This window comes from Rana temporaria, assembly GCF_905171775.1.
Source record: "Rana temporaria chromosome 4 unlocalized genomic scaffold, aRanTem1.1 chr4q, whole genome shotgun sequence".
NCBI classification, from domain to species: domain Eukaryota; kingdom Metazoa; phylum Chordata; class Amphibia; order Anura; family Ranidae; genus Rana; species Rana temporaria.
In genome coordinates, this window is record NW_024404451.1 from 463,032 (window position 1) to 535,120 (window position 72,089).

General features: G+C 45.5%; 1 non-coding gene across 1 annotated transcript; it reads right to left on the reverse strand.

Moving 5' to 3' along the window:
- Positions 1 to 31,983: 31,983 nt before the first annotated feature.
- LOC120921787 lies at positions 31,984 to 32,142 on the reverse strand. The gene has a single exon (XR_005744978.1). It is a non-coding gene; the product is annotated as a U1 spliceosomal RNA (small nuclear RNA).
- Between the last annotated feature and the right edge of the window lie 39,947 nt (positions 32,143 to 72,089).

A 72,089-nucleotide genomic window follows, 5' to 3' on the forward strand; every position in this document is an offset into this window, starting at 1 on the left:
GCTTACCGGAAAGCGTGGACTCAACTAAGCATAAACTTAATGAGTCGTATAGGCTTATATGATGGCGGTATCCCAACTCCAGACCGTTAAGATGGTAGGCAGATATGAGATTTCAGTAGGAATCCACTCCTTATATAGTAAATGGTAAATCATAAATGATGATGCCAGGACCAGCCTATGAAGACTGTGGGCTCTTACAGGGAATCCAGGGGCTCAGAGTGCAACAGATAGGAGAGGAAAAATGAATGCGTACATAGTGTAATACCGTTTAAAAAATCGTTACTTTGACATCAAGAGATAAAATATTAGGCCTCATACACACGACGGGACATGTCCGATGAAAGCGGTCCGCGGACCGTTTTCATCGGACATGTCCGCTGGCGGATTTTGGTCTGATGGCTGTACACACCATCAGACCAAATTTCCCGCGGACAGCGAACGCAGTGACGTGGCCGCGGCGACGCGCGCGACCCTGGATGGTCAATGCTTCCACGCAATGCGTCAAATCACTTTGATGCATGCGAGGGCTTTCGGCCGAGCGGACATGCTTCCAGCGGACATGTTTCTTAGCATGCTAAGAAACATTTGTCCGCTGGAAACCTGTCCGATCCGCTGGAAAATTGTCTGGTCGGCCGTACAGACGACCGAACATGTCCGCGGAAACTGGTCCGACGGACCAGTTTCAGCAGACATGTTCGGTCGTGTGTACGAGGCCTTACACTCACATTTCAGTAGACATGGCAGAGCGTATAAAAGTCTAGCAGTGGAGTCAGCATAAATCCCGACGCATCAATCGATCGTCATCTGGGGTGCTGGCGTTTTGAATGCCTCTGAACATCCGTCTGAACCCATTTATTTTATTTTTTTCAGGAAGGTTTCTAACTCAACTGCCTAGAAACGACTATAAATGATCCTGTGTAGATGTACTGATAAGATAACAGAGGAGAGATTGGGGGTGGCTGAAAAAACACCCAACTGTTCCTAAACGTCCGTTTACCAACAGCAGTGTACATGAGGCCTAAGACGATTTGTCTGGCTGCAAGGGTCTCAATGAATGCCAAGTTGCTGGGGCGAGACTGCGTGGTCACAAAGGTCTTTAACGCGTGGGAGGTTGCTCGAGACGGTATTGCGTGGTTGCAAGGGTCTCGATGAGTGTGGGGCTGCTGAGACGGTATTACGTTTGCAAGGGTCTCAACAAGGGTGTCAGGCTGCTGAGACGATTTTGCGTGGTTAGCAACGGTCTCAACAGGTTTCAGGTTGCTGGGCCGAGATTGCGTGGTGGCAAATTTTTCAATTTTTTTTGTGTTTTTATAAAAACAAATTCTCTTTGCATTTTTTATATATATATATATTGCGTTTTGTAAGGGTCATGTGTTGCAAGGGTCTTAACAAGGGTGTCAGGCTGCTGAGATGATTTTGCATGGTTGCAAGGGTCTCTATAAGTGTGGGGCTGCTGAGACGCTATTGCGTTTGCAAGGGTCTCAACAAGGGTGTCAGGCTGCTGAGACGATTTTGCGTGGTTAGCAACGGTCTCAACAGGTGTCAGGTTGCTGGGCCGAGATTGCGCGGTGGCAAAGTGTTTTTTTTTTTTTTGCGTTTTGTAAGGGTCATGTGGTGCAAGGGTCTTAACAAGGGTGTCAGGCTGCTGAGATGATTTGCATGGTTGCAAGGTCTCAATCAATAAGAATTGGGTTACTGAGAAAGGGTAGAAACGCCTGGTTTGTTTGTACCTTTAAGCGAGCAGTATAAGGTAGAAGGACAACGCCTGTTTGAATCGTAGGTTCCGCAGGGGCCACTAATGAATGATATGGGAGACAACGAATGGTATCAAATTGATAAGACATAAAGAATGTAATAACAAATCTTACTTGCGACAGTGGGCCATGCGAGTGAGTTTGCGGCGGACTGTGGCTGGAGTAAAACATATCGGGAAGGTGTAGCGTGATGCCGTGCATGGGGCAAAACAACGAGGTTTGGTGTAGAAAATAGAACGCGAGAAGTTCGTACGAATAATTTGTAAGCTCCACTGCGGGAACTGAACATATGGTACGGGTGACACCACGAGTGGCCACGAATTTGACATGACAAACAAGCTAACGAATCCTACCTGGGACAGTGAGCGTGCGACTGGGTTTGCTTTGGACTGGAGTGGGTGTGCAACACATCCGAAGACTGTGGTGTGGCGCAATGCATGACGCACAGGCAATAACTTTGGTAAATAAATGAGAGAGAAGAACCGTGTACAAACAATTCGTAAGTTCCGCTGCGGGAACTATAACACACAACATGGGGGAAACAATGAATGACAACGGTAGAAAGTATGTAATGTATCGGATACAAAACGGTTATAAAGAGAAATGACTGATACAAAACGGTTGTAAAATGCATGAAACGAATCCGATACGAATTGGTAGTAAGTAATATTGAACGAATCTGATACGAATTGGTTGTAGAGTGTATGCTACCCCTTGCTGTGAAACCGAACACCTACCAACCACCCATCCCCCCAGGCTAATTAAGTGCAGACAAGGCACCAGGTGAGTCCAATTACCACCTCAATCTGCCAAAGAACCCATACAAACAATACATGCTAATCTCCAAATGGATGAGACAGCAACCATGGAGAGTGAATTTTATAACCAGTGAAGCCTTGGATTTACAAATGAATGGTATGTTTGGCAGGAGGAAGTTACAAATGTACTACGCCTGTGCCGAATGATGGAACATGAGTAAAAATAACTCGGAGGCAGGTTTTTTACAAAAGTAATGCAGGATAGGAAGCATAACAAATTGCAAGATTGCACATGATACGAAAAGGTTTGAATCCTACCTGCGACAGTAAGCGGGAACCACCGTCAAAAGACCATGAACGGAGAAGCCGCAATGCGCTTGCGATGTCGAATGCGATTGAATGTGCAGACTCACGGACATGAGGTGAGCTGGGAAGAGTCGGCCCAGTGACATGTACCGCACACTGAACCGACAAAGAGCATGTGTGAGTGGGCTGCTTAAATACCCTCCGGGCTCCTCCCATAAACTCAGGCCACCATACTGGCCTTCTTATTTAGACCTTTCTCTAGAATTGCCAAACCCATGATATACTCCTGGAGTAAAAATCCAATCAGATGTTCTTATTTCTGGTATGAAGGATTGAACACGCACTACAGACACACATTTAGCCCTTGTGATATGGAACGTCTTTAGAAATAAAACAAAAATATTGCTTTTTGACAGACAGAAGTGCAAATGTAAAATCTAATAAAAAGAAATAAACTGTAAAGTCTATCGGCTGTAATGCCATTGCACATATGACCCGAATATATTACCAACATGGAGTATTAAGAAGAAAAAGAAATGTTTGAACTTTAACCCCTTCAGCCCCTGATTGCCAGGAACAGCAGATCTGTCTCTCCTCTCCTGTCAGAACGGGGATCTGTTTACACACAGAGGGCCAAATTCTCAAAAAAGCTGCCTAACTTAACTTTCAGCAGTTAAGTTACAAAGGCGTTAAATTTCTACCTAAGTGCCCGATCCACAAAGCACTTACCTAGAAATTACACGCCGTGTAACCTAAGTGCCTCCGTCGCAAGGCGGTCGTCTCCTCGAGGGGGCGATTCCTATTCAAATGAGGCGCGCACCCGCGCCGGACGTACTGCGCATGCGTGTGACGTCATTTTTCCCGACGTGCAGCGCGCGAACGTAATTTACGCCGGGCTTTGTGGATTGCGACGGGACAATAAATTTGCGACGGGTGAAAAAAAAAAAAATGGGAAAAAAAAATCAAATTTTAAAAAAAATCGCGGCGATCGAAAAAAAGGTCTGGTTTTACATGGTGTACTAACTTTACACATTGTAAAACCAGCCCTAATTTAACGCGTGCAAATCGTAACTTACGCAGAAAACACAAAGCTTAAAAGCTTTGTGGATCTGCTTAAGTACTCATTTGCATACGCAAAGCGGCATTTCGACTCGAAATGCCCCCAGCGGCGGATGCGGTACTGCATCCTAAGATCCGACAGTGTAAGTGTATTACAGATGTCGGATCTTCTGACTATCTTTGGAAAAATCCTTCTGAGGATCGTTTCCAAAGATAGCCACAGGGATACGCAGGCTGAACAGCAGTTCCGCCTGCGTATCTCCTTTGAAGATTTGGCCCAGAGATCCTGTTCTTGCTCTTGTGCCCGCGATCGTGGATGGATGGCGGACCTCGCGGCTGCCTGCCACACGCATCGGGTCCCCCACAGTGCAGCGGGCACGCGTCAGCGCCTGGTATGGTTCTTAACCACTTCAATACCTATTCTGGCACTTCTCTCCTACATGTACAAATTATCATTCTTTTGCTAGAAAATTACTCAGAACCCCCAAACATTATATATGTTTTTTTAGCAGACACCCTAGGGAATAAAACGACGGTCATTGCAACGTTTTATCTTGCACGGTATTTGCGCAATAATTTTTCAAACGCCTTTTTTTGGGGAAAAAATTGTTTCATGAATTAAAAAATAACAAAACAGTAAAGTTAGCCCAATTTTTTTGTAAAATATGAAAGATGATGTTACACCGAGTAAAAAGATACCTAATATGTCACACTTTAAAATTGCGCACACTCATGGAATGGCGCCAAAGTTCAGTACTTAAAAATCTCCATTGGCAATGCTTTGAAATTTTTTACAGGTTACCAGTTTAGATTTACAGAGGAGATCTGTTGCTGGCACTCTAACGCACGCGGCGATACCTCACATATGTGGTTTAAACGGCTTTTACATATGTCGGCGGGACTTACGTGTGCGTTCGCTTCTGTGCGCGAGCTACCGGGGACAGGGGCGTGTTTTTTTTTTTATTCCTATTACAAGGAATGTAAACATCCCTTGTAATAGGAAATGTGTGTGACAGGTCCTCTTTATGGAGAGATGCGGGGTCAATAAGACCCCACATCTCTCCTCCAGGCTGGAAAGCATGAGATAGGTAAAAAAAATGTCACCGATCTCATGATCAGTGTTGCTCACTAGCCACAACCGCGGCTTTGTTTACTTACGGGGTACCCGGGCGTGACGTCATCACATCGTGCCCGGGCCTCTGACAGTCATCTTGTCACCAGTCATCTCTATGCTTCCTGCCTGCGCCGGACGATTCCTTCCTCGGGCCCCCAATGGCATGGGAGAGCCCAGAGAAGCATCGGATGGCGGCGGGAGGGGGGATGCCCCCTCCCGCCGCCTATAAGAACGATCAAGTGGAGGAACCGCCGCTATGATCGTTCTTATGGTGCGCAGGATCGCCGGCTGAAGACATAAATATCTGAATGATGCCTCTAGCTCTAGAGATCCTATCTGTGGACGTCATATGACGATGGGCCGGTATTGAAGTTGTTAATGGAGCTGACATACCAGTATGATGATTCATTGGAACGAGCCGATCCGCTGACGGCGACTGGTTGGCAAGTGGTAAATGTACTATTATTATAGGCTGGGGATGGAATTTCCTTTGCCGATTTAGAAAAGGCCAGCAGAGGGCACCAAAGAGATAATGTGAATGAGTGCAATGTGTGGAACTGCATAGGAAAGGGAAAGGATTTATGGGAGCCTGCTTCTCTCAGCCAATACAGCTTGCCGATAGAGTCAGGGGGCTGGGACTTTAAGAGATAGGCGGAGCTCCAAGGAAAGCAGAACTTCAGGTGAGTCCCTCTCTCACATTTTTGTTCTGTTTTTGTTCATTAACCAATATCAGAGCAGTTCTGTTATACCTCATATCTGGGTATTATATGAGCAGTTTCCTATTTACTGATTTCATACTGGTTTGATTTTATATCTGATGATGTGATTGGAGGACAGACTTTTACTTGTTGATAATAATGTGATAACATCCTCAAACTTTGGAACTTTAAACAGAAAGTGATAATGAGGGAGGAGTCAATAACCCAATGATGGAGGTCTTCAGGATCAGTCCAGTCTTCATCTTGGTTGTTCTCCCCCATCCTCACTCTCTGACCTCTGGTGGGACTCAACCCCGACTGAATCATGGATTAATTAAGGAAGTGCAGGACTTCTTGTGTTGGGAAGATGGCAATGAGTGATAGAGGGGGTGGGGACACTCATCCTATAATCCCCTCGTCACTGTCACTCCTATAAAAGACAGTTCTCGTTGTTTCCTTACTCTCTGACTAAGATCCATGAATAAAGAAATGATCTGGTAGGAGATCAGAGGAGCCATTTACTAGTTACCTTGAGGGGGGGATTGTAAGATCCTCAGAGACAAAGCTGCCTGATGTGGGCGAAGTCCTGGTTTAGGGGAACCAATCTGCTCATGTCTAGTAATAATCTTTGTATTTCTATTTTAGTAGATGGACGGGAGATGAGGAAAACCTCAGAGGATTGTCTCACTTTGTCTCCAGACTGTAAAGTAGAAGATGAGGACATCACACAGTATAGTCCAGGAGAAAACCCGACTACCTCAAATGTCCATCCGGCACCACACAGTGTAGATGGACCATTGTATTCCTCTTATCCTGAGGAACCTCAGACTGTGAGGGACGGTGCCAGACCATCGTATTCCTCTTATCCTGAGGAACCTCAGACTGTGCGGGACGGTGCCGGACCATCGTATTCCTCTTATCCCGAGGAACCTCAGACTGTGCGGGACGGTGCCGGACCATTGTATTCCTCTTATCCTGAGGAACCTCAGACTGTGCGGGATGGTGCCGGACCATCGTATTCCTCTTATCCTGAGGAACCTCAGACTGTGAGGGACGGTGCCGGACCATCATATTCCTCTTATCTCGAGGAACCTCAGACTGTGAGGGACGGTGCCGTCCTTCCAACAAATACGAGACTTTCCTGTACGGAGTGCGGGAAGTGTTTCAGTTTTCAATACGATCTTTCCACACATCAGAGATCTCACGCAGGAGAGAAGCCGTATTCCTGTCCTGAGTGCGGGAAATGTTTTTCAACAAAGTTCCATCTTTCCAGACATCAGAGATCTCACACGGGGGAGAAGCCGTATTCCTGTCTTGAGTGTGGGAAATGTTTTTCAACAAAGTTCCATCTTTTCAGACATCAGAGATCTCACACGGGGGAGAAGCCGTATTCCTGTCCTGAGTGCGGAAAATGTTTTTCACAGAAGCCCCATCTTTCCACACATGAGAGATCTCACACGGGGGAGAAGCCGTATTCCTGTCCTGAGTGTGGGAAATGTTTTTCAGATAAGTCCTATCTTTCCACACATCAGAGATCTCACACGGGGGAGAAGCCATATTCCTGTCCTGAGTGTGAGAAATGTTTTTCACATAAGTCCCATCTTTACACACATCAGAGATCTCACACGGGGGAGAAGCCGTATTCCTGTTCTGAGTGCGAGAAATGTTTTTCATACAAGTCCCATCTTTCCACACATCAGAGATTTCACACGGGGGAGAAGCCGTATTCCTGTCCTGAGTGTGGGAAATGTTTTTCAACAAAGTCCCATCTTTCCAGACATCAGAGATCTCACACGGAGGTGAAGCCGTATTCCTGTCCTGAGTGTGGGAAATGTTTTTCAACAAAGTATCATCTTTCCAGACATCAGAGATCTCACAAGTAAGGATAAAATACATAAGTAAACCAAATAGTAACTGGGGTAAATCTTTGGATCTGCTCTTTAGTGCTTCTAAAAAGGAGAATTCGGAGTGGGTGTACACGATGTGGTGAAAAAAAAATGTTCCCCCTTTTTTTTTTGATAGGAAGTATAATGCCGCGTACACACGATCATTTTTCATCATGAAAATAAAAACGTTTTTCGGCATGTAGACAAAACGAAATTTTTCCAACTTCATCATTAAAACGACGTTGCCCACACACCATTGTTTTAAAAAAATGCTCTAGCAAAGCACGGTGACGTACAACATGTACAACGGCACTATAAAGGGGAAGTTCCATTCGCCTTTGGGCTGCTTTAGCTGATTCCATGTTAGTAAAAGACGATTTGCGCTTTTCTGTCTGTTACAGCGTTATGAATGTGCTTACTCCATTATGATCGCTAGTTTTATCAGAACGAGCGCTCCCGTCTCATAACTTGCTTCTGAGCATGCGCGGGTTTTTAAACGTAATTTTATCCCACACACAATCATTTTTTACAACCCGAAAAACGACGTTAAAAAATGCAGCATGTTCGTAAAAAAAAATTGTCGTTTTTCAGAACCCGAAAAATGATGTGAAGCCCACACACGATCATTTTAAATGACATTTTTTAAAAACAAAGTTTTTTTCATGCCGAAAAATGATCGTGTGTACGCGGCATAAGAGTGCCCTGTGTTGTTGCTGAATTTTTTGTTGGTTGCGACTTAATGCAGGATAGAATATTGAAAATAGGATCTTGGAATGTCCGCGGATTGGGTACCCCAGCCAAAAGAGCAGCAGTATTTGATATGTTAGAAGTGCATGAGGTGGGGCTGATCTGCTTACAGGAGACACACTATACTAATGAAGAAACAAGCTCAGAATAGGAAATTCCAATACCAATATCACTCGGTTCACACATCTTATTCAAGGGGTGTGACGGTTTTGGTTAAAAGGGGAATGATGTTCACCTGTAAGCAGATCAGTATTGATGAAGAGGGGCGGTACGTTTTTCTTTATTGCGCAATAGAAAACAGGGAATACGTTCTTGCAAATATATATATATCCCTCCGCCATTTAAGTTGGAAGTTATGTATAAACAAATGGATTTCACGATGGATAAAACTGGGATTCCTGTCATAGCAATGGGGGGTTTTAATGAGGTAATAAAAAATGGGATAGATTTCCAGGGGAAAGTACACAGAATGCCTCAGAGAGTCGGTTGTATCAGTTCTTACAGGAAGTAGGGTTATTTGATATATGGAGAGTGAGAAACCCAGAGGAGCTGCAATACTTGTGTTGCTCCAGTTCTTATTCCACACTATCCAGGATAGAACTAGTCCTGGGTAATGTGGAAGCATCTCAAATAGTAAGGGAAATAGTATATCAGGTCAGAGGGGTATCAGATCGATCATTGGTGACAATAACGGTAAACTTAAAGGGGAGTAGGCGTGGTAGGGAATGGAAAATCAGTCCGTTATGGTTTAAATTAATGGGGGATCCTGAGGTGACATTATTACAATTAAAAGTGTTTATAGAGTTCAATGAAGGTACTGTGACGCAGGGAGTGATGTGGGATGCATTAAAAGCATTCCTTAGAGGCCTATGTATTCAACAAGTGGCGAAAATTAAAGTATCAAGGGAATGGAAAAATAGGATTTGGATGGAACTGGAGAATACAGAGAAGGAATATATTGAGAACCCAACACTGGAGAAGCAAAGAATATGGTTAAACAAGTAACAGGAGTACAGGGTTGAAATGATAAGAAAATCAGAGAATAAGAGATTATTTCAAAAGCAAGTTGCCTTTGGGGAGGGGGAAAGCTTTGGGAGAATGCTGGCCCACTTAGTAAGAACCAATTCCTCCCCCTCCACAGTACCCGCGATTAACACACTTAATGGAGAAATTTCCACACAGGTGTCAGTGATTACAGACACATTTAGAGAGTATTATGACAAGTTATATAGGTCAAAAGGGGGAGCGGAGGAACTGGAAGTTTTTTTCGAGAACTTAGAATTAGCGACTCTCACGGGGATAGAGAAAGAGCAAATGGAGGCCCCAATAACCCTTGAAGAGGTAGAAGTATTGAACTGGGCGATGGAAGGGGGGAAGTTGCCCACTTCGATGACTGAAGCCACAATAATAGTATTGCACAAGGAAGGGAAGAATCCATTAGAGACCACATCATATCGTCCTATTTCCCTTCTCTGTGCCGATGCTAAAATAATGGCAGGTAGATTAAATAAAATTGTTGCGAGACTTATACATCAGGACCAAACCGGATTTATACTGAGTAGATCAACCAGGATGAACATTAGGAGGGTATTTTTTAACTTGCAAATGCAAATAGAGAACGGGGGCACAAGAGCAATAATGTCCCTAGAAGTGGTCAAAGCTTATGACAGCTTAAAATGGGGGTATATCTGGCATGTTTTGGAAGTTTTTGGGTTTGGCCCAAAATGTATTAGATGGGTCAAAATATTGTACAACGGCCCTAGTGCGAGAATTAGAGTCAACAATGACTATTCAGCCAAGGTTCAGTTAGAGAGGGGCACGAGGCAGGGGTGTCCATTGTGACCCCTGCTTTTTGCTTTAGCAATGGAACCGCTGGCCACTGCAATAAGAACGGACACAAAAATGGAGGGATTCGTGAGAACGACTGGGGAGGAGAGAATTGCTCTCTATGCGGACGATGTGCTCCTCTTCTTCGGTGACACGGATCACTCCATTAAACAGGCAATGACTATTTTCAGAGAATTTGGAAGACTCTCAGGATTGGTTATAAATTGGGATACATCAGCATTAATGCCGGTAGACCCAATGAGGACCCAGACATTGGTAGGATTTCCACAGTTGGAGATAGTCGGGAGTATGAAATACTTAGGAATATATATAACAAGTGACCTTAACAAATATATAGGGAATAATATAGTCCCCCTACCGTCTACATTTAAAAATAAAATTCAAATCTGGCGGCATCTCCCACTGTCAGTCGTGGGAAAATGTAATTTGATCAAAATGCTGTGTATGCCACAATTCTTATATGTATTGCATAACGCACCCATATGGATACACAAAAAATGGTTCCGGAAAATAGACACCTTGGCCCGGATTCACATACATTGGCGCATATTTATGCCGGCGTAGTGTATCTTTATTAGGCTACGCCAGCGCAGAGCGGCAAGCACAGTATTCACAAATCACTCGCCCACACTTGCTGTTAAAGATACGCTGGGTTCCCTCAGCGTAACTCATCGTAAGATCGCCAATTTTGTTTGGGAGCCACGTCGCACAACTGCGCAATTGTCAGTTAAAGCGACGCAGTGCCGAATCGCAAAAACTGGCCCGGTCATTGACCAGCAATATGGTCCGGGGCTCAAGTGGTTAAAAAATAACAAAACAGTAAAGTTAGCCCAATTTGTTGTGATAATGTGAAAGATGATGTTACACCGAGTAAATAGAAACCTAACTTGTCACGCTTTAATATTGCACACACTTTTTTTTTTTACAGGTTACCAGTTTAGAGTTACAGAGGAGGTCTAGTGCTAAAAGTATTGCTCTTGCTCTAACGCACGTGTCAATACCTCACATGTGTGGTTTGAACGGTGTTTATATATGTGGGCGGGACTTACATGCGTGTTCGCTTCTGAGTGCGAGCTACTAGGGACAGGGGCGTTTTGATTACCGGTATTATTATTTATTTTTTGATGTAATAATTCAATAAGATCTCCCCTTCAGGCTGGAAAGCATGAGTTCAGGGGGAAAAAAAACAGATCTCATCCTTTCAGCCGCGATTGCAGCTTTGCTTATGTTTCTGCATTTCTGCTGAACTGAATGAATGAATGAATGAATGAATGACTTGTATAGCGCAACGCATGCGAACTGAATCGCCTCTGGGCGCTTTTTCCAGCCAGTATCTACTTGAGGAGACTGAACTTTCTCCATGTGTTTTCAATTGCTTGATCAGCACACGTTATATAAAGCGTGTTTATAGCAGTTGTCAGCTGCCCTGAGAGAGGGCAGGTTGTGTGTGGGGATGGCTGGCAAGAATGTCTTTGCTAAACAGATATGTTTTTGAGCAAGGTTTTTTTTGGCAATGTATGTTTTTTTAATGATGTTCACTTTGATTTATTTGTCTATGGTGCATTATTTTGCTAACGTTTTCTCAAGATGTTTTGACTAATGTTTCAATCCTGTCTGTAGGTCTATCCTGCTATTTCCAAAGCATAAACCATATGCTGTTTACTGTCTCAAATGTATATTTTTAGTTTTTATATTTATGTTTGTGTTTTTATGTTTAATTTTTTTTTTTGCTTTCCTTGTTTTGTTGACCAATAAAATTACTTTCAAATTTTGAAGTTTGTTTGTTTTTTGTTACTTTTTCATGCTACAGATTGACAGCTGTAGCTGCAATCGTTTTGGCCTAAACAATCAGGTGTGATTTTTGTCTGTAAGCTCCTTTCCTGGTGTGTACGCATGGAATGTTTGCTTCCATGTTTATTCACCAGGAAACGAAAGACAGAGCGGTAAGTATTTCCTTTTTACTGCAGTGGTCCTCAAGTACCCCCGACAGGACATGTTTTGTGGATTTATCTTATCAAGAATTTCTGTCCAGACTGTCTTTTAAAGCACATGTGCAAGATGAAGGAAAACCTGCAAACATGGCCTGTGTGGGGGGGGGGGGGGTTGCTGTTGGTGGACAGGCTTGACGTGCTGATTTACAGCACTGTGCTTAAATCTAGCGCAAGGCAATCCTATTCTAATTGTGGGTGTTTGAGGGAAGCCAAGTGAGTGTTAGAACCCCTGCTTGTGTTTTTTTTGGGTTGAGTTTTGTGTCCCTTTTCTTAAGGGGTCACTAAAGGAAAAAAAAATGTTTGCTGAAATGACTGTTTACAGGGTATAGAGACATAAAAGTCAACTGATTCCTTTTAAAAATGATGAAAAATAGATTAAATTCTATCATAAAATGTGCATTTAGTTTCACTTTCGGTTTTAAACTGATTTCATGTTTATGTGAAGTAAAGAGAAACACAGAACAAAAACAAACAAATCCAGGGCAGTGTTTTGTTTTTAAAATGAATCTGATTGGTTCTGAGGAGTTTTAGACACACAGCTTGGACCACAGTGAAAAGCTCCCATGAGAAATTTACTATGGAGCCAGAGAACCAGGAAGTGAGGATTTCAGCAAAGGATTACAGATGCTTCAAAGCAAAAACGGACAATGAGGACATGAAATCAAGACTGCTATAAGGTAAAGGAAGCTATTTAGCCCAAAAAAATGTTTTGTTTAGTGATCCTTTAAAATTGGCTTCACTTCCTGTCACACAGCTGAACAGGAAGTGAGGTTAAAACCCTACCAGTGTCTTTTCTTGGGGACACAGGTCAATCTAACTAGTGTCCCCATTAAGAAAATTGCACTCCAGCACTGCTGTGTACACCCCAAATGATTATTTAGTTTGGGGTTTAGTAAAGGCAAAGCCACTCTGCAGTACAAGCGTAGTTGCTGAAAATCAGAGGGGAAGCACTGATGGTTTTAACATCCAATCCTGTAGAAGCAAAGTTGTTTTGTTTTCTTCCGTGCTTATCCACTTGTAGTGCAAAGTGGATTTGCCTTTAGTAAATGGACCCCAAAGTCCAAGATCCCTAATAATTTGGGGTGTACACAGCAAAATGCTAGAGTGCAATTTACATAATGGGGAAACTATTTAGATTGATCTCTGTGTCCCCGAGAAAAGATATTAGTAAGGTTTTACCCTCACTTCCTGTTTGGCTATGTGACAGGAAGTGAATGAATTTGAATTAGAAAGTGACAACATTTGTGAGGTGTTCTCACCCTATCAGGAGTGCAGGCATCCCCCAAAAATTTGCAGATGATACTTATTTGCAAATTAATAATTTTTTATTTAACATTGGGTGGGGTGCTCTAACACACACATTCATACATATTAGCAACGCTGTATCCTGGCCTATTGGCATGATTATATTTTCTTAGTCCTCTCAATAAAATTATCAAAAATTTGTGCTTAAAGTAGAACTAAAATCAACACTTTTTTTCTTTCATTTTGGAGGGAGGGTTATAGCCCCTGTCAGTTTATTTTGTACCATCCCTGTCCAATTGGGGAGATTTGCCTTCACTTCCTGCCCCATAGCCAAACAGGAAGTGAGAGAAAAACTATGCAAATGAAGGGAATCCAGTGCCCCCCTCCCCCCCAGAACTAGTGTGTGTCCCCCCCCCCTGAAAATTTCTGGGCGTGTCCTAAAAAAAACAGGGTGTGGCCTTGACAGGAAGTGTGGGTTATTTTTCTATTAGGAGGTGCAGAAGTTTAGTCAGGCCTAGGGCAGCACAAAACCTAAATATACTACTGCATATTAGGGCTTATTTAGACAAAATCCGATTTACAGCATGTTTTTATAGTGTGGGAGGAAACCCACGCAGGCACAGGGAGAACATGCAAACTCCAGGCAGATGGTGTCACGGGCGCGACACTTTTTGCTGCTAGGTGAAAGTACTATCCACTACACCACTGTGCTGAACGAACATGATCGCGGCTGAAAGGATGAGATCAGTGTTTTTTTTCCCGATCTCATGCTTTCCAGCCTGGAGGAGAGATGTGGGGTCTTATTGACCCCGCCTCTCTCCATAAAGAGGACCTGTCACACACTATTCCTATTACAAGGGATGTTTACATTCCTTGTAATAGGAATAAAAGTGATCCAAAAAAATAAATAAAAAAAGGGACAAAAAAGTGCAAAAAGATAAATATTACGTAAAAAAAAAAAATTAAAACGCCCCTGTCCCTAGTAGCTCGCACTCAGAAGCGAACACGCATGTGGACTTACCCACATATGTAAACATCGTTCAAATCACACATGTGAGGTATTGACGCGTGCGTTAAAGCGAGAGCAATAATTCTAGCCCTAGACCTCCTCTGTAACTCTGAACTGGTAACCTCTAAAATAAAATCAAGCATCGCCTATGGAGATTTTTAAGTCCCGAAGTTTGGCGCCATTCCATGAGTGTGCGCAATATTAAAGCGTGACAAGTTAGGTATCTATTTACTCGGTGTAACATCATCTTTCACATTATCCCTAAAAATTGGGCTAACTTTACTGCTTTGTTATTTTTTAATTCATGAAACCGTTTTTTTGTGGGCCAAAAAAAAAGGCGTTAGAAAAATTATTGCGCAAATACCGTTGGAAATAAAATGACCGACACTTTATATACCTAGGGTGTCTGCCAAAAAAAATATATAAAATGTTTGGGGGTCCTGAGTAATTTCCCAGGAACAAAACATAATTTTTACATGAAGGAGAGAAGTGCCAGAATAGGCGCGGTATGAAAGTGGTTAAAGTGAAACAATAAAAGTGAAATATTCCTTTAAATTTCATATAGGGGGGGAGGGGGGGTATAACATGCCTGTGAAGCGCATGTTTCCCGTGCTTAGAACTGTCCCTGTGACAGTTCTAAGTACTCATGGCTATAAAGAATACAGTCATTGCTCATTAAAACTAAAAAACAAAATACGTGGGGGTCCTTCCAAATTCAATTACCAGGCCCTTCAGGTCTATATTAGGGGAACCCCGCCATCCAAAAAAATAAATAAAAAATGACATGGGGGGTCCCCCCAAGTATCCATACCAGGCCCTTCAGGTCTGGTATGGATTTTAAGGGGAACTCCACCCCAAATTTAAAAAGAAATGGCGTGGAGTCCCCCCAAAAACCGACACCAGACCCTTATCCAAGCACGTTAACCTGGCCGGCCACAGAAAAGAGGGGGGACAGAGTGCGGCCCCCCTCTCCTGAACCGTACCAGGCCACATGCCCTCAACATGGGGAGGATGTCCCCATATTGATGGGGACAAGGGCCTCATCCCCACAACCCTTGCCCGGTGGTTGTGGGGGTCTGCGGGCGGGGGGCTTATCAGAATCTGGAAGACCCCTTTAACTCCGGATGGTGTGCTTAAAATTGAATTCCCCGCCATGTGCCGCTCATGTGACCCCGCCCCCATCTGACGCACAGGACTTTCTAATGAGTTTACTTGTCAGAGGGGGGCGGGGTCCCAGGAGCGGCACACGGTGGGGAATTCAATTTCAAGCGCTGCTGAAAAAGAAGATGCGGACGAGAAGGCAGAAGAAGATGCCGGGCAAGATGTGGACGAGAAGACCCAAGAAAGAAGCAGAGGAAGAACAAGAAGATGGGGGACGAGAAGGCCGACGGAAGGAGAAGAAGATGGAAGAAGACGCCGGGCAAGATGCGGACGAGAAGACCCAAGAAAGAAGCAGAGGAAGAAACCCGAATGAAAGAAGAAGAAGAAGCGCGGAAAGAAGATATTAATAAAAGAATTGTCAAAGACCGGCTACTGTCATTTTTAAAATTTTTTTGGGGTGAAATGGTTTGAAATTTGTTAAAGGGATCTTCCAGATTTCGATAAGCCCCCCGCCCGCAGACCCCCACAACCACCGAGCAAGGGTTGTGGGGATGAGGCCCTTGTCCCCATCAACATGGGAACATCCTCCCCATGTTGAGGGCATGTGGCCTGGTACGGTTCAGGAGAGGGGGGGCCACACTCTGTAACCCCCTCTTTTCTGCGTCCGGCCAGGTTAACATGTTTGGATAAGGGTCTGGTGTGGATTTTTGGGGGGACTCCACACCATTTTTATAAATTTGGGGGGCCCCCCACGTAATTTTTTTTTTTACGGCGGGGTTCCCCTTAATATCCATTCCAGACCGGAAGGGCCTGGTAATTGAATTTGGGGGAACCCCCACGCTATTTTTTTTATGAATGAATCCTCTCAGAATTGCCGGGAGCCGACAATTCATTATTGCCGCGTGTGAATTTTAAATGTCTTTTTTTCTTTCAGAATGTCATTTTGTGCAGGGACAGTTCTAAGTGCGGGAAATATGCGCTATTTCACATGCTGACTTTACACCCCCCTAGGTACGAAATTTAAAGGAATATTTCACTTTTATTGTTTCACTTTAAGCATTATTAAATTCACTGCTCCCGAAAAAACGTCCGTTTAAAAATAAAAAATAAAAAGCATCGATACATGTCCCCTGGGGCAGGACTCAGGTCCCCAAACACTTTTTAGGACAAAACTTGCAGATTAACATTTAAAATTAACACTTTTGATTTCTCCCATAGACTTCTATAGGGAGTTCGGCGGCGGCTTTACATATTACTTGCATTGCGCCGGCTGCTACGCTGGTTCATGCGCCTAATTAAGGCTTCACCCGGAGTACTAATTAAGCCATGAACCAGTGCAGCGCAGTGATAATAGTAAATCAGCCTCTGTCTCTCTCTATCTCTCTAACTGACTTATTTTCTTTAACAACGCCGCAACACACTACACGTAGCCGCCTTGCAGGCGGCCTTATATAGTGTGGGGCATGTACTAAACCCCCTGAGCCATAATTGGTCAAAGCCACCCTGGCTTTGGCCAATTATGGTTCTTCGTTTTTTGCGCGCTGTGATTGGCCAAGCATGCAATCATCAGCGCGCAATGCCGCAGTGAATTATGAGCCGTTGCGTGTCACTCGAATTTGGCACGAACGACCCATTTTGTTCGAAATTCGTCGAACGTACGAACAGACAATGTTCGAGTCGAACATACGTTCGTATCGAACACAAAACTCATCCCTAGTCATTAGGAGGTTGGCAGCTAGAAGGTTGTAATGGTGTACAATGAAAACCTGAGGCTTTGTGTAACTAAAAGGCTTCATCCACCCTCCGGATTGTATAAAATTTTGGGGCAAATGTTCAGCATTTTGCCAAGGCGCCCCTGAAGAAACCTCAATGTACCCTGATTGAAAAAGGCTGCTCTATGTGATGACTTTTTTTTAATTACCGTATTTTTCGCTCCATAAGACGCACCTTACCATAAGACTCACCTGACCATAAGGAGCACCTAGGTTTTATAGGAGGAAAATATGAAAAAAAATATTCTGAACCAAATGGTGGACTAACATATTTTATAAAATATAACAGAATAATATTTCTACACTGGCAACCAATGTAAGGGAGCACCCCCACTGATCCCCAACACAACAGGAGCATTTACATCAACCACCAATGTAATTGAGACATTTACACTGACTAGCCATATAACGTGTATTTACAGTAACGATGCAAGATGAAAACACTACGTGGAAATAGAAGGATCTTCAGCTGATACTGAGTATTTAAAGTGACAAATCCTCCACCATCAAAAGTATGCACTCTTACCAGATGGGATGAACCACCGAGTGAACAGATGGTCAGATACGCTTGTTACCACACATGGGATAGAAACAATGGGCCAGATTGAGATAGATTACGCAGATCTAAAGGTCCGCAAATCTATCTGATTTACGATCCGCCGGCTAGTGCAGCATTCACAAAGCACTTACCTCGCTAGGACGTCAGTGGTTTCGGCGTGAGCGTAACTTGCGTCGGGCAGAATTCTGAATCGACGTACGCAAACGACGTTAAAATTTAAAACTTGGCGCGGGAACGACGGCCATACTAAACATAGGATACGCCGCAGTTGCCCCTGCTATAGGGGGTAAATATCCGCCGGAAAAAGCCGAACGCAAACGACGTGAAAAAAAAGCGACTGGCGGGCGTTCATTACTGAATCGGCGGTTCTCCTCATTTGCATATCCGACGCGTAAAAATCTGAGGCGACACCTAGCGGCCAGCGGGAGATTGCAGCCTAAGATCCGACGGTGTAAGTCACTTACACCTGTCGGATCTAAGGGAGATCTATGCGGAACTGATTCTTATGAATCAGTCGCATAGATCCGACCGTCGGATCTCAGAGATACGACGGCGTATCAGGAGATACGCCGTCGTATCCCTTTGTGAATCTGGCCCAATGAGTCAATTTGGCAGTGTCGCAAGCAGTATGCAGACAGGATACATTTGTATGGATAAAAAGCATGTGCAGGAAAAATGGACACGATCGTTAAATAAAGGTGGCTTGATAAGCATATAAAAGCCAAACAATAGGCATAAAAAAATTATATAATGGACAATAAAAAACGGTGGTATAAGGACCGCAAACGTACAGATGAACTGCGAATGATATCCGCAATAGATAGCTCCTCCCCCCCGTACGCACGTTACATCCTGTACAGACTTCGTCAGCGAAGGGGGTGAAAGTGTCCGGTATTAAAGTGGGCAAAAAAAAAGCAAAACCGAATCTGGCAGTGAAAGGGTTAAAGGAAACATTCCACTTCGGAAGATGTTACATGTTCCTGTAGGAGCTCAGCGATCCAAGTCCTCTGTGTGACAGCAGTGCGGCGAGAAGTTTCCCATACCGGGTGTCACGTTATAAAAAGAGCACGGTCGTGCCATTCATTCACAGAGTTCTGTCCTTTGCCAATGTCGGCTTGTAGTTTTCAGTGAACTCCCACACCGCTGCTGAGCCCCCTGGTAGATGAGGGACAAGGAGATTGGGACCCAGATTTTCAAAAAATCTCCACACCTGAAACGGTTTGCTACATAATGGGGCAGATTCAGATAGATCTGCGGATCTTTAGATCCGCTAGATCTACCTGGTTTACGATCCGCCGGTGCAATTTAGCGAGGCAAGTGCATGATTCATAAAGCACTTACCTCGCAAACTGCACCGTCGGATCCTAACTCCCCCCCGGCGGAATGCAAATTCCGCGGCTAGGGGGAGTGTACAATTTAAATCAGGCGCGTTCCCACGCCGATTTAACTGTGCATGCGCCGGGGCGAAAAAGCCCAGTGCGCATGCTCCAAATGACGTCGCTACGACGTCATTGTTTGCGGCGGGTACGTCGTTTGCGGCCATCGGTATTCCCGATCGCGGTACGCAAACGACGTAGAAAATTAAAAAATCGGCGCGGGAACGTCGGCCATACTTAACATTAGCTACCCCTCATAGAAGCAGGGGTAGCTATCCGCCGGAAAAACCCGAACGCAAACGACGTAGAAAACGAGCGACGGGCGGGCGTACGGACGTGAATCGGCGGTTTTCCTCATTTGCATATGCGACGGGTAAAAAATCGCGATGACACCTAGCGGCCGGCGGGAGATTACAGCCTAAGATTCGACTGGTGTAAGTCACTTACACCAGTCGGATCCAAGGAAGATCTATGCGGAACTGATTCTTATGAATCAGTCGCATAGCTCCGACGGTGGGATCTCACAGATCCGACCGTCGGGTCTCACAGATACGACGGCGGATCAGGAGATCCGCCGGCGTATCTCTATCTGAATCTGCCCCAATGAGTATATGTGAGGTGTATATCAGGGTGTGCTTCTTCCCCACATGAGAGCTGTGATGTCCAGCAACATTCATATAGAAGACATTTCCCACACTCCAGACATTAACACACCTCAAGGGTTGTGTGGGATCCCCAATGTACAGGAAGACAGGACTTCAGTGAAGAACATTTCCCTCACTCAGGACAGGAAAGTGGCTTCTCCCCTGTGTGAGATCTCTGATGTCTGTAAAGATGAGACATCTGTGAAAAACATTTCTCGCACTCAGGACAGGAATGCGGCTTCTCCCCTGTGTGAGACCTTTGATGTGTGTAAAGATGGGACTTCCGTAAAAAACATTTCCCACACTCAGGACAGGAATATGGCTTCTCCCCTGTGTGAGACCGCTGATGTGTGTCAAGATGGGACTTTTGTGAAAAACATTTCCTGCACTCGGGACAGGAATATAGCTTCTCCCCCGTGTGAGATCTCTGATGTGTGTAAAGACTGGACTTCTGTGAAAAACATTTCCCGCACTCAGGACAGGAATATGGCTTCTCCCCCGTGTGAGATCTCTGATGTGTGTAAAGACTGGACGTCTGTGAAAAACATTTCCCACACTCAGGACAGGAATATGGCTTCTCTCCTGTGTGAGTTCTTTTATGCACAATAAGATAATATTTAGAACTGAAACCCTTCTCGCACTCAGTACAGGAAAAGCTCTTCTCTGTTGGAAGGACGGCACCGTCCCGCACAGTCTGAGGTTCCTCAGGATAAGAGGAATGCGATGGTTCGGCACCGTCCCGCACAGTCTGAGGTTCCTCAGGAAAAGAGGAATTCGATGGTCCGGCACCGTCCCGCACAGTTGGAGATTCCTCAGGAAAAGAGGAATTCGATGGTCCGGCACCGTCCCGCACAGTCTGAGGTTCCTCAGGATAAGAGGAATTCGATGGTCCATCTACACTGTGTGGTGCCGGATGTACATTTGAGGTAGTCGGGTTTTCTCCTGGACTATACTGTGTGATGTCCTCATCTTCTACTTCACAGTCTGGAGACAAAGTAAAACAATCCTCTGAGGTTTTCCTCATCTCCCGTCCATCTACTAAAATAGAAATACAAAGATTATTACTAGACATGAGCAGATTGGTTCCCCTAAACCAGGACTCCGCCCACATCAGGCAGCTTTGTCTCTGAGGATCTTACAATTCCTCCCTCAAGGTAACTAGTAAATGGCTCCTCTGTAGGGTGGCAACTAATGATTATTTTTAGGATTGATCAGTTATTCTTGAATATCTATATACAGCGGTAAATATAAATCTCCAGATATATAGTTGGATATTTAATCCACTCTGAGAATAACAGACAGATAGATGTATTATTAGAGGGTGAATCTGCTACATATCACAATCAGAGATCAACATTAATAAAATATAAAAAAAGGAGGTAAAACGCTGTTTTGCTGATTATCAGGCAGGAGTGAACAAGTTTTCACATCGTAGATGTGTTTTTTTTCTCAGAAGTTGCATTAATTTTAAAATTGATTGTTAAAGCAAGTGGAATTTTCAAACTACACTCGTCCATTCATCGAATGTACAAATATTTGTGTGAATATTCTCGTCCAATAATAGATCCGTGTATGACCAGCATAGGACATTTATAGCAGCAGCATGATTTTATTTCATCATCTGTTATGATGGGGATAAAAAATATTCCTTTATAGTACAAAAACATCCGATAATCACTACTATAAGGGAATCATTTATACTGTGAAATAGTGAAAGTAATATATTTTATATCATATATATAATAATAAATATACCCAGAAGTAGGATATATGGGGATTTTACCTGGGAGTCACACATGAAGATATATGGAGGTTAGAGGGGGAGGGGGGACTTTTATATTAAAGTAATACTGAAAGCTGAGACTTTTTTTCCATGCATAAAATATTTTTTTATAATGCACAATACTAGTAAACCTTTACTTTATGTAATAATAATGTCTACTATTACCTCCAGTCTATCAGCCTCCACCTTCTCTGGGGTCAGATGCTGATCTTCCCTGTGCAGAGACCTTAAAGTCTTTGTAAATGTTGGATTTATTGTTTAAACAAACTTGTCCAACTTACCTGCTCTGTGTAATGGTTTTGCACAGAGCAGCCCCGATTCTCCTCTTCTGGAATTCGACTCCTCCTGCCTTCAGAGTGCCCCTATAGGAAGCCACAAAGTATAGTATAGAGTTCCCCTATAGGAAGGTACAAAGTATAGTATAGAGTTCTCCTATAGGAAGGTACAAAGTATAGTATAGAGTTCTCCTATAGGAAGCTAAAGTATAGTATAGAGTTCCCCTATAGGAAGGTACAAAGTATAGTATAGAGTTCCCCTATAGGAAGGTACAAAGTATAGTATAGAGTTCCCCTATAGGAAGGTACAAAGTATAGTATAGAGTTCCCCTATAGGAAGGTACAAAGTATAGTATAGAGTTCCCCTATAGGAAGGTACAAAGTATAGTATAGAGTTCCTCTATAGGAAGGTACAAAGTATACAGTAGTATAGAGTTCCCCTATAGGAAGGTACAAAGTATAGTATAGAGTTCCCCTATAGGAAGGTACAAAGTATAGTATAGAGTTCCCCTATAGGAAGGTACAAAGTATAGTATAGAGTTCCCCTATAGGAAGGTACAAAGTATAGTATAGAGTTCCCCTATAGGAAGGTACAAAGTATAGTATAGAGTTCCCCTATAGGAAGTCACAAAGTTAGTATAGAGTTCTCCTATAGGAAGGTACAAAGTATAGTATAGAGTTCCCCTATAGGAAGGTAGAAAGTATAGTATAGAGTTCCCCTATAGGAAGTCACAAAGTTAGTATAGAGTTCTCCTATAGGAAGGTACAAAGTATAGTATAGAGTTCTCCTATAGGACGGTACAAATTATAGTATAGAGTTCCCCTATAGGAAGGTACAAAGTATAATATAGAGTTCCCCTATAGGAAGGTACAAAGTATAGTATAGAGTTCCCCTATAGGAAGGTACAAAGTATAGTATAGAGTTCCCCTATAGGAAGGTACAAAGTATAGTATAGAGTTCCCCTATAGGAAGGTACAAAGTATAGTATAGAGTTCCCCTATAGGAAGTCACAAAGTATAGTATAGAGTTCCCCTATAGGAAGTCACAAAGTTAGTATAGAGTTCTCCTATAGGAAGGTACAAAGTATAGTATAGAGTTCCCCTATAGGAAGGTAGAAAGTATAGTATAGAGTTCCCCTATAGGAAGTCACAAAGTTAGTATAGAGTTCCCCTATAGGAAGGTACAAAGTATAGTATAGAGTTCCCCTATAGGAAGTCACAAAGTATTTGTCAGACTAATTGGGGTTAAAAAGAATATATATATATATATATAGGCCTTTATATTATGTATATTTTAGTATGCTATGAACATGAGGGAAGCCATTTTAGCTCTAAGGTTGAAGCTAATCCCAGAAGCTAGCCCATGAATTCTGTCTTACATGGAGACTGTGAAATTCTTATCTGTATTTTTATCCCATACCACAAATTAAAGGTTTGAACACTTAGTAAAGTAAAAAAAAGGATAAGGGAACCATGAGCTTACAGACCTAATTGGTATTTTCAGAAGCCACAAAACAATAGGGCGTATACACAAGTAAAGCTATTGTATTGTATATTTTAAATAATAATGTTTCTTTCATATATGTTTATAATGTATCTGCGTTAACATTATATAAACCCGGTTAATACACACACACACACATAGATACCGTATACAGCCCTCAAAATTTCCACTCGCCTACTAGCATTTGGCGAGTGGATTTAAGCTGGGGGCGAGTGATGACAGGGCTGCATGACCAATCTCCCTCCAATCTGTGCCTACACTTAGAGTCCCGATGAGATTGGCGGCCGAAGAGGAAAGGTGCATGCTCGGGAAAAGTAGTCTGGTTAGCCACGCACAGGCAGAGCAGTACACAGGTGCTCTCCTTACAATCCTCATTAAGCCATGGGACCTAACAGTATGACCTCTCTGAGCCTGCCCCCCGGGCCCCGACCAATGTAACTGGAGAGTAGAAGGTAATGAGTGAGGTGGAGGATTGCAAAAATTACCACTCCGGTGCAGCGCTCACTGAAAGTTGCCCTGACATGAGAGCGGCAGCCTTCCAGTTTGTACAGTTTTCTTCTCCTTGTGCTCTATGTAAGTGTCCAGCAGTTTAGCCTGAGCACTGTGAACAGACTGGTCTCAATGTGTGCTGTGCGCTGTCAGTGTGCGCTGTGCTATGGTGTCAATGGCTGTGCAGTTGTGTGGATCTCAGCGCTGGATTGTACTCCCTCCCGCTGTGCTGCAGCTCCTCTCTTCTCTGCCAGCCTGAATAAAAGGGGGAAGTGGGGACATGCAAGCGTGGAGCTGCGCACACAGGCTCCTGATGATGAGATGAATGGGAGAGGGAGAGAGAGGATGGATGGAAGTTGCAGAGGAGACAGCAAGAGAATGGGGAAGAGACCCAGTTCTAGTGCCCTGTCCCTCTGGTCTGCCCCCAGTGCCCTGTCCCTCTGGTCTTCCCCCAGTGCCCTGTCCCTCTGGTCTGCCCCCAGTGCCCTGTCCCTCTGGTCTGCCCCCAGTGCCCTGTCCCTCTGGTCTGCCCCCAGTGCCCTGTCCCTCTGGTCTGCCCCCAGTGCCCTGTCCCTCTGGTCTGCCCCCAGTGCCCTGTCCCTCTGGTCTGCCCCCAGTGCCCTGTCCCTCTGGTCTGCCCCCAGTGCCCTGTCCCTCTGGTCTGCCCCCAGTGCCCTGTCCCTCTGGTCTGCTCCCAGTGCCCTGTCCCTCTGGTCTGCCCCCAGTGCCCTGTCCCATTTTGTTAAAGTTGTTGTTTGTAATATTTAATTTTGTAACTTGATTCTGCATAAAACATTGTCATTCCATGAGATAATATACAAGGGCGTGTTTACGAGTGCAATTAGGCGCAGGGCAGTGTATGAATTAGGTGGGGCAACTGGTGGCGAGTAACTCTTGAGGCCTGGCTAGTGGCTCAGGACTTGAAATTTTGAGACCTGCCGTATATATATATATATATATATTTTTTATGATAAAAGTTACAAACATGTATTCTATTAGTGAGGATGTTCACGAATAACTGTTAGGCTCAGAGTTAAATTCCAGTGATCGGAGTTTCAAGGAATTGAACAAACCCTCAGCTAATGATGCAGGGTAGTTTTTATCCCAACACATATATCTAAGCTAGACGCCAGAATGTCTGGAGGAAATTGACACGTGATTGTCAACCTTAGTCAATTAATGTTTTCCTGTAGACCCTAGGTCAAAGGGTTGTCATAAATTGTCTTAGGCATAGATGACAATAACATTAGAAATCATTTCTTATACAACACTGCCACTAGAGGTGAAAATAGTAATTATTCAAGATGGCCGCATACTTGATTGTCATGGTAACATATAAAGCACGTCGTCACATTACATCATCAATTACATAGTTGTGACAAACGCACACACACTTTTTGGAGGGAGATAAAAGTAGGTAGACATCACAGAGAAAGGATATCTCGCTATCTCTCTGGAAGCTGAAAGGAAGAAAGAAGGCGATACCTCACTATCTCTTGGGCAGGAAGGATCTCAGAAGTATCTCAGAAGGAATTTGGACTGAGACTGGGAGATCTTAAAACGCAGAGATGTAGGAATGTGGAAAGAAGTCCCTTTGGGTCTTTGCTTCTCAAAACAACAGAATTCTTAAAGTCCTGGTAAAGTATTATTCTTTTCTTGTATACCTTTTTGGTAATTGAAATTTTTTTGCATATACATTGCTAAAACCATTTAAATATATGGCAGAGCAAATTGGAGTTGTATTAATTATTACTGCAGTATGAAATAATTATATTCCAAATATTAAAGGAACACTAAATGTGGAAGATGATCCGCTCCCTCACCTGGTCTCCGAAATGTACCGCCTGTTAGGCTCTGCCACCTTAGACCCCAAGCCCGCACACATACGGGTCTAGGAAAGAGACTTCAATCTTCAATTCTCCAAAACTCAGCTGACACACCTGTACCGGCTCACTCACTCACTCCAGTTCTGTGGAGTCTAAAACTCAAGAAACGAATTATAAACTTTTATCGTGCTGGTATAGGGTGCCGGCTGACTTAGCATGTATTTATCCCTCGGTGTCGGACCAGTGCTAGTGAGCATGCGGTCATAGAGGCACACTTTTACACATATGGTGGGACTGCCCTCGAATCAAGCCCTTTTGGGAAGACATTAAACTCCAAATAAAAGAGATTTTAGACTTGGACATCCCTCTTACCCCAGCGCACTTCTTCCTCTACGTCCCTCAAATCCCAATTAGTAGATACAAGAAAAGCGTGTTACCGCATCCTCTTAACGCAGCTAAACGTTTAGTCCCCATCTATTGGAAACGCTTGCAGGTTACGACAAGGGAGGACTGGGTGGCCAAGGTAAATTATATTAGAGAGGCTGAACCACTGGATAGCGACATGTAAGGGTACCTTGGATTGCTTTAATGTGGTGTGGGCACCTTGGGTGGCGCATGTGACTGACTCTGGGAGGTATCCTCAAGCCTAGACCTGGAAATATTAGAACTAGCCGAACCAGCCCTTAGATCCCGGGTGGAGGGGACACTTTGATGCCCTGAGAAGAGGATGGCTCTGCCCTGGATCCGGTTCGCTCAATGCAGACTTAAGGGATTCTACCCAACTCGCAGGTATGCTCTGATCCCTCCCTTCTTCCCCCCCCCCCTTTCTTTTACCACTGCTCTCTCACTATTCTTTCCCCTAACTTTTTCTCTCATCGAGTTTCTTTTCATCTAAGTGTAGCCTCGTGGCGGCATGGTTTAAGAAGTTTTGTTTTCTCTTTATTGTTTGCTCTCATTAGACCTACGATTATAAGATTTAGCAAACGTGAAGAGAGCCCACGTAGATATGTGTGCATCCTTTTTCCCTCCTGGTAAAGAGAATGTTTCATGAAGTATCGTGTGTGCTGGGCGGGGCACCAGCGGAGGTTTAATGGAGGCTGATTTGACCCCCCTCCGCGGGCGTCATTGCCGGTGAACTACATCTTGGTGGGAATTATACTGTCATTCGTTTGTTGTTTTTGGTCTATGAGGGCGCTAAGATGCCCACCATGCACTACTGTGAAGTTGCAAACAGTACAGCTGTATTGTCGTTTTCTTTGTCTTGTATTTGGCTTTCAAATAAAATACAGATTTAAAAAAAAAAAAAAAAAGGAACACTACGGGCAATTTTTTTTTCACCTTAATGCAATAGAGGATCCGAGGATTCGAGACCCCCCCAGCCCCCATTTACTTACCTGACCCCTCGAAAGTCCCACGCCGTGAACGTGCTGGCTTCTCGGCTCATTCATTGGTTGATTAAAAGCAGCGCAGCCATTGCCTCACGCTGCTGTCAATCACATCCAATGACGCGGCGCACCAGGGGGCGGGGCCAAGTGATACAGCCGGCGGCTATAGCCACTCACTATATCACGGAGTGCGCCCACAAGAACTTTCCACCATGCAAGAGAGCTTGCATGAAAGTGGAAAGTTCTTGGGGGGAAGAGCAGATACAGCCGCCGAGGGACCCCAGAAGACCAGGTTCGGGGGCCACTCTGTGCAAAATGAGCTGCACAGTGGGGACAAGTATAACATGTTTGTTATTTAAAAAAAAAATGTGCCTTTAGTGTTCCTTTAAGAGACATACAGTTTGCCTGTCTTTAAAAAGCTTAAGCTAAAGTCTGTACAATGGTTTTATCATGATATATGTGAAAAATAGATTCACTCCAAATCTAACATAAGTCTTGATTTAAATATCAAGCTGTGCACAATATAACATTTTGTTTGTGCATTTAAGAGTGCAAGAAGGTCTGTTTGTTTTGAGAAGGCATCGCACCTCGCTAAGGTAAGCGACAATTGTTTACACAAGTCCGGGAAGTCACGGAGAGATATTCACTAAACCCAAGTCTAAAATGTACAAGTATCATCCAAGAATTGACATGTGGTATTTTGTAATAAGAGATTGCGTACAAATGTCAATATTATATCATCATTTATCTTTGATATTTAGAAGTATATCCATTTATTTGTATTATCACGAAATATACCTGATATTAATTTGCACTGTGGCCCGGATTCAGAAAGATCTGAATATCTTTAGGCGGGCATAGCGTATCTCAGATACACTATGCCGCCGTAACTTGGAGCGGCAGGTCCCATATTCAGAAACAACTTGCACTCTAAGTTACGGCGGCGTAGTGTATCTGACACGGCGTAAGCCCACCTAATTCAAACTAGGCTAGTAGGGGGCGTGTTGTATGTAAATGTTTTGTGACCCCACATAAATAAAGCTCTTATCGAACGGCTCATGCACGCGCATGCTCAGTATCACGTCAAATTTTCAAAGTAAGTTACGCCCGCTCAATGCTTAGTCAACGTGAACGTAACCTACGCCCAGCCCCATTCACGGACGACTTACGTAAACAACGTAAAATACGACGCTGTTCGTAGGTTTCCGACGTCCATACTCAACATGACTTACCCCTGCTTTATGAGGGGTAACTTTACGCAAGGGCGGACATACGTTCATGAATCGGCGTATCTAGCATATTCTACACGGAAATATACGGAAGCGCCCCTAGCGGCCAGCGTAAATATGCACCCTAAGATACGACGGCATAGGAGACTTACGCCGCTCGTATCTAGGCAACTGTGAGGCGTATCCGATTCTATGAATCAGGCGCGGAGATGCGACGCCTCACACTCAGAGTTACGACGGCGTATCTGGAGATACGCCGTCGTAACTCCTTTGTGAATCCGGGCCTGTATTTTTAGTTAATAAATATATATTTTTAAGCATATCATTTGTGTCACTTGTCTTCAAAATAGTACCGATAAACTAACTTGAATTTCTTGTTGATATTTATGGAAAAAGGTAAACCTCCTAAAACTAAGATTTGCATAATTTCATAAATACAATACTGTTTTATTATTTCAGTATAAACATTCTGACATATAGTATAGAGTTCCCCTATAGGAAGTTACAAAGTATAGTATAGAGTTCCCCTATAGGAAGGTACAAAGTATAGTATAGAGTTCTCCTATAGGAAGGTACAAAGTATAGTATAGAGTTCCCCTATAGGAAGGTACAAAGTATAGTATAGAGTTCCCCTATAGGAAGGTACAAAGTATAGTATAGAGTTCCCCTATAGGAAGGTACAAAGTATAGTATAGAGTTCCCCTATAGGAAGGTACAAAGTATAGTATAGAGTTCCCCTATAGGAAGGTACAAAGTATAGTATAGAGTTCCCCTATAGGAAGGTACAAAGTATAGTATAGAGTTCCCCTATAGGAAGGTACAAAGTATAGTATAGAGTTCTCCTATAGGAAGGTACAAAGTATAGTATAGAGTTCTCCTATAGGAAGGTACAAAGTATAGTATAGAGTTCTCCTATAGGAAGGTACAAAGTATAGTATAGAGTTCTCCTATAGGAAGGTACAAAGTATAGTATAGAGTTCCCCTATAGGAAGGTACAAAGTATAGTATAGAGTTCTCCTATAGGAAGGTACAAAGTATAGTATAGAGTTCTCCTATAGGAAGGTACAAAGTATAGTATAGAGTTCTCCTATAGGAAGGTATAAAGTATAGTATAGAGTTCCCCTATAGGAAGGTACACAGTATAGTATAGAGTTCCCCTATAGGAAGGTACAAAGTATAGTATAGAGTTCTCCTATAGGAAGGTACAAAGTATAGTATAGAGTTCTCCTATAGGAAGGTACAAAGTATAGTATAGAGTTCTCCTATAGGAAGGTACAAAGTATAGTATAGAGTTCTCCTATAGGAAGGTATAAAGTATAGTATAGAGTTCCCCTATAGGAAGGTACACAGTATAGTATAGAGTTCCCCTATAGGAAGGTACAAAGTATGGTATAGAGTTCTCCCATAGGAAGGTACAAAGTATAGTATAGAGTTCCCCTATAGGAAGCCACAAAGTATAGTATAGATTTCCCCTATAGGAAGGTACAAAGTATAGTATAGAGTTCCCCTATAGGAAGGTACAAAGTATAGTATAGAGTTCTCCTATAGGAAGGTACAAAGTATAGTATAGAGTTCCCCTATAGGAAGGTACAAAGTATAGTATAGAGTTCCCCTATAGGAAGATAAAAAAAAAAACTTCTGCCTTTATAATCACTTGCTTCCTTCTCTTGTCCAGGACTACGTGTCCCATGAGGCATTGCTCCTCACACATTCAAGTGTACTGAGCTGTATTTTCTGATATGCAAAGAACGAATGCATTCTCTATGCAGGCCAATTATCGACTAACCAACTAATCAATTATGAAAATAGTTGACAACTATTTTCATAATTGAATATAATCAATTATGACGATTAGTTGTTTCAGCCCTACATCTCTGAATGTCCTACCAGATCATTTCTTTATTCATGGACCTTAGTCAGAGAGTGAGGAAACTACGAGAACTGTCTTTTATAGGAGTGACAGTGATGAGGAGATTATAGGATGAGTGTCCCCTCCCCCTCTATCACTCATTGCCATCTTCCCAACACAAGAAGTCCTGCACTTCCTTATTTAGTCCATGATTTAGTCATGAATAACAGTGGATTCTCCTCTTCTGGACTCCCCCTGCCTTCAAAGTGCCTCTATAGGAAGCCCCAAAATATAGTATAGATTTACCTTATAGGAAAATAAAAAACCTCTCCCTTTAGAATCACTTGCTTCCTTCTCTTGCCCAGGACTACATGTCCCATGAGGCATTGCTCCTCACACATTCAAGTTCTCAGGCATTTACTGACGTGTATGGATGGTGTACTGAGCTGTATTTTCTGATATGTAAAGAAATAATACATTCTGTATGCAGGCCAATAAATCGACTGACCAACTAATCGATTATGAAAATAGTTGACAACGATTTTCAAAATTGATTAGTGGTTTTAGCCCTGCATCTCTGATCTCCTACCAGATCATTTCTTTTTTCATGGACCTTAGTCAGAGAGTTTTTTTTTTTTTTTAAAAGCCTATGGCGTGTGAACACACCCAAAAAACTCCACCCGGTGCAGAAAAAATGTGCACACACATAAAGAGTGTTCACAAAAACGTGCAGACGGGTGCAACATCAAGTGGTCCTCCTGTGAAGAGGGACCCAAACCCTGATCCCCCGGGGCGTTAGGCTCCAGACGGGGACTGAGGTACTGTGGTCTGAGCAACCAAAGCCGACACGGACCCAACTTCCTCGGAGGGACTGCCAAAACAGAACCCTCCCAGTACTAGACCCCATGAGAGCAGGCAAACTAAGCCAGAAGGCCATGTCCACCCACTCCCAAGACGTTCAGGGCTGGCCCGAGGACCCGCACCCTACTAATCACACAGTGACAAAGCGTGCACAACAAAAAAAGACAAAAAAGTGACAAACACAGGCTTAAATTAAATAAAGTGGGGGAAAGGGATAGTGAAGAGGAGAGTGAAAGAAGTGGTCATTGTGTTCAACAATGACCATGCCCTCCGGCCAGGAATAAAAAATTCCTCCGGTCCTAGCCAAAAGGCCTGGCCCAGGAGGCAGGTGCTAAAAAAAGCGTGTAGCTGGTGCAGTGACCGTGGTATCTTAAATCAATGTGTCCCTCACACACAGTGATCTTCAGATACCCCTGCACTGCCACTCCAGGGGCACATGCACCATAGGCTTTTCGTTCCATATCTGACCCCACGACTGGCCAGTGCAGCCCTCCACCCCTGTCAGCTAGAGAGCCCTTCAAGGTTTTCTTGGGGAGAACTGCCGCTCAGGTAACAGCCTCCACCAATACTAGCCCCTCCAGACCCTCCTTCAACCCAGCGGATTTGCATGGCTCTGCCCGGTCCTACCACAGGGCATTACCAGCTCCTCCAACCGGATCGCTGACAGAGATAGCGCTTACACCAGCCAGCCAGAAGGCCAGACTAGAACTCGGCAAAAAGACCAAGACCAAGCGCAGCACCCATCCTCACCAGAAGCACCCTTCCAGATGGCTCAGACTCAACCATGGGCCGGCCCCCAGTATTCTGTCGGGCAGCACGGCGTAGTTCCTGCTGAAACCATCCTTCCAGGTGCAATGACGTCATTGGATTGCATCCACCCTCCCCATGTAGGAGGTGCTTCAGCGCTCCGCTGACAACTGATAAGGACAGATACCACACCCAGTCCCAGCCAAAAGGCCGAGAAGCGGCAGGGAAGACAACCACGATCAGCACGGCCTGGAGTGTGCAATAGCCGTGCCTCGCCCTGGGAGAACCACCTTCATGATCATGGTGTCTCCCCTGCCAGGTAACTCATTGCCATCTTCCCAACACAAGAAGTCCTGCACTTCCTTATTTAGTCCATGATTTAGTCATGAATAACAGCGGGGCTGAGCCCCACCAGAGGTCAGAAAGTGAGGATGGGGGAGAACAACCAAGATGAAGACTGGACTGATCCTGAAGACCTCCATCATCGGGTTATTGACTCCTCCCTCATTATCACTTTCTGTTTAAGGTTCCAAAGCTTGAGGACGTTATCACATTATTATCAATATGTAAAAATCTGTGCTCAAATCAAATCATAGATATAAAAAGTCCAGCTGGTAGAAAATGGGTGTAACAAAAGAGAATACATATTATTAGCTGGATTCAGATATCTACTGATACGCCGGCTTAAAGCTACGCCGACGTAACTCTGAATCTATGCCGTCCTAAATGTAAGCGTATTCTGGAAACCAGATACGCTTAAATTAGGCTAAGATATGAGCGGCGTAAGTCTCCTACGCCGTCGTATCTTAGGGTGCAAAATTTACGCTGGCCATAGGTGGCGCTTCCATTGAGTTTGGCGTAGAATATGCAATTGACTAGATACGCGATTCAGAAACGTACGTGCGCCCGGCGCTTTTTTTTTACGTTGTTTACGTATGGCTTTTTCCGGCTTAAAGTTAGTCGAACAAATAGCTGGACTAGTCAATGTTAAGTATGGCCGTCGTTCCCGCATCTTAATTTGACATTTTTTCGTCGTTTGCGTAAGTCGTCCGTGAATGGGGCTGGACGTAATTTACGTTCACGTCAAAACCAATACGTCCTTGCGGCGTACTTTGGAGCAATGCACACTGGGATATGTACACGGACGGCGTACGTCGGGTCACCAATCATTTACATAAAACACGCCCCCTCATCCTCATTTGAATTAGGCGCGCTTATGCAGGCCCCATTTATGCTACGCCGCCGTAACTTAGGAGGCAAGTGCTTTGTGAATACAGCACTTGCCTCTCTGATTTACGGCGGCATAGCGTAAATACGATACACTACGCCGTCTCAAAGATGCGCCCGGCTACCTGAATCTAGCTATATGTGTATATATAGCAGTGGGTAGAGAGCAGAAGTCAGGACTATGTAATGTACAACATATTGTATAAGATACAACAGATAGGACTATATAGTATCAGAATGATGTAATGTACAACATACATTATATAGTGCAGGGGTCAGGACTCATATTATTGATATTCAGTAATCAGTGGTGACCTAAATGTTCACATGAGACAAGTTGCAGAGATTCCACACCGCTGCCTCCCATCTCCTGAGACTGAATACATTGTTTCTATGTGTTTATCAGATGATGGGGGATCTAGGTGGAGCCTCCGTACTGCTCTCTCCTTTACAATAAAGTCGCCTCTTACCCGGTGATGTGAGGGGCGGCTGATTGTCCATCATGACGTCCTTGTAGAGATCCTTGTGTCCTTCTAAATACTCCCACTCCTCCATGGAGAAATAGACAGTGACATCCTGACACCTTATAGGAACCTGACACACACAATGATACAGTCACCATCCAGACACACCACTTGTCTGTTACTGGATAATGTCCCAGAATCCTCCTCACCTCTCCTGTCAGCAGCTCCATCATCTTCTTGGTGACTTCTAGAATCTTCTGCATGTTGTGTCTTGTAGGGGTCGGGGATGGAGGTGGGGGGATGGGGATGGGATTCTGGATTCTCGAGGATCTTGTGCTCATATTATGAGATCTCCTTCTTGTAGATTTCTTCATTATTACTGTACAGTTCTGTGTTATACAAATATAAATATGGTAATAATATAGTTTTGGCGCTTTGTAGGGGTCAAGGAAGAACCCTGAGGTCTTACTATTGTTGCTACTCGTGTGGGCGGGATCATGTGTACGGCTCCGATCACATGGGATGAATAGGAGAGGAGGTCTGGTGGAAATCGGAGCCGTACACATCCCTCCCACACAAACAACAATAGTAAGATGCTCCACCTCGGGGTTCTTCCTTAACTCCTGAAATATAGTGGGGGGAGGGGGGTGTCATTCTGATTGTAGATTTGGCCCGGTGACAGGCTGCTGTACCCACACACCAGATTCCGGGACACTGCCGGGGACACGGCTATCCCGGGACATCTTAGTAAAAAGCTTGACTGACTGTCCCGGAATATTGGTATGATGTATTGCAAGATTATCAAGGGGCCCCCCCTGGGCAGTGCCCATGCATTAAAGTGGAGCTCCACCCAAAAGGGAAAGATCCACTTGCTTGCCTCCTCCCCCCCACTGCCACATTTGGCTCCTTTCGGGGACAAGCGGGTATCTAGTTTTCACAGATGAACTCAGTCCAAAGTTTGGCCCCCCCTCCTCCCTCCCCCACTGCTGAGCCATTCAGAAAGCGCAGCACGCTTGGTGCATGCTCAGTAGGGAACCGGCTGTGAAGGTGCAAGGCTTCACTGCAGATTCCCTTAGCCCTGAGTACGGACTCTTCATGTATTCATAGTACTTGTGTGGATGTCGTTATTGATTAGCAGAACATCAGGAGACTTAAAGTGACTCTGAATACATCCCAGTGTACAGCGGATTTAACCCTTCATTACACTCACCTCTCCAGTCAGCAGGCTGAGGATCTCCAGGGTGAGGTTCAATATCTTCTCATTCCGGGGAAATTCCTTCCTTACATTCTTCACAAAACTCAAATTCTGCTGATTGTCCATCATGACGTCCTTGTAGAGATCCTTGTGTCCTTCTAAATCCTCCCCCTCCTCCATGGAGAAATAGACAGTGACATCCTGACACCTTATAGGAACCTGACACACACAATGATACTGTCACCATCCAGACACACCCCTTGTCTGTTACTGGATAATGTCCCAGAATCCTCCTCACCTCTCCTGTCAGCAGCTCCATCATCTTCTTGGTGACTTCTAGAATCTTCTCCATGTTGTGTCTCTCAGGTTTTAGGGAGTCACATGGAGGCACTGTGATGGTCATGTGATCACCTGACTTCACAAGAGGAAATCTCTGTATTGAGGAACCAATAGGAAGATTGTGTTAGATTCCCAGAATCCTCCTCCCCTATCCGGTCAGGTCTGTGTATTATTAATAGAGATAAGAGTGATGTCATGTGACCTCCCAGAATCCTCCTCACCTCTCCGGTCAGGTCTGTATTATTATTAATAGAGATAAGAGTGATGTCATGTGACCTCCCAGAATCCTCCTCACCTCTCCGGTCAGGTCTGTGTATTATTAATAGAGATAAGAGTGATGTCATGTGACCTCCCAGAATCCTCCTCACCTCTCCGGTCAGGTCTGTGTATTATTAATAGAGATAAGAGTGATGTCATGTGACCTCCCAGAATCCTCCTCACCTCTCCAGTCAGGTCTGTGTATTATTAATAGAGATAAGAGTGATGTCATGTGACCTCCCAGAATCCTCCTCACCTCTCTGGTCAGGTCTGTGTATTATTAATAGAGATAAGAGTGATGTCATGTGACCTCCCAGAATCCTCCTCATCTCTCTGGTCAGGTCTGTGTATTATTAATAGAGATAAGAGTGATGTCATGTGACCTCCCAGAATCCTCCTCATCTCTCCGGTCAGGTCTGTGTATTATTAATAGAGATAAGAGTGATGTCATGTGACCTCCCAGAATCCTCCTCACCTCTCCGGTCAGGTCTGTATTATTATTAATAGAGATAAGAGTGATGTCATGTGACCTCCCAGAATCCTCCTCACCTCTCCGGTCAGGTCTGTGTATTATTAATAGAGATAAGAGTGATGTCATGTGACCTCCCAGAATCCTCCTCACCTCTCCGGTCAGGTCTGTGTATTATTATTAGAGATAAGAGTGATGTCATGTGACCTCCCAGAATCCTCCTCACCTCTCCGGTCAGCAGGTAGATGATCTCCAGGGTGAGGTTTAGTATCTTCTCAGTCATGTGACTCCGGTCCTCCTCCATCCTCATTGGTGGCGTCCTTTGATCTATACAGGTCTCCTTGTAGATGGATAACTTTGGGAAATGAAAGTAAGAATTATTTGGAGGGTATTGGTCACACAATAATAGGATGTGGGGGGGGGGGGTAATAGGAGGGTTGCTGGATATTTAAGAACTACTCCCTCCATGGGAACACATTTAGTTTGGACTGTTTAGCATCTGATTTTTTTGGCTCCTGGGACCCTCTTGTCTTACCAGATCAGAAATTCTCTTTTCTCTGTTGGGTTTCTTTGGTTTCTGAATTGGTTTTGATTAGTTTTAGATCTGCAGACAAGGAATGATAAATACGCTCCTTTCTTTGGCGTGTTTGCTCTGAGGCCGTGCTGTGAGGTCATTATTAGGTCATCATGATGTCCAGGAAGGGGAACGGCTAATCAGGATAATTGCCAGAACTCCGGCTGTAAGGCTCCAATCTCCGGCAGCCTGCTGACTGACAGGAGTGATGTCACTATCTGCAGTAAGAGAAGGGATTGGATTGGATAGCAAGAGGATTCTGATGGTGGAGTACAGAACTGCGGGGGAGGAGTCTGTTCAGTACTCTCCAATAGCAACTCAGTGTGGGTAGGAGGAGGAGGACAACAGGGGGAGGGGTTTGTTCTCTTAGGCCTCGTACACACGATAGGTTAGCCAGAGGACAACGGTCTGATAGACTGTTTTCATCGGTCAAAACCGATCGTGTGTGGGCCCCATAGGTTATTTAACCTTAGGTTAAAAAAAAGCCAACTTGCTTTAAAATTTAACCGATGGACGCCTAACCTATAGGTCCAAACCGATCGTTAGTAGGCACGACCATCGGTTAAAAAACCTACGCATGCTCAGAATCAAGTCGACGCATGCTTGGAAGCATTGAACTTCGTTTTTTTCAGCACGTTGTGTTTTACGTCACTGCGTTCTGACACGATTGGTTATTTTACCAATGGTGTGTAGGCGTGACGGACCATCAGTCAGCTTCATCGGTTAACCTAAGACAACGGTCCTACATTAGAGACCCCTCAGCTCCTTTAGTTTACTCAGAACCAGTGGCAGAACTATTACAGTCACAAAGGTCACACCTGCGACCCTGGCATTCCGCCAATGCAGGGGGGGACTAAGACAGCAGGAAAGGGTCTTGCTGTTGGAGTAAAGGGTCCCAGGATCAGGGGAGGCTCCTCTGATGATCGCCAATAAGGATGGCTGAGAACAGAGTGTGCAGCACATTCAGCCTTTGCAGAGCCCCCTTGCTGTGTCTGATCTGCTCCCAACATGGGCACAGCGCCCTCCAACATCAGCCAACTCCTCTCCCCGCTCCTCATCCCCCAGACACAAGATCAAAGTTCTCCATACTGGGCTGTGCCCTGTGCCGGCTCTGAGGGACCCGTCACTGATGCCAGCTGCAGCTCCCAGGGCCTGGTGAGTGCCTGTATGTGGGGTGGTGGTCCTCGGTGTGTGTGTGGCCCTTGAGATGTGTGGGGGGGGGGCAGGACCAATTCTCTGCACATCTCAAACTCCTCTCCTACTGCCAGCTGCTCTCTGGAGTTTCTGCCCCCATCTCCCCCAACACCTATGTGCCCCTTCCAGGGATGCCTATATTATTGTCCCTTCATCTGTCCCACCTATTCCTATCCATCCTCCTCATCTCATACCTCTGCCACCCCTGCTAGGGTTGCCAACTGTCCAGGATTCACCCGGATAGTCCGGGTTTTGAATCATGTGCCCAGGCTTCAGTCCACCTGAAACCCGGACACAATATTCAGACAGGAATGTGGCTCAGGACAGAACGTGACAGGAGGGTGAGGGGGCACTATGTGCGCCACATTACTTCTCTCATTGGAGTTCCCAAAGGTGTCCCAGGTCTGTTACAATCCTATAGTGTATACTAAAAATATATATACTGTGCGCCTCTAAATCGTTCGGGTTTGGCATAAAGAAAAAGTGGCAACCCTAACCCCGCCCATAACCCCCTCTGACTGGCACCCCGGTTCAGACCCCCTCCCCCCATTCATGCCCCTCACCTCAGCCTTTGTCATCACTTGGGAATCTCAGTGGCTGCATTGTGCCATGTTTGGGGTCACAGAGAACGAAGCCCCTCACTGGGGGGCTGCTGGAAGTGATCGGGGGAGGTGACCTCTGTGGGTGTAAATAGGAAATAAGATCTTATTACCTCCTCTGCTGTTACTTCCAGCAATGTCTCCTCTTTCCTGCCTCATGGAACGTCTTGTCTTTATTCCAGATTACTTCCTGTCTGTAACTGACATCACTTCCTGTCTGCATTCCATAGAATCTTCCTGTCTGGATATGAGTGAGATCACCACCTTGTGGAGATGAGAGGAACTGCAGCCCCAAGAAATGTCTCATAGTAACCACGCCTGTAAAATACCTTACAGAGCTACCACAGAAGATCAAATATAACACAAAAAAGTAAGAAAAGTTATATACAGTTCTTATATAACCAATTGTTTAACAAAGATATTTTTATTACATATAGAAAAGTCTTAAAGACACAGAACACAAGGTCACAACAAATGTATAGCTAATAAAACAGCTAGAAAATGGGTATGAGCTGTCTATACCTAGAGCTACGCCCCGGCATGCCTCCATCCCGGCATATATATGTAAGAAGGAAGGGAGAGGTAGATTGGGACTTTGATGGAGGCATGTGGGTGTATCTGATAATGTGTATGGAATGTAAATCACTTGAATGTCACAATCCCCTGGGGGGTGCTTCATGATAGTGATATTAGGAAACATCATTCAATAATATAATATAAGAACGCATTTATGATGTAAAAATACAATCATAAAAAATCTACATAAGTTGATATAATAATAATTCATTTATTAATACAGAGGCGATCACTAAACATGATTTGTGACAGACATTACATTTCATAGCAAAGAACAAATAAATACAGATAAAACATAGAAGAAATATAATATATATATAAGTCACATAATAAATACCGATAGAAAACACGATTGGTTAGAATTATTGGAGCTAGCGTGGCTTGGCATCCCTGGATGAACACCCAACGCGTTTCATGGCCTTTTGCCACTCGTCAGGAGTTGGCTGCATGGGTTAAACTATAAAGTAATGGAATAATGGATACATTTAGTAGCTAGCTATGCATTCTATCCTAGAGATGAAAAAAAGACAATTCCTTTCCTACTTACAAAGTAGCCCAAAGAATAAGGTCAGCTCCAAGGGTGGGATTGAACGGTGGTCTGGCATGAGTGGTCTCCCCCGGGACTGAGGCAGGGAGTAGCCATAAAGAAAACCAAGGCAGAAAGTCAACTGGTTTCTTGTATATCGCGGGAGGGGAGTCTAATTTCTTGTATATCGGGGGAGGGGAGGTCTAATTTCTTGTATATCGGGGGAGGGGAGATCTAATTTCTTGTATATCGGGGGAGGGGAGGTCTAATTTCTTGTATATCGGGGGAGGGGAGGTATAATTTCTTGTATTTTGGGGGAGGGAGGAGGTCTAATTTCTTGTATATCGGGGGAGGGAGGAGGTCTAATTTCTTGTATATCGGGGGAGGGGGAGGTCTAAATTCTTGTATATCGGGGGAGGGGAGGTCTAATTTCTTGTATATCGGGGGAGGGGAGGTCTAATTTCTTGTATATCGGGGGAGGGGAGGTCTAATTTCTTGTATATCGGGGGAGGGGGAGGTTGGCTCCATACAGTTGGTCTATGCAGGAGGATAGATTCACCCCCCAGGTAAGGAATGGCTGAATCCCTCCCAGCCAATCACAGTGATGTATGACGCGTGTGTCTGGTGTGTGGGGGAGGGGATAGGTCATGTCTGAGATTTGGACATGTTGATGTACAGACCAGAGATCCCCCGAAATCACCCAGTAATGGGGAGATGTTGGGGGAGGGGATTAAAGGGGAAGTGACCAATAAAAGGAGATGATGAGAGAAGAGGACACATTTATTATATTGTGGGCGGGGCTGTACTGTGTTTATCAATCAGTCATGTGACCCGATCATCTGCAAATTCATATCCAACATAAAGAGCTTTGTACTCAGGATGATGTTCCCTGCAGATCCACTGCTTCCACTTTACACCTACTTCATTATTCTTATCATATTCGCTGCTATATTACATAAAAGAAAAATCTGTGTAAATTCATGTAATCATTTTAGTTTATCTAATATAGCAGCAAATATTATAAGAATAAAGAAGTAGGTGTAAAGGGGAAGCAGTGGATCTGCAGGGAACATCATCCTGAGTACAAAGCTCTTTATGTTGTATATGAATTTGCACATGGATCAGATTACTTCATTTATAGATAAACACCATAAGATGAATAAAGTAGGTGTAAAGTGGAAGCAGTAGATCTGCAGAGAATATTATTGGGGCCCCTAGCACTTTATATATGAATGTCTCCACATATTTTAGTGTATTTGTGATAATTGATGGGCGGCACACACAATAGGACAGCGCTGTGACACATAATGCTCTTCTAGGTGATAAAGGGAAGACTTACCTTTGTTACAGCAGCAGTCCGGTAGAAGTTATTTCTGGAGGTATTTGAGTTGTTACACATAGCGCAGGTTTTTTTCTATTTATATTGGGGACATAATTGCCGAAATCTGGGGATCAGGAGCCATTTCCACCCTTTACTCTCGGCTGGGGTTCTTTGTATCCATATAACAGATGTTCTACATGACTAAATCTCACATCAATTTTACTGCAAAATCAAAGGGGCCAAAATGTCTCCCTCCCTCCCCCGAGCAGTAATATATTTCTATCCCCCTTGGTGGGAGTGGAGATGACCCATCTATAAGGATATACAGTACATACACACACAGCACAAGGCCGTGTTCACACTACGAGACGTTTCTCTGGGCTGCAGTTCCTCTGAGTTCCACAAGGTGGCAGACAGGAAGTCGCTATGGAAGACAGGAAGTGATGTCAGGTACAGACAGGAAGTTGTGGGTGAGAGGTGAGTCGGGAGGACGTAGACAGAAGACATTACTGGAAGTGGCAGCAGAGGAGGTAATAAGATCTTATCTTCTATTTACACCCAGTAACCCCGTCATGTCCGTCCTCTTCCTCCATAGTCACTGTGACGTCTTTTATCTCCAGCAGATGATGATACACACATATATAGTGTGGAGACCTAGATTAACCCCTTCAGGATCGGAACATTTCCCCACTTGTGGGGCCGGAACATTCTCCTCATTTTAGAGATGTGTCACCTTTCCCGCCAATCACCTTCTCACCTCATCAGTCTATACTAACAGTTATATGACGTTTATTAGAGATGGGGGTGGGGGGTATGTATGGAGTATTGGAATGTGTATGTTTTTATTTTATAAGATTCAAATAGGAAGAAAGAGGGAAAAATATAATTTGTAGTGAATGTCCTGAAAACGAATATCTCCATAATGATCCCAGTCTCAGATCTTCATCCTAAAATGTGATCAGTAAAGTCTCCGGAGTAGACGGAGATCACAGGAATATGATGTGTCCTGGCAAAGCCTAAAGACAACGTTCATCTATTATTTAGGAGAGGTGTGACGCACCCGGGAGAAATGACTCTGTGTACAGATACCTCACAGAGCGCCCCTCACAGCTCCTCCTCCCAATGTCCCTCCAACCAGAGTCAGAGAATCCTATGACATCACTGACCTCATAGCTCCCCCCCCCCAATGTCCCTCCAATCCAAGTCAGAGAATCCTATGACATCACACTGGCCTCACAGCTCCTCCTCTCAATGTCCCTCCAATCCAAGTCAGAGAATCTTATGACATCACAATGACCTCAAAGCTCCTCCTCTCAATGTCCCTCCAACCAGAGTCAGAGAATCCTATGACATCACAATGACCTCAAAGCTCCTCCTCTCAATGTCCTTCCATCCAGAGTCAGAGAATCCTATGACATCACACTGACCTCATAGCTCCTCCTCTCAATGTCCTTCCATCCAGAGTCAGAAAATCTTATGACTAACTGTCCCGATGCTCGGCTGCAGAGATGGGGAACTGTCTCCCTGGCTGTGATTAGCGCAGCACTGTGCACACTTCCTGGCGGACTCTGCACGTGTACCATGCGAACACGCTTGAGCTCATCCTTACTTATGACATCACACTGGCCTCACAGCTCCTCCTCTCAATGTCCCTCCGACCAGAGTCAGAGAACCCTATGACATCACACTGACCTCACAGCTCCTCCTCCCAATGTCCCTCTCACAAGCAAAAGCAAGATTGTTGGTCCCAGAATTCCTTGCAATAAGCTTTTAACCTACAGAGTGGGGGGCCCTGTCTGGGTAAATTATATCCCAAGTGGGGTTTTGATAAAAAAGGAGACCTGATTGGTGAGGTGAGGAGGATTCTGTGAATGTCATTTGATTTTACTATATGTGTTCAAATCTAGAGTTTTCCTCCTGTGAAGTCTGGAGATCATATGATAATCACATTGCCTCCACCTCCCTCCCTGATAGAATAGAGAAATACAAAGAAGATTCTAGAAGTCACCAGAGAGATCATCAAACTGCTGACAGGAGACATGAGCGGTGCCGGGAAGGACGTCATGATGGACAATCAGCCGCCCCTCACATCACCGGGTAAGAGGAGACTTTATTGTAAAGGAGAGAGCAGTACGGAGGCTCCATCTAGATCCCCCATCATCTGATAAACACATAGAAACAATGTATTCAGTCAGTGTGTGTGTTTCCTACAGATGGATCCAGTAATGGGAACCCACCCGAGAGATGTCCCCGTCCTCTGTATTCCCGGGATTCCACACAGGAAGGTTACACCATCCCCCACCATCATCAGGTAGATGAGGAACAATTATTGATAGTTATGATTTATACACAGCATGTTTGTTACAATGAATGTTTTATTATATATTCAGAGTGGAAACCTCGGGGATGATAATATTGATGTTAAAGAAGAGTATAAAGAGGAGGATGAGGAGTATGGAGTGATGGAGGAATTTTCAGAAGGACACAAGGATATGATGGAGCCACCTAATACCAGGAACCCACCAGAGAGATGTCCCCGTCCTCTGTATTCCCGGGACTCCACACAGGAAGGTCACACCATCCCCCACCATCATCAGGTAGATGAGGAACAATCACTGATAGTATCATTAGGATCTGTACATTATCTGCATTGTTACCATTGATGTCATTTTTATTCTATATTCAGAGTGGAAACCTGAGAGATTCTAAAGTTGAGGTTAAAGAAGAGATAAAAGAGGAGGATGATGAGGATGGGGTGATGGAGGAAGAACACAAAGATCTGTACCAGGACACCATGGTGGAGTCATCCAGCTACAGAGACCCCCCAGAGAGATGTCCCTGTCCTCTGTATTCCTGGGACTCCACACAGGAAGGTCACACCATCCCTCCTTATTTAAAGGTTGGTGGGACGGAACATCTAGACATGGACTTGTGGGGGGATGTGTGGATTTTATAGATGTGATGTCACAATAATAAAGCTTATATCTTACAGATGATATTCTCTCTCATTCTCTTGGTTTAGAGTGGAGATCCAATCGATATAGAATTTGAGGTGAAGTCAGAAGAAGAAAAAGAGACGTATGTGAGGGATGATCAGCAGTCTATGGAGGAGGATGGAATAACGGGAACATTTATAGAGGAGGACACTCCTACAGAGATCAGCACAGGTGGGTCATTAACACTAAATCCATTCCTCCACCCATACTGCTCACTGATTGGTCCAGAGTAGGGCGGGGACTGGGTGATAATCTTCCTTCTCTGTGCTGCAGACACAATTTATTTGTACTCAGAGCCTCTTGTGGAACTAGGGGAAGGAAACAGAAGAAAGCTGAAAGGTGACCTGGGGTGTGCCGTGGTCAGTATGCCTAAAAGGGGGTAAAAACAAAAGACATTAGGATGAGTATATAAAGGAGGTTTATTGAAACAATACAAATTAATTGGCCAAATGAACAAATGCTTGAGACATCTCAATTATTGTGTTTTTTATTTTGTTTGTTTATTTTTTAAAACATTTTTTGTGGTTGAACTGGATGTACTTGTGTCTTTTTTCAACCTGACTAACTATGTAACATGAAATGGTCAGGGTACCTGATCGACTGACTAATCAGTGTATAGGAATTATCTCCCGTACAAGCAAACTCTCCCGGTCTAAGAAAACCATAAAAGGCTAAATAGCCGCCTTCAGCACCAGGCTAGGTAGCTGCCCAAAAGGAGACCTAGACAAAATATCCGACATGGCCCGGAAGATGTGCCCTGCGATAGGCAGCCTGTTAGTAGGGCTCGGGGGGTTGCTCTTCTGAATACCCCTGAGAATAGCTTTAACAGAATGAGCTGCAAACAATGACTGCCTACCCGGATGAAGTAGAGAAATAAAATGTTGGCTACCTGCCAAATACCCCTTGATGGTATTGTGGGACAATTTCAGTTGAAAATGACAGTAGGCCACAAAAGACAAAAGGTAGTGATTATCAAAACAATCGGACCTAGGGTACGGAGTTAGGAAAGACTGAAATGTTCTCCAGGCCGTACTGTAAGCCCTCCTTGTGTTGATAGACAGTGACCTGTCAATCAACCCTAATGCCTGTGTCCAGTGCGTGTTTAATCCATCCTCAACAGTGAGACATGCAGGGACGGGGTGGCAGAGAGGTCTGCATCCGGAACCTCCTGGAAAAAGGACGAGATATCAAAACGAGACAGAGCGTCTGTTGCCGAATTCTGCACCCCACTAATAAACCTGCAGTGGATGTGGAACCTAAACTGTAGGGATAGCCAAACGAGCCTGCGTATGAAAGCCATGATGTGTAGCGAATAGGGATGAGCTTCGTGTTCGAGTCAAACTCATGTTCGACTCGAACATCAGCTGTTCACTCATTCGCCGAATTTTGAACATAATGGGCCGTTTGCGCCAAATTCAAGTGGCGCGTCACAGCCCATAATTCACTGCGTCAACGCAAGTGCATTGCTGGCTGATGATTGGCCAAGTTTGCACTATGACCCGCATGCTTTGGCCAATCATAGCGCCGTCAGCACAGAGAGCCATAATTGGCCAAAGGAAAGGTGCCTTTGGCCAATCATGGCTCAGGGGAGTAGGGACACGCCCCACACTATATAAGGCTGCCTGCGTGTCGGCCTTGTGTAGTGTGTTGCGGCATGTGAGAGAGAGAGTCAGAGTGTCATTTCAGTTAGAGCAGGCAGGCGATTCAGGTAGCTGCAGTCAGTGGGCCAGATTCGCGTAGATCTGCGGCGGCGTAACGTATCGCATTTACGTTAGGCCGCCGCAAGTTTTTCGGGCAAGTGCTTGATTCACAAAGCACTTGCCTGTAAAGTTGCGGCGGCGTGGCGTAAATCCCCCGGTGCAAGCCCGCCTAATTCAAATGATCCGGGTAGGGGGCGTGGATCATTTAAATTAGGTGCGTTCCCGCGCCGATCGTACTGCACATGCGCCGTCCCTAAAATATCCCGACGTGCATTGCGGTAAATGACGTTGCAAGGATGTCATTGGTTTCGACGTTAATGTAAATGGCGTCCAGCGCCATACACGGACGACTTACGCAAACAACGTAAAATTTTCAAATTGCGACGCGGGAACGACGGCCATACTTAACATTGGATACGCCACCTAGGGGGCATGTTTATCTTTACGCCGCGTATCTCTTACGGAAACGGCATAAATTTACTGTGACGGGCAAGCGTACGTTCGTGAATCGGCGTAACGACTCATTTGCATATTCTACGCTGACCTAGCGGCCAGCGTAAATATTGCACCCTAAGATACGACGGCGCAGGCCGTCGTATCTTAGGCATGTTTAAGTGTAAACCGACGTAACTCTTTGTGAATCTGGCCCAGTGTATTTAGTATATATATGCATCCTAGGCGTTGTGTGTATATATATGTATACATACACTGTATTCAGTTTAGCTAGATCTCACTTCAGAGTGTTCCTGTTATTCTCGCTGCAGTATATTAAGTCAGTGTTGTGTATACTGGGCTCAGTGTGCAGCTAAAGCTGACTGTAGACAATTCCTTGTGTACCTATTCCAATACATTAAATAAAGTATGTCTGGAAGGCAAACAAGGAGCTGCAGACACTCACAGGCCAATAAAAGAGGGCAAGCAGACTCTATGTCTAGAGGCAACAGTGCTGGTCGTAGACACGGTGCATCCTCATCAGCACGTGGCCGCGGGACACGCTCGTCCTTTTTTTCAGCAGCTGGCCGCGTTGAGCCGCAACATGCCGAAGACTTGGTAGAGTGGATGACCAAGCCATCCTCTTCCTCTCTCACCCAGGCTCAGGGTACTTTGTCTGGCAAAGTAGCTGCCAAGGCGTCCTCTTCCCTTGGCTCAATGGCATCAGTCACTCCTTCCCTAGCCCCGCCATGTCCTCCTGAGGAGTCCCTCGAACTGTTTGACCACAGTGTTAGGTACATGCTGCAGGAGGATGCGCAGCATATTGAAGGCTCCGATGATGGTACCCAGCTAGAGGAAGGCAGTAACATGAGCCCAGAGAGAGGGGGTGCCCAAGAAGGACAGAAATCTGACAGTCATGTTCCCCCAGCTGCAGCATACTGCCAGGTTTGCTCCAGCGATGAGGAGGGAGGGGATGATGAGGTCTCTGACTACATGGGTGCCTGAGAGGAGGAGGAGGCACAGGCACATCTCCAACGAGGCAGGATGCCCTCCAGGGGCCAGCTTAAGGGCAGCACACCGACTGCATCACAACGCAGAGCTCTGCATGTGCAGGGCGCTGCTGTCTCTCAGCGTTATTACAGAAGTTCTTTGGTGTGGGCTTTTTTGAAACAAGTGCATCAGATCGCACCCCTGCTATTTGCAACATATGTCTCAAGCGTATCTCGCATGGCCAAAACATCACCCGCTTGGGCACCACATGCTTGACCAGACATATGTCGACCTGCCATGCAGTTCGTTGGCAAGCGTACATAAAAGATCCACACCAAAGAACAAAGCAGACCTCCCCTTGCTCCTCATCAGCTGGGATCTCAAACCTCACTATACCTTCAGTCCTCTCAGAAACCTGCACTGATAGGACTGAAGGTGTAGAATTAGGTGTGTCACTGCCAGGTACTTGGCAGATTGTACCAGGCAAATTTCCCTGCCCCAGCTGCTGCACCAGCAAAAGAAGTTCACTCCCAGCCATCCACATGACCAGCGGTTGAATGCTAGCTTAGCTAAATTGCTAGCACTTCAACTGCTGCCTTTTCAGTTGGTAGATTCTGCCCCCTTCTGTGAGTTTGTGGAATGTGCGGTAACTCAGTGGCAAGTTCCCAAACGCCACTTTTTCTCATGGAAGGCGATTCCGGCTCTCTACCGCCATGTGGAAGGCAATGTCCATGCCTCGCTGGACAGGGCGGTCAGTGGTAAGATGCATACCACTGCATACCATGCCTGCTGGACTCATGGTCCAGCAGGCATGGACAGGGACGTTACCTATCTTTCACAGCGCATTGGGTGACTCTGCTGGCTGCTGGGAAGGACGCAGGACAAGGTACAGTAGTGTTGGAGGTTGTTCCGCCACCACGCCTCCAAAATGCTACTACTGGTGGTGACACACCTCTCTCCTCCACCCCCTCCTTTTCTCCTTTCTCTGTGGCCTCTTCCTGTGCTGATGTGTCCTCGAAACCAGCGGTGCTCTGTAGGCGTTCAAGGGGCTATGCAGGTACGCAGGTAAAGAGATGCAATGCGGTGCTTGAGCTGGTGTGCTTGGGGGACAGGAGCCACACTTGGCCAGAGGTTCTGTCAGCTCTGCAGGGGCAGGCTCAGAGGTGGTTGACGCCACGCCAGCTTAAGCGAGGAATGATGGTTTGCGACAATGGCACCAACCTCCTCTCCATCCTGCAACAGGGAAAACTGACCCATGTGCCCTGTTTTGCTCATGTCCTTAACTTGGTGGTTCAGCGATTCTTGGGCAGGTTCCCGGGCTTACAGGATGTCCTGAAGCAAGCCAGGAAACTCTGTGTGCATTTCCGACGGTCATACTGTATAATGCCAGTTCTCGGCTGGCAGACCTCCAAAGGGAATACAACCTGCCCAAGAACCGCCTAACCTGTGACATGCCCTCCAGGTGGAACTCTACGTTAGCCATGCTGCAGCGGGTGCACACGCAGCAGAGGGCCATCAATGAGTATCTGTGCCAATATGGCAGCAGAACTGGCTCAGGGGAGCTTGTTTTTTTTTTCCCACGCCAGTGGGCCGTGATCAGGGATGCATGCACTGTCCTGTCACCATTTGAGGAGGCTGGTGAGCAGTGAGACTGTCCCTCTTATTCACATGTTGGAGCACACGCTGTGTGGAATAATGGACAGGGCCCTTGAGGCAGAACAGAGGGAGGAAGAGGAGGACTTCCTTACTTCTCAAGGCCCCCTTTATCCAGACAGTGTTCCTGCTTGCCCACCTATCGCACAGGAGGAGGAGGATTGTGTCAGCATGGAGGTGGAACTTAGCACTCAGCATCAGCAGCAGTCTTCAAGGGATCAATTACAGTCCCAAGGAACCCATGGACTTGTACGTGGCTGGGACGAGGTGGCTGTGGATCATGTCGCCCTCAGTGACCCAGAGGACTCTGCACCAAATGCCTCAGCAAACCTACGTTGTATGGCCTCCCTGATCCTGCAAAGCCTGAGGAAGGATCCTCGTATTCGGGCTATCAAGGAGATGGATCATTACTGGCTGGCAACTCTCCTTGATCCACATTAGAAGAATAAGGTTGCGGACCTTATCTTGCCGGCGCAGAGGGAGCAGAATATGAAACATCTTTGGGAGGCCTTGCAGAAAGGTCTGTGCAACGTGTTCCCAGAGACTGGGGGGGTTACAAAATCCTGGTCCTGGACATTGTGTTGCTGAGGCTTCGGTGAGTCACAGAAGGAGCGGTGGAGAAGGTGGCCGTCTGACCGATGCGTTCAGACAATTTTTTAGTTCGCAGCCCCAAGGTATGATCGGTTCCAGCAACCATCGCCAGCGTCTGTTTTACATGGTGCGGGAATACCTAGGGGCAAGATCAGACTTGGACACCTTCCCCACCGAAAATCCTCTGGCTTACTGGGTCTTGAGGATGGATCTCTGGCCAGAGCTTGCACAGTACTCAATTGAGCTACTGGCTTGTCCTGCATCCATTGTTCTTTCAGAACGCACATTCAGTGCTGCTGGAGGCTTTGTAACCGATCACAGGGTGCGCCTCTCCACCGACTCGGTTGATCGACTGACCTTCATAAAAATTAATCAGGCTTGGATCACCAAGACTGCCTATGCTGAGTGACTATCCTGTTATGCTGAGTGACTATCCTTTTCCTCCTCAATGATCTTGCTGATAGGTTGTATTGTAAGAACATTTTTGGTTTTGGGCACCGCCACCAGTGTCTAAGGCCCAATTTTTCTGCCCCTGTTTAACAGGGGCGTGTAAGTACAATTTTTGATGCAATACTTTGCAGCGGGCTTATTCCTGCGCTCCAACTAGAGTATCTGTGAGAGGTTGCAGTGTTGTAAAACCAGCACCACCACCACCAACAAAGGCCCAATTTTCTGCCCCTGTTCAACAGGGGTGTAACGGAATGACCCATGACACCCAAAGACTTTGTGAGGATGGAGGATACTCCTGTGTCAGCGTCACTGATAACTCTTGGGTCTGAGTCCACTCTGTGCCCTTTGTGCATGGAGTGGCAAGTGAATCATAATTCATGTATTACATGAGATTTGACATCACGGACAGTTCATATTGCAGGATCTTGAGAGACTACAAGATGTTGGTTAATTGTGACCCCAACCAGTCAATATTCTATGACTCATTTCTATGATTAGACTAGTGACATGCTAATTGCATCAGGGCTTGGAGGACATTCCATTGTCCTTGTGTAAAGGTGTTGTAACGGACAGGTGTTAATCCCAGGTCTGCTCCCAGAACTCTAATTATGCCCTGGTTCACACTGGGTACGATTTGGAACGATTTGAGATGCGATTTGACATGTCAAATCGCATCTCAAATCGGCGGCAATTGTCGGCAATGGCACTGTCCTAATCAGTGCGATGCCGCATCTGCGATTTCAAAAAGTAGTTCCTGTACTACTTTTTGCGATTTCGGGTCGCGATTTACATTAAATTTCGGCCAAAATCGCAGCCGCGAAATCGCGGTAAAATCGCGCATTTTACCACGATTTTGAATTAGCAGCAGTGTGAACCTAGGCTCTGCATACTAAAAACTGTTTATGTGTGATAACACTGTCTCTGTATGCGGAGACGAAACGTCTGCCTAGGAGACGGAGTGGGTGAAGGTTTTGTTGTTATTAATTAAAGAATGTTTAGTAATTAGCCTTAGTGTGTTAAGGGGGGGGGGGACAGTTTGATTGTTCCTGTAAATTCTATGACCTGTTGTACTATATAAAAAGCTGAGAAGAAATCATTAAAGTATCTTTACATTTGGAACAAGTACAGAGCTGCGTGTCTCGTCTTGATTTTGGGCAAATGAAATGGGATCGGGTCCTGTCGGTTGGAGTGTCGATAAGCTGTCGTGACTGGGATGGAAGGTCGTAAACGGTGGTGACCGTTACCGTGGTGGCAGCAGTGGGATAATTCTATCCCTTAAAGGACGGCTACAAGGACACAGGACGATGGAGACGCTGTATGAACGGCTGAAGCTCTCTTCCCTCAAGGACTTACTAGAGAGCCGGGGCAAATCGGCCAGCAACCGTAAGAGAAGGGACATTATCGCACAACTTGTCGAAATGGATAGAGCTGAGAGGCCCAGCGTAACAGACAGGACACCCGATGAAGAGTTTTGGGACCGGGCTGTTAGACGTGGACTGGCACAGTATGGACCTAATCCTCCACCGGAGATCATAGACCGGGTTATAGCGGCTGTGGACGCCACTTGGCTAGAGCAAAGAGGTGCTGCAGTAGCAGAAGTCACAGCAGCACCAACTGAAGAGAGGGGAGAGGTACAGATGCCAGTCACCATGGAAGTGGAGTTCCAGGGAGCCAGGGCAATTGGCCCCTCTCCCCAGCAACAAGCTGTGGTGGTAAAGCATTTACCCCCAGCTGAATCCCTGGCAGAAGGGCAGGATGATACTGGCTGCGGCACACAACTGCAGCTTGAGCTGACATCGGGGGATGGGACTGTGGTCTCCCCCCAAAGCGACCCAGCAGAAGAGCTGGCAACAGAGCAGAGCGCCACCAGCCTCTGCTCTCACCTAGCAGGAGAGGGAGTTCCTGTGGAAGTGGATAGGACTGTGGTCTCCACTCAAAACAACCCAGCAGAAGAGCTGGCAACAGAGCACAGTGCCACAAGCCTCTGCTCTCTACTAACGGAAGAGGGAGTTCCTGGGGCAGTGGATGGGACTGTGGTCTCCACTGACACAACCCCAGAAAATGGTGCGTCACCGAGACAGGAGGAAGCAAGCATCGGGGGATTTTCACCTACCAATGGATGGGACTTCAGTCTCCACTGGTATACCCCAGGGATGGGGGGCAGTTGGCCCAGATCCCCAGCAGCATGATGAACTGAGCCCAGTCACCCTGTCTTCTCTCCAGCGGCTGAAAGGACTCCAGGGAGAAGGGCCAGTCCAGGCCTCTCCCCAGCGGCAGGCAGATTCTCTGAGAGAGACAGAGGTTGGCTGGGTGAGTAATGCTCTGTTTGGAGCAATTTATTTGGGGTACGGTATGGATACCAGCATTGGAGGACTGGTACTACTGACTAACTTCGGAGTCAACCCGTTTGGGGTCTCCTCCTGTGTCAGTCTCCCACCGAAAGGGGGTCATTCTGTTACAAGGGGCATGTAATTACAATTCTTGATCTAATATTTCACAGCAGGGCCCATTCCTGTGCCCACCAAGAGTAACTGTGAGGACTTACAGAGTTGTGGCACCAGCGCCACCACCACCAACAAAGGCCCAATTTTCTGCCCCTGTTCAACAGGGGCATGTAATTACAATTCTTGATCTAATATTTCACAGCAGGGCCCATTCCTCTGCCCACCAAGAGTAACTGTGAGGGCTTACAGAGTTGTGGCACCAGCGCCAGCACCAACGGCCCAATTTTTCTACCACTGTTCAACAATGGCATGTAATTACAATTCTTGACATAATAGTTCACACAGCAGGGCGTTCCAGCGCCCACCAAGACTAACTGTGAGGGCTTACAGTGTTGTGGCAACACCAACACCTAGGGCCCAAATTTCTGCAGAGTATATACGGCAGGACCCTACTTTCAAACATCCAGTTTACAAAAGACTCCGACTTGCAAACGGAAGGAGACAACAGGAAGTGAGAGGAAATCTACCCCTAGGAAGGGAAATTCTCTTCTGTAAGAGGTGTCTCCTGTCCACTGATGCTTTATCACCAATCCTTGTTTCACTACAAAACCCAAATTTTCAAAAAATGATTTGTCATTGGGACAGAAAGTGAGATGCAATCTTCTGAACAGATGCCCACAGACAGCAAAACAAATGTTTACAGGGGTGATAACCCTTCTCTATGTTTTCAGAAAAGCTACACTTTAAAAAAGTACCAGTTCAAAATTACAAACAGATTCTACTTAACAACAAACCTACAGTCCCTGTCTTGTTTGCACCGCCTGTATACTGCAGTTCAAGGTATATAGGGCCAAAGGGGCGTGTAATGACCTGGGGGGAGTGGGCAGAAACCCATGCTATTTTTCTCAGTGATTTTCATCCATATTGCAGGGACCAGACATTACATTAAAGCCGCAAGCAGTTTTAAATGACTTTTTCTTATAGTAATCTCATTTTGTGCAGGGACAGTTCTAAACACGGGAAACATGTGCCACCTCACAGGCATACTATAGACACCCAGCAGGTACGATATTTAAAGGAGACCCGAAGCCGGGATGCTCAGAAGGAGGTGAATCGGATTTTGGCATGGGCAGAATATCATGTACCTTGTCTTTCTGCAATCTTCATCCCAGGGGTAGGGAACTGGCAAGCGGACTACCTGAGTCGCCAGCAGCTGTCGCCAGGAGAATGGTCTCTCCACCCCAATGTCTTTCAGGCCATATGCCAGAGATGAGGGACCTTAGATTTGCTAGCTTCCAGGCTCAACAGGAAGTAGGGCAACTTTGTGTCCAGGATGAGAGAGCCTCTGGCCTACTGAACGGATGCTCTGAAAATTCCTTGGAATCAGTTTTCACTGATCTATGCATTCCCCCGATCCCTCTCTTATAGAGATTACTGGGAAGGATCAAGAAGGAGGGAATACCAGTACTCCTAGTGGCCCCAAATTGTCCCAAGAGGCCCTTGTACGCCAAGATCATAAAGATGGCAGTAGGAAAACCTTGGGTGCTTCCGCTTTATCACGACTTACTGTCACAGGGTCCAGTGTTTCATCCTTCCTTACAAAAGCTAAATTTGTTGGTCTGGCTACTGAGACCTACATTTTGAAGAAGTGAGGGTACTCGGGTCCAGTTATTTCCACGCTCATTAATGCTAGCAAGCCAGCCTTCAGCCTTATCTACTACAGAGTCTGGAAGGCGTATGTTTCCTGGTGTGAATCCAGAGGGTGGAATCCTCAGAAGTATGTCATAAGTAGGATTCTCACCTTTTGCCAATTAGGAGTGGATATGAAATTAGCCCTGAGTACCATCAAGGGTCAAATGTCGACTCTATCAGTCATTTTTCAGAGACCGCTGGCATCTCATTCCCTAGTTCGGGCTTTCATTCAGGGGGTACTGTGGATCAATCTGCCAGTCAAGTCTCCCTTATGTCCCTGGGATTTGAATTTAGTATTGTCAGTCTTGCAAAAGCAAGCTTTTGAACCTATCTGCCATATTCCGTTGATTCTTTTGAGCAGAAAATTGGCCTTTCTGATTGCTATCTCCTCTGCTAGGAGAGTATCAGAATTAGCAGCTCTTTCTTGTAAAGAGCCTTATTTAATTTGTCACAAAGACAAAATTGTACTACGCCCTCATCCTACCTTTTTACCAAAGGTGGTGTCGACGTTTCATTTAAATCAAGACATTGTTTTATCTTACTTTTTTCCTGAGCCACAGACAGCGGGGGAAAGGTTATTGCACTCCCAGATGTAGTGAGAGCAGTAAAAGTTTATCTGCAGGCAACGGCTCAGATACGTAAAACAAATGTTTTGTTTATTGTGCCAGATGGTCCCAAGAAGGGCCAGGCGGCATCAAAATCCACCATTGCTAGGTGGATTCGACAAGTAATTGTTCAAGCTTATGGTTCAAGAAACAAGATTCCTCCTTTTTCTGTTAAAGCGGTTCTCCACCCTAAAGTGAAGTCCCGCTGATCGGAACCCTCCCCCCCTCCGGTGTCACATTTGACACCTTTCAGGGGGAGGGGGGTGCAGATAAGATACCTGTCTAAAGACAGGTATTTGCACCCACTTCCGGCCCGGCATTCACGGGCAAAAGACGGGCATTGCGTCACATCCCGTCGCCCCCCGTTGTGTGCTGGGAACACTCGGCTCCCAGCACACAGCGGGAGCCAATCGGCGGGCGCGGCGCGACTCGCGCATGCGCCGTAGGGAACCGGGCAGTGAAGCCGCAGCGCTTCACTTCCTGGTTCCCTCAGCGTGGATGGAGGGGGGAGCAGCAGGGTGACGAGCGATCGCTCGTGCTCTGCTGCGGACGGCGCTGGACTCCAGGACAGGTAAGTGTCCTTATATTAAAAGTCAGCAGCTGCAGTATTTGTAGCTGCTGGCTTTTAATATTTTTTTGGGGTGGAACATCCGCTTTAAGGCGCATTCGACCAGGGCAATAAGTGCTTCATGGGCAGTGCATCACCAGGCTTCGATGGCTCAGATCTGTAAAGCTGCAACTTGGTCTTCAGCCAATACAGTCACCAAATTCTATCAAATAGATGTGAAAGGACATGAGGAATACCGCCTTTGGGCGAAGTGTGCTGCAGGCAGCAGTATAGGGCTTCTTGCCCGTTAGCGGCCTGCTTGGTCTGTGTCTCCCACCCCTCATTGAGCATTGCTCTGGGACGTCCCACTTTGTAATGAATAGAGGCTCTGTGTCCCATGATGTACGATAAAGAAAATAGGATTTTATCTTTTACCTGTAAAATCCTTTTCTTGGAGTACATCATGGGACACAGAGGTCCCCCCCCCCCTTCTCATGGGATCCTTACTGCTTTGCTACAAAACTGAGGTACTTCCCTTAGGGGAGGGGTTATAAAGAGGGGAACTTGTCTTCATTGGTTGTGCCAGTGTCCAATCACCTCTGGTGAGCTATACAACCCACTATGTAATGAATAGAGGCTCTGTGTCCCGTGGTGGACTCCAAGAAAAGGATTTTATAGGTAAGCTGTTATAAAAATTAAAGTTTTTTTTCTTCACAAAATTGTCATTATCAGGTTATTTCTCACACACAGCATATGCATACCACAAATTACACCCCAAAACACATTCTGCTATTACTCCTGAGTATGGCGATACCACATGTGTGAGACTTTTATACAGCGTGGCCACATACAGAGGCCCAACATGCAGGGAGCACCTTCACATGTGAGACTTTTACACAGCGTGGCCACATACAGAGGCCCAACATGCAAGGAGGACACCTTCACATGTGTGAGACTTTTACACAGCGTGGCCACATACAGAGGCCCAACATGCAGGGAGCACCTTCACATGTGTGAGACTTTTACACAGCGTGGCCACATACAGAGGCCCAACATGCAGGGAGCACCTTCACATGTGTGAGACTTTTACACAGCATGGCCACATACAGAGGCCCAACATGCAGGGAGCACCTTCACATGTGTGAGACCTTTACACAGCGTGGCCACATACAGAGGCCCAACATGCAGGGAGCACCTTCACATGTGTGAGACTTTTACACAGCGTGGCCACATACAGAGGCCCAACATGCAAGGAGCACCTTCACATGTGTGAGACTTTTGCACAGCGTGGCCACATACAGAGGCCCAACATGCAGGGAGCACCTTCACATGTGTGAGATTTTTATACAGCATGGCCACATACAGAGGCCCAACATGCAGGGAGCACCTTCATGCATTCTGGAGCACCCAGGCAAATTCTGATATTTCTCTCCTACATGTAAAAATCATCATTTATTTGCTAGAATATGACATAGAACCCCAAAACATTATATGTGTTTTTTTTAGCAAACACCCTAGAGAATACAATGGCGGTCATTGCAATTTTTTATCTCGCACGGTATTTGCACAGCAATTTTTCCAACGCTTTTTTTGGAAAAAAAAAACAGTTCTGTGTTTTTTTAAAAAAAACAGTAAAGTTAGCCCAATGTTTTTGCGTAATGTGAAAGATGAAGTTATGCCGAGTAGATACCCAACATGTCACCCTTCTAAATTGCACACGCTCATGGAATGGCGCCAAACTTTGCTACTTAAAAATCCCCATAAGCGACGCTTTAATTATTTTTGTTGGTTACATGTTTTTATTTACAGAGGAGGTCTAGGACCAAAATTATTGCTCTCGCTCTAACGTTCACAGCGATACCTCACGTGTGTGGTTTGAACACCGTTTTCATATGTGGGCGGGACTTACGGATGCGTTTGCATCTGCATGCGAGCACACGGGGATAGGGGCGCTTAAAAATTATTATTATTTTTCATTTTACTTTATTTTAGTTTAACACTTATTTCCCCAAAAACAAATTTTTTGATCACTTTTATTCCTATTCATGTAAACATCCCTTGTAATAGGAATATGGCATGACAGGTCCTCTTTACAGTGAGATATGGGGGGGGGGTGGGGTCAATAAGACTCCACATCTCACCTCTAGGCCGGGAAGCCTGAAATCCCCCCCCAAAAAAACGATCCTGGCTTCAATCGTAGCGGTGAGTCGGTAGAAGCACCGGAGGATGGCGGGAGGGGGGAGGTCTCCTCTTGCCTCCCGTAAGAACGATCAGAAAGCGGAACAGCTGCTAGGATCATTCTTATGGTGTAGGGAATCGCCGGCTGAAAAAGCTGATATCTGAATGATGCCTGTAGCTGCACCCATCATTCAGATTTCCCCGCACAAAGTCAAGGACATCATATGACGGCCGGCGGGCGGGAAGTGGTTAAAACACATTTTTTTAACACAAAGTTGTCCATTTATACAACATTTCTAACACATAGCATGTACATACCAAAAATGACACCCCAAAATAGATTCTCCTCCTCCTCCTGAGTACAGCGATACCACATGTGTGAGACTTCCACAGCCTGGCCACATACAGAGGCCGAGTACAGCAGAGCATGGCAGAGTGCGGCCGGGTATGGCAGAGTGCGGCCGGGTATGGCAGAGTATGGATGAGCATGGAGGGATGGATGTGACTGCAATTGTCACTGAGCAGCGCTGTGGGCACTACAGATCCAGCCCACAGTGCTGCTGCCACTGATCTCTCCCCCTCTCCTCTCACACTGTACCGATCGGTACACAGAGGGAAGATTGGAACCGGCGTCAGGACATGACGCCGGTTTGTTTACAAGTGATCGCTCCGTCATTTGATGGAGCCATCAAGTGGTAAACGGCCGCTATCAGGGGCCATTTTCCATGATTGATGTCCTCCCAGGGGGTGTGATTATGGGAGGACGTCAATGTACGTCCTCCAAGAATTAATGAACCGCTCTGTAGCCGTCAGTCAGCTATGGGCCGGTCGTTAAGTGGGTAACACTAAATATATTCCTCCACCCATACTGCTCACTGATTGGTCCAGAGTAGGGCGTGGACTGGGTGATAATCTTCCTTCTCTGTGCTGCAGACACAATTTATGTCTCTAGACTGGATTTATGGAGATTCTGGGGATCAGCAAAAGGTTGATTTTAACCATAGATGTTGCTCTACCTAGACACCTGGGGTATGTGCTTTGGGTCTTCATGATCTCTGACAGAACAATTCTCCCAGGATTACTTGTTCTGTTGTCTGCTGGCTGTGCCGGGTGGAGGGATATGTCTGTATAGTCTCAGACCCAAGTCACTGAGTGCAGTCTCAGGAGATGGGAGGCAGCGGTGTGGGATCTCTGCAACTTGTCTCATGTAAACATTTTATCTTCCACTGACTACTGAATACCAATATTATGAATCCTGCCCCCTACCCTGTATAATGTACATTACATACTCCTGACCCCTGCACTATATACTCTATATTGTACATTGCATACTCCTGACCCCTGCACTATATACTCTATATTGTACATTACATCATTCTGATACTATATAGTCCTATCTGTTGTATCTTATACAATATGTTGTACATTACATAGTCCTGACTTCTGCTCTCTCCCCTCTACCCACTGCTATATATACACATAATATGTATTCTCTTTTCTTACACCCATTTCCTACCAGCTGGACATTTTATATCTGATGATGTGATTGGAGCACAGACTTTTACTTGTTGATAATAATGTGATAATTCCCTGCAGATCCACAACTTCCACTTTACACCTACTTCTTTATTCTTATAATGTTTGCTGCTTTATTAAAAAAAATTCAAAACCTGTGTAAATTCATGTAATCATACAATATTTTGTTCTCAATATAGTGTTCTCTGCAAGTCCACGGCTTCCAATTTGCATCTATTTCACTTAACTTATTAAAAAAAAGTTCACCAATCAATGAAAAGTTGATAAGGTGTGAAAGTTCTCGGTGCTCCGAACTGTGCCAGCTGTAGTGTAGCCACGCCTTCTTCCTCCTCTTACACACGTGATGGTGAGGGCTGTCAAAGATCGATTTCCTTTCAAAACAGGAGAAGCTTGCAATGATTTGCTGGCCCAAACCCTTGTAACAAGGACACACACACACACACACACACACACACACACACACACACACACACACACACACACACACACACACACACACACACACACACACACACACACACACACACACACACACACACACACACACACACACACACACACACACACACACACACACACACACACACACCTCTATTGCTTGTTAAAATGGAGAAAAGGGGCTGAGCTCCAGCCAGGCATCAGCTTTAATAGCCTCATGACATCACAGGGCATACAATTGATTGGTTCACATAAAACAGACACACCCACCAATCCTCCCACTCACCCTCGGACCCACCCATTCACCCTCCCCTCCTGTGAGCACATGTCCATGTCTTTGTCCAAAAATGAATACACAGGATTTCCCGGACAGCTTTGCAAGGATCTGACCATGTATGGTTCCTGAGTAAATAGGCATGAACAGTTCTTTTGTTACGAGGTACAAAGTTCCTTCTGCCATTCAAAAGACAAGGGTTTCCTTTCACAAGTACAAAACAGTTCCCGAGAGTATGTAGAAGGGGGATGGGGAGGCTTGAACACATCTGTTCTTGATAAAAGTCATTTTGTATAATGCTGGATTCATAACTTTAAAAACCATTATATATCATTCCTGATATAAACTCTGTAAGGAAAATAAACCTTTGTTGTGATACATATATTTCACACATGTATATAATGAATATAAAATCCAATATAACTTCATAAAAAGATATAAGAAAAAAAAAGAAATTAAGATAATATAAAAAGGATAAGACATTTCTGTTGTTCTAATAACTAAAATTAAACTTAACTCAAAAATAGGCATATTATTATAATCTATCACAGGGCGCCCCCTTAGTGGTGCTTCCCCACTCACCAGAGCAATATGACTCCCAGCTTTTCATCTACCAGAGTCACCAACATCCTTCACACTCTCCTCACCTCCGATGGATCCTCCTCGCTCACTCCTGCAAGTCTGCTGCGGTTTCTGTCAGTCTCCCTCCTAGACTCGGCTTCCTCCTCCGACCGCTGTTCCAGCAGGAGCTCCGCCTCTTCATACACACTCAGAGCTCCGCCTCTTCATACACACTCAGGAGCTCCGCCTCTTCATACACACTCAGGAGCTCCGCCTCTTCATACACACTCAGGAGCTCCGCCTCTTCATACACACTCAGGGCTCCGCCTCTTCATACATACTCAGAGCTCCGCCTCTTCATACACACTCAGGGCTCCGCCTCTTCATACACACTCAGAGCTCCGCCTCTTCATACACACTCAGGAGCTCCGCCTCTTCATACACACTCAGGAGCTCCGCCTCTTCATACACACTCAGGAGCTCCGCCTCTTCATACACACACAGGGCTCCGCCTCTTCATACACACTCAGGAGCTCCGCCTCTTCATACACACTCAGGGCTCCGCCTCTTCATATACACTCAGGACTCCACCTCTTCATACACACTCAGGAGCTCCGCCTCTTCATACACACTCAGGAGCTCCGCCTCTTCATACACACTCAGGAGCTCCGCCTCTTCACACACACTCAGGAGCTCCGCCTCTTCATACACACTCAGGAGCTCCGCCTCTTCATACACACACAGGGCTCCGCCTCTTCATACATACTCAGAGCTCCGCCCTTTCCTTACACACTCAGAGCTCCGCCCCTTCATACACACTCAGGAGCTTTTTACATTATCATGAAATTGTTGTAACTGAAAGACAGAAATTGATCAATTCTGAGGGAGCCCCTAGAACCCTTTGGAGGAACCCTGGCTGAGAAAGACTGGACTAGTCAGTAATATATTTCTATCCCCCTTGGTGGGAGTGGAGATGACCCATCTATAAGGATATACAATACATACACACACAGCACAAGGCCACTTCAATATATTTCTCAGGACTGCAGTTCCTCTGAGCTCCACAAGATGGTGATCTCACTTCTATCAGGAAGACAGACAGGAAGTGATGTCAGCTACACACAGGAAGTTTCGGGTGAGAGGTGAGTCGGGAGGAAGTAGAGCGGAGACGTTGCTGGAAGAGGCAGCAGAGGAGGTAATAAGATCTTATCTTCTATTTACACCCAGTAACCCCGTCATGTCCGTCCTCTTCCTCCATAGTCACTGCGATGTCTTTAGAGGGGCCAGTGGGAGTAGAAAATGTCCAGTGGAAGTAAACAATGTCCCATCATTGGTGTCAGTGGGAGGAATTGTGCCCCATTGTTGATATCAATGAAAGGAATGGTGCGCTATCATTAATGTCAGTGGGATAATTAATTACCCATTGTTGGTGTCAGTGGGATAAATAATACCCCAAAGTTAGTGTCAGTGGATGGAATAGTACCCCGAGGGCCAGATAAAGGCAAGCAAAAGGCCACATTGGCCCCCGGCCACAGTTTGGGGACCGCTGGTCTATACTAAATAGATTTTACCACTTTTATTAGTGGGGGGTGTGGCAGTGTTTGGCATTGGAAGAAATCACATGTGAATGGACAAGTTGGTGACAAGATACACAGCGGGTCCAACCAAAAAAAATGCACAGTGAGACCTATCTAGTAATAGAAGATCCATCCATTGTGGTGAGTGTCATCCATGTGGGGTCCCCTGGAAGTGGTCACGTGTTTATCTGTTACTAATGGCACAGCACCTGATCACCTACCTCTTGTTTTTCAAGCAACTAATATTTGAAGGGGACTTTTTGATTCTTTGGACATTAGTTGTGTTTTCTGGTGTTATTCATTTCTTTATTTTTTACATGTGGCAAACTGTTTAATAATCTTTTTTTATATTTTTGGCAGCGCAGGAGTGGGAGTATTTAGAAGGACACAAGGATCTCTACAAGGACGTCATGATGGACAATCAGCCGCCCCTCACATCACCGGGTAAGAGGAGACTTTATTGTAAAGGAGAGAGCAGTACGGAGGCTCCACCTAGATCCCCCATCATCTGATAAACACATAGGGCCAGATTCACAAAGAGATACGACGGTGTATCTACAGATACACCATCGTATCTCTGACTTACACTGGTCCTATCTATGCGCCTGATTCATAGAATCAGATACGCATAGATAGGGCTAAGATCTGACAGGTGTAACTGTGTTACACCGTCGGATCTTTTTTTCAATTTAAAAATGGCGCCGGGGGCGTTCCCGCTGATTTACCTTGAATAATATGTAAATCAGCGAGATACGCAAATTCACGAACGTACGCGGACCCGACGCAGTCTTCTTACGACGTTTCCGTAGCGGCGTACCCGTCGTATACTTACCCCTGCTTTTATCAGGCGCAGCCAATGTTAAGTATAGCCGGCGATCCCACGTCGAATTTGAATTTTTTAACGTCGTTTGCGTAAGTCGTTCTAGAATACGGATGGACGTCGTTTACGTAAGCGTCAAAACCACTGACGTCCTTGCGACGTCAGTGGGAGCAATGCACCCCGGGAAATTCCCCGGACGGCGCATGCGCATTTAAATCGGCGCGGGAACGCGCCTGATTTAAATAGTACACTCCCCCTAGCCGCGGAATTTGAGGATCCGCCGCCGCAAGTTTGGAGGTAAGTGTTTTGTGAATTAGCCACTTGCCTCTTAAACTTGCGGGAGCGCATCTTAAATCACGTAGATCAAGCGGATCTATAGATCCGCTGATCTACGTGAATCTGGCCCATAGAAACAATGTATTCAGTCAGTGTGTGTGTTTCCTACAGATGGATCCAGTAATGGGAACCCACCAGAGAGATGTCCCCGTCCTCTGTATTCCCGGGATTCCACACAGGAAGGTCACACCATCCCCCACCATCATCAGGTAGATGCGGAACAATCACTGATAGTATCATTAGGATCTGTACATTATCTGCATTGTTACCATTGATGTCATTTTTATTCTATATTCAGAGTGGAAACCTGAGAGATCCTAAAGTTGAGGTTAAAGAAGAGATAAAGGAGGAGGATGATGAGGATGGGGTGATGGAGGAAGAACACACCATCCCCCACCATCATCAGGTAGATGAGGAACAATTATTGGTGGTTATGATTTATATACAAACATGTTTATTATAATGAATGTTTTATTATATATTCAGAGTGGAAACCTTAGGGATTATAATATTGTTGTTAAAGAAGAGTATAAAGAGGAGGATGAGGAGTATGGAGTGATGGAGGAGTTTTCAGAAGGACACAAGGATATGATGGAGCCACCTAATACCAGGAACCCACCAGAGAGATGTCCCCGTCCTCTGTATTCCACACAGGAAGATCACACCATCCCCCACTGTTACAAGGTCGGTGGGACGGAACATCTAGAACATGGACTGGTGGAGATGATGTGTGGATTTTGTATGTAAGTTTATATCTTACAGATGATCTTCTCTCTCATTCTCTTGGTTTAGAGTGGAGATCCAATCGATATAGAATTTGAGGTGAAATCAGAAGAAGAAGAGACGTATGTGAGGGATGATCAGCAGTCTATGGAGGAGGATGGAATAACGGGGACATCTATAGAGGAGGACACTCCTACAGAGATCAGCACAGGTGGGTCATTAACACAAAATCCATTCCTCCACCCATACTGCTCACTGATTGGTCCAGAGTAGGGCGGGGACTGGGTGATATCAGCCTGTAATCCCCTGGTCACTTTCCTGAGCTGTGTTCCCCGTCCTGTATTCCTGTATTTCTCTCGGATAATCTTCCTTCTCTGTGCTGCAGACACAATTTATGTATCTAGACTGAATTTATGGAGATTCTGGGGTTCAGCTGGCAGCAAATTGTTGATTTTCACCATAGATGTTACTAGACCTAGGCACCTGGGGTATGTGCCTTGGATCTCCTTCACCATTCCCGGGTCTAGCATGATCTCTGACAGAACAATTCTCCCAGGATTACTTGTTCTGTTGTCTGCTGGCTGTGCCGGGGGAGGGATATGTCTGTATAATCTCAGACCCAAGTCACTGAGTGCAGTCTCAGGAGATGGGAGGCAGCGGTGTGGGATCTCTGCAACTTCTCTCCAGTAAACATTTCATCCGCCACTGATTACTGAATACCAATATCATGAGTCCTGACCCCTGCACTATATACTCTATGTTGTACATTACATACTCCTGGCCCCTGCACTATATACTATATGTTGTACATTACATACTCCTGACCCCTGCACTATATACTCTATGTTGTACATTACATACTTTTTATTATCTCTGAACAAGAATGGTTGGAGAGCCGGTTTAGGGCCAGGACACATTTGAGTAGATGCAATGACAATTGGCAGACTCAGAGACTTCTATAAGTAGACTGCTATACAGTGGAAGGCCGCCAGCCGGACACCACTTCTGTATAGGTAGGACCGCTGTCTCCTATGGTAACAAATCTTGTTACAGTCACTAACGCTAGTTCTACATAACTCTTGGTAACACAGAATAGTTCTCTTCTTCTCACACAGTCTCTCACTGCAGATCTTCTCTCTCTGAGCTCCCGGTCTCTCACTAGTAGGGATGAGCTTTATGTTCGGGTCGAACATGAGTTCCACTCGATCATTGGCTGTTCGCCCGTTCATCGAAAAAAACAAACATTATGGGGCGTTTGCGCCAAATTCAAGCGCCGCGTCACGCACCATAATGCACTGCGAGATCGCAGTACAATAATGTTTGATGATTGGCCAAAGCATGCACTATGACCCGCATTCTTTGGCCAATCCCAGCGCCATCAGCAAAGAGAGCCATAATTGGCCAATCATGGCTCAAGGGGACTAAGTCCACACCCCACACTATATAAGGCCGCATGCACGTCGGCCCTGTGTAGTGTGTTGTTGGCGTGGACAGAGACAGAGTGTCATTTAGATTGAGCAGGCAGGTGATTCAGTTAGCTGCAGTGCATTTAATATAAATATATATATATATGTATACACAGTCTCCTACACACACACATATATATATATATATATATATATATATATATATATCCACTGCATCCAGTGTAGCTAGATCTGACTCCAGGCCGTTCCTGGTGTACGTTTTCTAATATACTTTCAGGCAGGCAGGTGATTCAGTGACCTGCAGTCCAATAAATTATATATATATATATATATATATATATATATATATATAGTCTCCTACATATATATATATCCACTGCATCCAGTCTAGCCAAAATCTCCTTTTTTTTCGGCTTTGAGCCATAACATGCAGAAGAGTTGGTGGAGTGGATAACAAAGCCGTCCTTATCCTCTGTCACCCCGGCTCAGAGTAGTTTGCCTGCCAATGCAGCTGCCTCAGCGGCCTATTCCATCGGCTCCATGTCATCAGTCACTCCTTCCCTAGCCCCACCATCATGCACAGAGGAGTCCCCCGAACTGTTCTACCACAGTGTTGAGTACATGCTGCAGGAGGATGCGCAGCGTTTTAAAGGCTCTGATGATGGGACCCAGGTTGAGGAAGGGAGTAACGTGAGCCTAGAGAGAGGGGGTGCCAAAGAAGGACAAGAAACTGGCAATCATGTTCCCCCAGATGCAGCATACTGCCAAGTTTGCTCCAGTGAGGAGGAGGGAGGGGATGATGAGGTCACTGACTCTACTTGGATGCCTGAGAGGAGGAGGAGGAACATCTCCAATGAGGCAGAATGCCCTCCAGGGGGCAGCTTAAGGGCAGCCACCCTATTGCATCACACTGAAGAATTAAGCATGTGCAGGGCGCTGCTGACTCCCCACGTATTTTTAAAAGTTATTTGGTGTGGGCCTTTTTTGACACGTGCAACAGTTTGCACCGTTGCTGTTTGCAACATATGTCTGAAGCGTATCAAGCATGGCCAAAACGGCAGCCGCTTGGGCACCACATGCTTGACCAGACATATGATGACCTCCCATGCAGTCCATTGGCAACAGCACTTAAAAGACCCACATGAAAGAAGAAGGCGGACCTCTCCTTGCTCCTCATCAGCTGGGATCTCCAACCCCACTATACCTTCAGTCCTCTCAGAAACCTGCACTGAGAGGAATGAAGGTGTAGAATTAGGTGTCCCAAGTACTTGCAGGAAATCTGCTAGCGGCACACCAACATCCGATTTTAGCAGGCAAATTTCCCTACCCGTGTCTTAATCGTAGAAAGAAATTCAGTCCCAGCCATCCATATGCTCAGCGTCTGAATGCTAGCTTGGCTAAATTGCTAGACCTGCAACTGCTGTCTTATCAGCTGGTAGACTCTGCCCCCATTTGTGAATTTGTGGAATGTGCGTTATCTCAGTGGCAGGTTCCCAAACTCCATTTCCTTTCACGGAAGACCATTCCGGCTCTCTACAGCATGTGGAAGGCAATGTCTTTGTCTCGTTGGACAGGGCGGTCAGCAGTAAGGTACATATTACCGCTGACCCATGGTCCAGCAGGCATGGACAGTAGGGCTGCGCATCTTCACCGGTCTCACGATTCGATGCGATTACAATTATCAAGGCCACGATTCGATTCCGCGATGCATCAAGATTACTGCGTGCGGTTTTCATTAAAAAAATGCAAGCAGTTGGGAGAACTCCGAGAACTCCTCAATTTTTTTATTTTCAACAGACATGATACAGGAGATAGTCAGAGACCGCAGACATGGTACAGGAGACGGTCAGAGACCGCAGACATGGTACAGGAGATGGTCAGAGACCGCAGACATGGTACAGGAGACAGTCAGAGACCGCAGACATGGTACAGGAGACGGTCAGAGACCGCAGACATGATACAGGAGATGGTCAGAGACCGCAGACATGATACAGGAGACTGTCAGAGACCGCAGACATGATACAGGAGACTGTCAGAGACCGCAGACATGGTACAGGAGACAGTCAGAGACCGCAGACATGGTACAGGAGACGGTCAGAGACCGCAGACATGATACAGGAGACGGTCAGAGACCGCAGACATGGTACAGGAGACAGTCAGAGACCGCAGACATGGTACAGGAGACGGTCAGAGACCGCAGACATGATACAGGAGACGGTCAGAGACCGCAGACATGGTACAGGAGACGGTCAGAGACCGCAGACATGGTACAGGAGACGGTCAGAGACCGCAGACATGGTGCAGGAGATGGTCAGAGGCTGCGGACATGATGCACCAAGTAGCCAGCATTGGGTTCTGATGCGCTGCTGCTGCCATGGAAACAGAGACCAGTAGTGTTGCTCACGAATATTCGTATTGCGAATATTCGGCTCGAATATGGCATATTCGAGTATTCGCGATATATTTCGAATTTCGCGGTGAATATTCGCAATTCCGAATATTCGCATTTTTTCAATTTTATTTTTAAAACAGATCACATCCTATCGACGTCTAAAAGCATTGCTGGTATGATTAGAGACCCTGGGCCGAGTAGCTAAGCTGAGGCGATCCTTTTATGTTGCCGAATTGAAAGAAAAAAAATTGCGAATTTTCGCTAATGCGAATGCGAAAATGATTGCGAATTTTCGATAACTGTGGTAGGAGAACTCTGATTGTCTCTGATGCAAAAGGGGGGGCTTTGTGTATGTTTCTGTTATGAATATTTGTATGTTTGATATTATTTTTTTTTGTAAGAAGGAAAAAATTGCGCATACCTTAAAAAAAGGGGAGAATACAGCAACAACTCAAAAATGTTATACAATATAAATTAATACAAGACAGAAAATGGAGTCGCTCTACAAGAATAAAAAATATGTCTAGTGACAAGACATGTGGGCAAATTATAAAATAAGCAAGCGCAAATAACTTGTGAAATACACAGTGAAACAAATATATAAAGAAATATAGTCCCAATAATAGAAAAATAATCTTTCATAAAAATGTCTTTGATATGTGAAGTGAAAAAAAGTCCAAAGCATGCAGCATGAACGTGTTCAATCTTCAAGGTGTTTGATTGACAAACGGCTGTGACAGATGGATAGAGTAAAGAATCACCACCAATGCAAAACACTTTTTATTTTCTATTGTAAAATATCACGAATATTCTGAGCCAATCAAAGTGCTCCTTCCGCATTTGCCGAATATTCGCAATTATATTGTATTGTAAAATATCAAGAATATTCTGAGCCAATCAGAGTGCTCCTTCCGCATTTGCCGAATATTCGCAATTATTTTGTATTGTAAAATATCACGAATATTCTGAGCCAATCGGAGTGCTCCTACAGCATTTGTCGAAATTGCGCAGTAAATATCACATTCGCATTTTGCGAAATTTCGAAAAAATATCAAGAATATTCTGAGCCAATCAGAGTGCTCCTACCGCAGTTATCGAAAATTCGCAATTATTTTCGCATTCGCAATAGCGAAAATTCGCAATCATTTCATTTCGATAAAATATCACGAATATTCGAATTTAGCGAATATATCTCGAATATTCGACTATATATTCGAGATATATCGCGAAATCGAATATGGCGTATTCTGCTCAACACTAGAGACCAGCGCTGTCAATAGCAACCATGGTTGTTTGCCCAATGGTTCACTGTCGGATTCCCCCATCCACCTGGAATGTGTAGATGCGATGGGGGAAATGTTTTTTCAGTGTAAAGCCCAAACTAACAAAAAAAAGCGATCAATATGAGTGCTAGCTGGATCTTGGAAGGATAGCAGGAGAGGGAGACAGATAGAGGAGAGAAAGGGACAGTTCAGTTATGTATGTACAATGAAAAATGCAGTGCTCACTCATTCAGGGACGAGGCTGGAAGTTCACAGCTTGGAATGTGTAGCTGCCGACTGTGTTGTTCTTCCTATCTCCCGCGCACCCCCCCCTCCCCCTCTCTCTCTCCTTCACAGCTGTACATCGGGATAGGAGAGTGGGCAGGCTGGGCAGAAACAGAGGGGGAGAGGAGGAGGGGTAGCCTGTATGCAATGCTTCGTTTTGTTGCTGGGAGGGGGGAGTGAACTTTGCTGGGCTGTGTGTGAGCCGAGTGTCAGAGAAGACACTCGGCTGCAGCCACCAGCCCCTAAATGTACAGACTGGTTCTCCTGTCCTATGGACGGACGGGAGAAATCAGTTTGTTTTCTCACACTGTTACAGGGATAATGGAGTCTGGAAACACTGCACTGAACCCCCACAGTGCAGGATCTCCAGGGACTTCGGCAACCCTGATTCTTCCGCCACTCCCACAGATGTGATGACAGCTAGTAATCTGTCTCACGGCTCCATGCGGCTCTGCACTACACGTCAGGCAGATGAGAAGTGTCACTGTCCAGTGTCCCGAGGTACAAATTCTGAGGAGAGGGGAGAGCCTGGGTGGGGGCAGCATTCTGAGGCAGAGGCTACATCACCCATTGACGGGGAACAGCGCTAGGTTCAGCCAGCCGGTTGATGGCTTAAGACGCTGCTGTGAGTGAGGGGGAGGAGCGGCAATGACGTCATGCATAATCAATTAACACAGGCTACCGCATCGATGCAGAATCGGGCAGGGCATAATCTCGATGCATCGATGCAACGATTATTTTCAACACCCCTAATGGACAGCGAGGTTACCTTTCTTTCACGGTGCACTGGGTAGCTCTGCTGGCAGCTGGGAAGGATGCAGGACAGGGTGCAGTATTGTTGGAGCTTGTTCTGCCACCATGCTTCCAAAATGCTAGTAGTGGTGATTCTGCCACAGCTCTCTCCTCCACCCCCTCCTCTTCTTCCTCTATGGCCTCTTCCTCTGCAGATTTGTCCTCCTGAACCAGCGATGCTCCATAGACATTCAAGGGGCTAAGCAAGCACTCAGGCAAAAAGATGCCATGCAGTGCTTAAGTTGGTCTGCTTAGGGGACAGGAGCCACACTGGGGCAGAGATTCTGTCAGCTCTGCAGGGGCAGGCTCGGAGGTGGTTGACGCCACGCCAGCTTCAGCCAGGAATGGTTGTAGGCACTATCCTCCTCTCTGCCCTTTGACATGGACACTTGACCCATGTGCCCTGTTTTCAGGAACTTTCCCAGAACTTATCCACCCTTCGCAGAGGATGAAACATCTTTGGGAGGCCTTGCAGAAAGGTTTGTGCAATGCGTTTCCAGAGCCTGGGAGGTTACAATTTCCTGGAGCTGGACAACGTGTTGCTGAGGCTTCGTTCAGTCACAGAAAGAGCGGTGGAGAAGGTGGCCGCCTGACCGATGCCTTCAGACAATTCTTCAGTCCGAAGCCCCAAGGTCTGATCGGTTCCAGCAACCGTCGCCGGTGTCTGAATTACATGGTGCAGGAATATCTAGGGGCAAGATCAGACTTGGAGACCTTTCCAACAGAAAATCCTCTGGGTTTTGAGGATGGACCACTGGTCAGAGCTTGCACAATATGCAATTGAGCTACTGGCCTATCCTGCATCCAGCGTTCTTTCTGAACGCACATTCAGTGCTGCTGGAGGCTTTGTAATGGATCACAGAGTGCGCCTGTCCACAGACTCTGTTGATCGGCTCACCTTCATAAAAATCAATCAGTCTTGGATCACCAGCTACCAAGCACCTGATGCTGATGTAACCGATTGATTTTTCTATGGATGTGGGATCCCTTGAAGACTGCCTATGCTGAGTGACTATCCTATTATGCTGAGTGACTATCCTATTCCTCCTCAATGTTCATGTTGATGGCTTCTAAGAATATTTTTATTTCAGGGCACCACCACCGCCTAAGGCCCAATTTTTCTGCCCCTGTTTAGCAAAGGGCGTGTAATTACAATTTTTTATCTAATATTTCACAGCAGGGCCCGTTCCTGCACCCACCAAGAGTAACGGTGAGGGCTTACAGTGATCTGGTGCCACCAACAGCTAAGGCCCAATTTTCTGCACAGTATATAGGGCAGGCCAAATAGTATGTACAGGAGATCCCCTACTTCCAAACATCCGACTTACAAACAGAGGGAGACAACAGGAAGTGAGAGGAAATCTACCCCTAGGAAGGTAAATTCTCTCCTGTAAGAGTTGATATGGGAAAAAGGTGTCTCCTCTCCACTGATGCTTTATCACCAATCCTTGTTTCCCTAATAACCCCAAATTTTCTAAATCCAATTGTCATTGGGACAGAAAGTGAGGTGAAATCTTCTGAACACGGGGCACAGACAGCAAAACAAATGTTACAGGGGTGATAACCCTTCCCTATGTTTTCCAAAAAGCTTAAAAATAGATTTTTTTGTCTGGAGCTACACTTACAAAATATACCAGTTCCAAATTACAAACAGATTCAACTTAAGAACAAACCTCCAGTCCCTGTCTTGTTTGTAACCCGGGGACCGCCTGTATACTGCTGTTCAGAGTATATAGAGCCTGCGGGCACTTTTGATTTTTCACGTTCGGGCCCCATAAACTTTAACGGTGTTCGAATGTTCGCACAAACTTTCGGTCCATTCGCTTGTTCTGCCGCAAACCGAACTGGGAGGTGTTAGGCTCCTCCCTACTCACTGGACTTCCAGATTCGATGGCCACTGAATCTCCTGAGCTCTTCTACAGCTAATCCGCTGTATATTCCTCAAGCGTCGCCCCTGGCTTGACACTTACTGATGCTCAAGCGTCACCCCCGCTATCCTGCTGGGCCCCTGACTTGGCACCTGCTGAAGCTTTCCCACTTCTTCACTGTCCCGGGCTGGTGAGAAGATTGCTCTGGTACTGGCTCCAGCTTACTAACTGTAGTCTCCGGTAACAAGGTGGATGGTTTCTTAGTGGAGACAGCTTCCCCTCCACCTCCGACCACAACTGGTTCCCCGTTGGGCTGAATCTTTACTCTCGGTTGGAATCCAATCCTGCAGTCTCAACCCTGCACTGCTTCTCTTGCTCCTGGATAGGCCTCAGGCTTCCGGCCTAGCGACCCGGGCGACATAACACACGTCCACCCAGACAGCCATCCAGGTGGCACAGAACCCCGATCACCTGACTCCCCCCAAATAAATAGGCTGGCCAAGGGACCAAAGAAACCCCTTCAAATTGGTTGAGACACCCCATCCATTCATAATCCGACCTTGCTAAGCCCTTGTCTATCTAGTGACAGAAGAGAAAAGGTGCAGCCATCCAAAGTTAGAGAGGAATCAGTAGATCTCCTAACAATAAGCAAGGATAACTACCACCTGGGAAACTCAATTTATTAGCCACCCTTCCTAAACACCATGCTGTAAATTATATACTCCTGGCCCCTGCACTATATTCTCTATGTTGTACATTACATACTCCTGCCCCCTGCACTATATTCTCTATGTTGTACATTATATACTCTATGGTGTACATTACATACTCCTGACCCCTGCACTATATTCTCTATGTTGTACATTACATACTCCTGACTTCTGCACTATATACTCTATGTTGTACATTACATACTCCTGACCCCTGCAGTATATACTCTTTGTTGTACATTACATACTCCTG